Source organism: Salvia splendens, chromosome 6, assembly GCF_004379255.2.
Source record: "Salvia splendens isolate huo1 chromosome 6, SspV2, whole genome shotgun sequence".
Taxonomy (NCBI): domain Eukaryota; kingdom Viridiplantae; phylum Streptophyta; class Magnoliopsida; order Lamiales; family Lamiaceae; genus Salvia; species Salvia splendens.
Genome location: NC_056037.1, coordinates 10555425 through 10625328, shown reverse-complemented (window position 1 = coordinate 10625328; position 69904 = coordinate 10555425). Strand labels below are relative to the sequence as shown.

At 39.5% G+C, this 69904-nt stretch overlaps 6 protein-coding genes across 15 annotated transcripts; 3 read left to right on the top strand and 3 right to left on the bottom strand.

The window, feature by feature from the left end:
* Positions 1-12552: 12552 nt before the first annotated feature.
* LOC121809841 (protein translation factor SUI1 homolog 2) lies at positions 12553-63654 on the bottom strand. Of its 3 annotated transcripts, none has more exons than XM_042210658.1 (5): positions 63501-63535; positions 13509-13615; positions 13111-13316; positions 12992-13045; positions 12553-12774 (listed from the first exon to the last, which is right to left on the bottom strand). In XM_042210658.1, the coding sequence occupies exons 2-5, from the start codon at positions 13543-13545 to the stop codon at positions 12730-12732; spliced, it is 342 nt and encodes a 113-aa protein (XP_042066592.1). In that variant the 5' UTR covers positions 13546-13615; positions 63501-63535; the 3' UTR covers positions 12553-12729. The 3 variants fall into 3 exon arrangements, with proteins under 3 accessions (XP_042066592.1, XP_042066591.1, XP_042066590.1); XM_042210657.1 differs by lacking the exon at positions 63501-63535 and adding an exon at positions 14605-14726; XM_042210656.1 differs by lacking the exons at positions 12553-12774; positions 12992-13045; positions 13111-13316; positions 13509-13615 and adding exons at positions 61362-61629; positions 61847-61900; positions 61966-62171; positions 62364-62467 and having other exon boundaries at positions 63501-63654.
* LOC121809837 (DEAD-box ATP-dependent RNA helicase 32-like) lies at positions 16942-22421 on the top strand. 2 transcript variants are annotated; one of them, XM_042210644.1, is made up of 9 exons: positions 17286-17419; positions 17885-18086; positions 18214-18489; positions 19136-19459; positions 19852-20043; positions 20174-20329; positions 20507-20973; positions 21261-21424; positions 21748-22421. In XM_042210644.1, the coding sequence occupies exons 3-9, from the start codon at positions 18274-18276 to the stop codon at positions 22101-22103; spliced, it is 1875 nt and encodes a 624-aa protein (XP_042066578.1). In that variant the 5' UTR covers positions 17286-17419; positions 17885-18086; positions 18214-18273; the 3' UTR covers positions 22104-22421. The 2 variants fall into 2 exon arrangements, with proteins under 2 accessions (XP_042066577.1, XP_042066578.1); XM_042210643.1 differs by lacking the exon at positions 17885-18086 and having other exon boundaries at positions 16942-17419.
* Positions 23047-27300, top strand: LOC121809839 (polyadenylate-binding protein RBP45-like). The gene is made up of 7 exons (XM_042210650.1): positions 23047-23381; positions 23783-24254; positions 26103-26158; positions 26233-26363; positions 26439-26535; positions 26612-26761; positions 26959-27300. The coding sequence occupies exons 1-7, from the start codon at positions 23124-23126 to the stop codon at positions 26959-26961; spliced, it is 1167 nt and encodes a 388-aa protein (XP_042066584.1). The 5' UTR covers positions 23047-23123; the 3' UTR covers positions 26962-27300.
* LOC121809836 (microtubule-associated protein TORTIFOLIA1-like) lies at positions 28282-33324 on the bottom strand. The gene is made up of 6 exons (XM_042210642.1): positions 32421-33324; positions 31853-32041; positions 30739-30841; positions 30051-30625; positions 29088-29966; positions 28282-28774 (listed from the first exon to the last, which is right to left on the bottom strand). Exons 1-6 carry the CDS (start codon positions 33090-33092, stop codon positions 28577-28579), a joined length of 2616 nt encoding a protein of 871 aa, XP_042066576.1. The 5' UTR covers positions 33093-33324; the 3' UTR covers positions 28282-28576.
* On the top strand, positions 51092-55655 carry LOC121809840. 4 transcript variants are annotated; one of them, XM_042210653.1, is made up of 9 exons: positions 51108-51335; positions 51850-51993; positions 52092-52204; positions 52840-52918; positions 53003-53031; positions 53607-53700; positions 54114-54203; positions 54330-54522; positions 54795-55655. In XM_042210653.1, the coding sequence occupies exons 2-8, from the start codon at positions 51850-51852 to the stop codon at positions 54444-54446; spliced, it is 666 nt and encodes a 221-aa protein (XP_042066587.1). In that variant the 5' UTR covers positions 51108-51335; the 3' UTR covers positions 54447-54522; positions 54795-55655. The 4 variants fall into 4 exon arrangements, with proteins under 4 accessions (XP_042066588.1, XP_042066587.1, XP_042066586.1 ...); XM_042210652.1 differs by having other exon boundaries at positions 51108-51375; XM_042210651.1 differs by having other exon boundaries at positions 51108-51993.
* Positions 56018-60364, bottom strand: LOC121809838 (FHA domain-containing protein DDL-like). Of its 4 annotated transcripts, none has more exons than XM_042210645.1 (11): positions 60240-60364; positions 59128-59780; positions 58429-58457; positions 58080-58149; positions 57801-57861; positions 57314-57406; positions 56874-56988; positions 56744-56791; positions 56596-56641; positions 56389-56459; positions 56018-56311 (listed from the first exon to the last, which is right to left on the bottom strand). In XM_042210645.1, the coding sequence occupies exons 2-11, from the start codon at positions 59749-59751 to the stop codon at positions 56272-56274; spliced, it is 1197 nt and encodes a 398-aa protein (XP_042066579.1). In that variant the 5' UTR covers positions 59752-59780; positions 60240-60364; the 3' UTR covers positions 56018-56271. The 4 variants fall into 4 exon arrangements, with proteins under 4 accessions (XP_042066579.1, XP_042066581.1, XP_042066582.1 ...); XM_042210647.1 differs by having other exon boundaries at positions 57801-57858; XM_042210648.1 differs by having other exon boundaries at positions 58080-58146.
* Positions 63655-69904: the final 6250 nt, after the last annotated feature.

The following is a 69904-nucleotide window of genomic DNA, read 5'->3' as shown; positions in this document are numbered from 1 at the left end:
GAGCACTGAAGACTCCGTTCTCGGACGACATCACCCCGAACTCCCCTACCACAGAACTACCGAACTCCGTCGATGACTTACGACGGGCTCGTGGACCCTCACGATTTCTTGGGCGCTATCAATATAACATGGCGAACCAGGGTCTCAACGAGGTCCACATGTGCAAGCTGTTTCCCGAGCTGCTCATCGGGAACGCGAGAAGGTGGTTCGATAGCCTCCCCCAGGGCAGCATCAGATCTTACCGAGATCTAATGGATGCCTTCCACAGGAGGTTCTTTCAGAAAGCGGAAGCCCGAATCACTTCGGCTCAGCTGCTTTCCATTCGTCAAGGTCGCGACGAAAAAATCGCGACTTTATGACAAGATTCCACAAGGAATGCCTGCAAGTAGACGATCTCAACGATCTGCTTGTCATCTCGGCATTCCAAAATGGAATCCTGCCCGGAGCTCTCTACAGGAAGCTCGTTGAGTGCGGTCCGCAGACAGCTCAGGAAATGTGGGACATTGCGGACCAGTACTCCCGGGCCGATGAGGCAGACCGTCGCAAACGGTCGTTAGACAGCTCATCGACCCGAGGAGACAGAAGGAAGCCCGATCATAGCGATCAGGGGCATCCCCTCGCCGGACTCCATTTGAAAGATTCAAAGGGCTCCGGTGCAAGACAGATTGGGACCTCGTCTCAATCCCGAGAAGAAGCCGCCCGCTCAGTTCGTACCGCTGAACAAGCCGAGAGCGGAAATTTTCGAACTGCACTCTGACCTATTCGAAAAGCCAAAGCGGTGACGAAATCAGCCGCGCGCCGACCACCGGATAGCTCTGCTCCTACCATCAAGACCACGGTCACGATACTGAGGAGTGCAGAAACTTGGCTGCAGGTATCGATGTTCTTGTGAAGGCAGGGACATTGAAAAAATAACGAAGCAAGCAGCCAAAGAAGAATAAAAAGCAGAGTGGTGCGAACTGCGCTCCCTCAGGATCCGAAAAAGGCAGCCGGATCCCGAAGACGATGACGAGCCGCAATATTGATGGAGTATCCAGACTATTGACGCGCTCCCTGCCGGGAAGACCCAGTCGTCCCTAAAGTCAGAACGCAGAGGCTCCAATCGAGAGGAGCCAACGCATAAAAGGCTTGAAGGCAGGACGAAGGTGATTACGTTCTCGGCTTGCTGATCCCCGTCCCGGCCATCTCTCCTCACCAAGACGCCATTGTCATCCAAGCCGGAGTGGCAAACAAACTGATCCACAGGGTGTTTGTGGATACAGGGAGCGTCGGTTAGCATTCTTTTTAAAGAGTGCTTCGACAAACTAGAAGTGGACCCAGCTCGGCTCAGTCCGGCTCCGCTTCCCCTGAAGAGCTTCACCCAGGAGGACACCCGCCCTGAAGGTATTATCAGCCTTCCGATCACGGTGGGGAAAGCGCCTACTAGCTCCAGTACGATGATTGAGTTTTTCGTGGTGAAAGCTCGGTCCCCGTACAACGTCATCCTGGGAAGAGAACTGGCTCAACACAGTTCGGGCCGTTTGCTCCACCTATCACCTCACCATCAAAGATCCCTACTAAAGGAGGGATAGCGGTCATCCGAGGGTGACCAAAGAGAGCAAAGGAATGTCTGCAAATTGCGCTTAGAAGTGCCGAGCAAGTCAGATCGGCACCACCAAGCATAGCAATCACAGCACAGCCGGAGTCAGAGGCGATGACCGAAGTCATAACCGGAGCCGAACTCGATGACAGTTCAGCTGTACGAAGACGATCCATCCAGAACGGTTAAGATCGGCTTCGCGGGAACGCCCCTACTTCGGGAAAAAAAACCATCCCAGCTCCTCAAGGAGTATAAAGACGTCTTTGCATGGTCTCCGTTGGACATGACCGGAGTGCCCCCGAGGTAATCACTCATCGGTTAAATATTGATCCTTCAGTCCGGCCGATAAAACAGAAAGCAAAGACTCTTTGCGGCAGAACGAAGTCAAGTCATCCATGACGAAGTCCGTCAATTATTGAAGGCGGATGTGTTATTCGAAGTGAAGTATCCTTCGTGGGTGGCCAATCCTGTCATGATCAAGAAAAAGGAAGGAGGATGGCGGATGTGCATAGATTTCACCCGATCTAATAAGCACTGTCCCAACGATTGATATCCCCTTCCGAACATAGATAAAAAAGTAGAAGCTTTGATAGGCTTTGAAAATTTTTTGTTTTCTTGATCTGTACAAAGGATACCATCAAGTTTTAATGGATGAGAATTGACGCTTTCAAAAAACGGCCTTCATTACTGATTTCGGCATTTTCGCTTATAAAAAGATGCCATTCGGTTTAAAGAATGCCGGAGCCACTTATCAAAGGATGGTAGACAAGCTTTTTCGGCACCTGATTGGAAAGGATGGTCGAAGTGTATGTGGACGATATAGTCGTCAAAAGCAAAAGCACTTCGGAGTACGAACACAACCTCAAGTCCACTCTCAACGTGCTCAAGAAAGCCAACCTCAAACTTAATCCCAAAAGTGTACCTTTTTGGTAGATTCGGGAAAGTTTCTGGGTTGTTGGGTTTTCAAAGGACGGACTCAAGGCAAACCCCTCAAAGTTCAAGTTGTTCAAAACATGGCGATGCCGAAGTCCATACATGACGTGCAAAGGCTAACCGGATGTCTAGCCGCACTGAATCGATTCCTTTCTCAAGCAGCCGAAAAGCAACTGCCGTTCTTCACGGTGTTGAAAAAGGCACCAAAGTTCGAGTGGGGAGCCGAGCAGAAAAAGGCCTTTGACGAGCTCAAAAGTTATCTAGCCGAGCTTCCTATTCTCTCTGCTCCAACCGAAGCCGAAGTATATTCTTATACTTAGCGGCATCGGATCAAACCATCAGCGCGGTGCTTGTACGAGAAGAAGGCCTAAAGCAGCTTCCCATCTACTTTACAAGCCGAGCATTAAGAGGTCCAGAAACCAGGTATCAACCTCTGGAAAAGATTGCTCTGGCATTAGTAAATGCAGCCAGGAGACCTGCGGCCATACTTCTATGCTCACAAGGTATGCGTCTTAACTGATCTGCCACTTCGGCAAGTGTTGACCAAACCAGAAGCATCAGGCAGAATCGCCAAGTGGGCTATAGAGTTGGGAGAGCACACAATTGAATATCTACCTCGGAAAGCCATCAAGGGACAAGCCTTGGCAGATTTTCTTGCAGAAGCGAAGTTCGATCAAGCAATTCCTGTTATTGCCGAACAGAAGAATTCTGCCAGTGCCGAACTAGCACAGCCCTTGGAATCCGAAGTAGAGCCGCCGGACTGCTGGAGCGGGTTCGTAGATGGAGCTTCGAACAAGATGGGAAGTGGAGCTGGTATTTACTTGTCGCTCCCGACGGACACGAGGTAGCCTACTCACTTCGGTTCTTATTCCCCACTACTAATAATGAAGCCGAGTACGAAGCCCTCCTGGCCGGACTCCAGTTAGCGCAAATTCTGCTCGTCAAATCTCTCAAAGTCCATTGTGATTCACAAGTCATAGTAAATCACATGTTGGGTACAAGTGAAGCCCGTGACGAGAGAATGAAGAAGTATTTGGACAAAGCACAAAGCATCAGCCGAAGTTTCTCCTATTTTCGGATAATCCGCATTCCCAGAGCGGAAAATAGCCGAGCAGATACCTTAAGTAAGTTGGCCTCAGATCCGAGCTCAAAGGCGGAAGAATTAATGCACAGAAGCATTGATGAAGCCGAGGTACACTCAGTATCCAGCTCGCCGAACTGGATGACGCCGATCTTGCAGTATCTGGATCAAGGACAATTGCCCGAGGATAAGAGAGAAGCTCGGAAGATCACGTGCCGAGCACTTCGGTACGAACTTCATGAAGGAGTCCTCTTTAGAAAGTCTTACCTCCAGCCGTTATTGCGGTGCGTAGGACCAGAAGAGACGGACTACATCCTCAGAGAAGTTCATGAAGGATCGTGCGGTAGCCACATCGGAGCCAGAGCTTTAGCTAAAAAAGTTCTGAGATGGGGATATTATTGGCCAACCATGGTACAAGAGGCAGTGCAGCTCGTCAAGAAGTGTACGAAGTGCCAAATTCATGCAAATGTCCCAAGGATGCCGCAGACCAATCTATACACTATGCAAAGCCCTTGGCCTTTCATGCAATGGGGCATAGACATAGTGGGACCACTTCCTCAAGCTCCTCGGCAAATGAAATTCCTTATCGTTGCCGTGGACTACTTCACGAAGTGGGTGGAGGCTGAACCATTAGCTACGATAACGAGCTCAAAGGCATTGGACTTCGTCTGGAAGAACATAGTGTGCCGATTTGGCATACCCCACATCCTCATCTCGGATAATGGGACTCAGTTCACCGACAAGACGTTCAAGAATTGGTGCCAAGAGCTGAACATTCAACAGCGGTTCACTTCGGTCTCCCATCCCCAAGCAAACGGACAAACGGAAGTAACGAACCGGATTCTGGTGAAAGGGTTAAAAAGCTCGGTTAGAACAAGCCAAAGGACAATGGGTAGAAAATCTCCCACAAGTCCTATGGTCCTACCGAACTACACCCAAAAACCTCCAACGGTGAAACTCCGTATAGTCTGGTGTACGCACTGAAGCCGTAATTCCGGTGGAGATCGGCGTACCCAGTCCCCGAACTCTAAATTTCTCCTCAGAAATGAATAACGACGGACTGAGAGCAGAACTAGATCTCGCCGAAGAAAGAAGAGAATTGGCGTGCATAAAAGCAGCCAAGTATAAGGAGCAAGTAGCCCGGTATTATAAACCAAAGGGTGAAAAAGCTTCAATTTCAAGTGGGAGATCTCGTCTTGAGAAACAACGAAGTAAGCCGAGCAGAAAAGCTGGGCAAACTCGAACCCACATGGGAGGGTCCATATCGGGGTGTCAGAAGTCCTCGGCAAAGGGTCTTATAAGTTGACTCACATTGTCAGGAGAACCCGAACATGGCACGTCTCCAACCTCAAGAAGTTCCACTTGTAAGAGACAAAGTCCGGTCAGTCTGTCTTGTGTCTAGTTCGGTCATAGGGGTACATGTTTTTATTTGTTTGTTTTTTACTTGTACCTTTTACTTGTCGTTTATAAAAAGTTTAAAGTTTTTTTCTTTCGTCTTTTTCATATTTTCTCTATGTGTTTTGTCTCTATGTGCTTGTCGTCTCTTACAAATGGTACCAAGGTATATCGTTCTTTAAAGACTGATCCCCTTTTTAGATCGATTATTAAAGACTATTGTGAGTCCAAGCTTCTAAGGAGGATATAAGACCACAATTCAGCTTAACAAGCAGTCCGTCTGAAACGAACTGCAATAAGCCAACGATTGTGAGTCCAAGCTTCCAAGGAGGATACAAGACCGCAATTCAGCTTAACAAGCACTTCGTCTGAAACGAACTGCAATAAGGGAAAGTCCGATCCACGCGATACACCTCGCCGAATTAGGACGACCAAGTTCGGTCAAAGAAGTTTACCTCATAAGACCGGGGACGACCATGTCTAGCCAAAGAGGTTTACTGCATAAGACCACTTCGGTTAACTGGGAAAGTCCGATCCACGCGATAAAAACTCGCCGAATTAGGACAAGGGAAAGTTCGATCCCGGCGACAAAAATCGCCAAATTAGAACACAAACCAAGTCCGGTCAAAGATGTTTATTTCATCAGACCAAAGACGAGTCCGGTCAAAGATGTTTATTTCATCAGACCAAAGACGAGTCCGGTCAAAGATGTTTATTTCATCAGACCAAAGACGAGTCCGGTCAAAGATGTTTATTTCATCAGACCAAAGACGAGTCCGGTCAAAGAAGTTTACTTCATAAGACCAAGGACCAAGTCCGGTCAAAGAAGTTTACTTCATAAGACCGAGGACAAGTACGATGAAATTTTTTCGCTAAGCTGTAAATACAGTGTTAGAAGCGAAAACAAAATTTCATTTTTCAAATCTTGTTCGGCATACAACTCCGCTACCCTACAAAATGGCGTTACGCTATTACAAAGGACTATTCTACTGTCCAGGGTTACTGAAGTTAAGCCACCTATCTGCAAAATCCTCTGGAAGCCGAGTTCGGTTGTTCCGAGCAGATGAAGAATAAGCAGGTCGACGAGATGCTATCCTCGACCCAACGCCTCTTCCCCGAGCCCGAGAAGTCCTAACACCTCGGCGATGAAGAGTCTCTGCAATAAGCATCTGCTGATCTTGCTCGCTCATAGTCACAACTCCTCGGCGAATTTCAGTCCGTCCCTGTCTTGACGATTCCGGTTGCTCCTGAGCCCGTTCTCGTCTTGACGTTTCCGGCTGTTCCGGAGTTCGTTGTTGACTGGGAGTAGGATTTTGAACAAGGGAACCAGAGGTTTGATCTGGAGTGCGAGCATCTGTTGCCACGATATGCCGAAGGAATCTTTCTATGGAGGGGGCGCCGAGAAAGAACAATGTTGTACCGAGAAGCCCAGCGCCGCAATGATTTCACAACTTGTTGGCAAGCCGAGCTCTCCAGCGCATTGTTCCTCCGGAGTACATGATATTCCTCCCACAGTTCGTCAACTCGACTCTGAACATCTGATATGGTCACTCCCCCCCGCGCACACGGATGTAATCCTCGTACGCAGTCCTCTCAGCAATGGTCGTATTCAGCTCGGCCTCCAGATCCTTCTTATCGGACTCTAAGTCCTTATTATCGGCCTCCAGCTTCACTAAACGAGCCAGAAGCTCGTCATTCTTCGTCTGATCGGCTATAGCTCTTTTCTCAGCTTCGTCTAAAGCCGAAGAGTACACAGCCGTTTCCAGTGAAGTATCTCCATCTCCTTGAGTACAAAGCAGCTATATTAGTTCGGCAGCTGTACCGAGCAGATAGTAAAATACAACAGGAATAAAGGCGAGTACGAAAAGCTATACGAAGACAAGTGTGGAGAATTTTTCATTCACAAGGAAAATTTTTTACACTAGGAGGGCTTCAAGGCCATTTTACAAGGAAGAAACTAGACTAAGAGAAGGGAGACGAAATCATACTCCACCAGCTTCGTCTCCGGCTCCTTGGTCTGGTTCAGCTTCTTTCTCCTGAGCTACCTCAGCCTCGGCCTCGCCTCCTGCCGGCCTCGCCTCCGCCTCCTGATCGGCTTCCTTCTCCGGATGCCCGGCCCGCTCGACTTCGGCCTCCAGCTCCAGCGGCTCGGCCTCACCCTCTCCGTGGTAAGTCGAAGCGGGTGAAACGGGTCCCACGGAGGCAAAGATAGCCTCCAGGTTCTCGTCCCGATCAGCTCGACAAGTCCGGACTCGGTCTGCAGAAAGCAGGACCGAGGATGAAGCGAGCTCCTCAAGGAGCGGCAGATTCTGAAGCCGAGCTGCTATCTCTCGGCTGTACAGAGGCAGCACGACGTCGGCCCCCTGCTCGCCCTTATCGGTAATTAGCCTTACCAGACTACCGACAAAGGCCGAGAACTGGCTGCTCAAAAAGAGTTTCTCCGTGTAAACACGGAGAGCCTCCCCCTGGGCAGCCACGGCGGCAGCATCCCTCCTTTTCGTCTGCTCTCGCTGGATGACGAGCTGGTTTTTGGCAAACTGAGCTTCATCCTGGGCCGAAATCCTAGCAGCTCTGGCCTTCTCAAAGTTAGCCTCAGCCTGTTCGGCCCGATGACAAGCAGCCGCCAACTTCCTCTGCATCTCAGCATAGTCATTGGACGCTTTGGAGAGTTCGACGGCGACGAGCTTGGAGAGCATATCGTTCCTCTGAAAATGGATAAAGAAAAAAGTCAACAAAGGGGCCACAAAAAATGCAGGAAAAAAAGCAAGGCCAGAAAATCAAGAAGAGAATTCACCTCGGCGAAGTCCGTGGGCCATAAAAACGGCTCACAGATATGTTCCGAAGGAGGCGCCAAGACCACATCTTTCTCTGGCGCTCTCGGGGGCTTCTGGGCCTTCCCCTTCCCCTTTGCCGAAGTCGACTCCGGCTTCTTCGGATCCGAAGAGGTTTTTTGCCTTTTCGGAGTCCTCTCGGCATCAGACGCCGAGCTGGTGGTTTTCGGCCTCTCCGGCTCCCTGGACTCCGAAGATTTGCGGCTAGCCTTATTTAGCATGTACACTGCCAAAAAGCAAGAAAGCAAAGTCAGATTTTCTTCGTTAAAGCAGTAGAGCATAAAGATAAAGAGAAATCCTCACCCTCGGCCTCTTCGTCCGAAGACGAGATGTCGAACACGACGTCGCCCTTGACGAGCTCAGACTCCGTGTATTGTTTCCTAACTATGGGAATCTTGTTGAGCTCGCCATCGAGCGCGTCCAACGGTTCAGGCCGAGGATGACGGATAACGGACTCCGGCCCTCTCCAGGGAAAACTAGGAGCCGCGGTCCTATCATAGTAGAAGAAGCGATTTTGCCACTTCGGCCACTTCGTTTTACAAAAGGCCCTAAAGGGCTGTACAGGGATCAAGTAAAACCAAGACCCCTTCCTCTTAAATTGAAAGAATTTAAGGATCGCCTTCAAAGACAAATCCCTTCCTAACCTACGGAGTTCGGCAGCGAAGGCCGACAAGTGCCTCCAAGAGTTCGGAGTCACCTGGCCTAAAGGAAGCTGAAAAAAATCTAGTAAATCTATAAAGGCAGAAGGGAGGGGGAAACGAAGCCCGCATTCTAAGCAGGCCTCGTACACGGTGGCGTAACCCTCCGGCGGGGAGTCAGCCCTATGATCACCGTCAGGTACCACCGCCCTCCCCCCAGGAAAAAAGTATTTTTCGGGTAGGGATACCACAGTATCCTTACTCAAAATACTATGGAAATACTCTACGGTCTTCTCCCCGGACTCTTTCCGGCCAGAAGACCCCTTACCGCCTCTCCTACCGCTACCCGACTCCGAAGAAGAAATAGAAGCCATTTTTCTTACTTTTTGAAGGTGAAGAAAGTCTGAAGAAGCTCTTGAAAGCGGAAGAAAATTTCTCGAGAAAGAGAGAGTATAGAAGACGCAACAGCAAAAGTGTGCAAATGAGGAAGAAAGAGCATATTTATCAGATTCGGGAAAGATTTCGAGATCGTTGCGCCGTTTCGAATCCCACCTTTTCAGGATTCAACGGCCGGATTTTTACTGTCGCATTTAATGCAGTCACGCGCAAGGCACGTCCCCCTGACGTCAGCCTCCCCCTTACCATTATCCAGAATGCCGAAGTGACTCACCTCGCCGAAGTGATTCACTTCGCTTTTCGGGGGGGGGGTAGTGATGGGGTACGAACTAAACCCTAATGGCAAGCCCAATAACAGTGACGGCCCATCAGCCCAGAGCCCAAGAAAGAGTATCTGTTCGGCACCAAAGAGTTCGGCACGACCAAAGAGTTCGGACTCAGCCTACAGCTCGGTAAAAGCCGACCAGTCAAGCTCTCCTCTCAGATCGGCAAGAGCTGATCGGTAAAGTCCAGCAGTTCGGTCTCAGCATTCGACCGAACTAGGAGTTAGTGGACTCATGAAAGGCCTCCACGACCTCCGCTATACCCACGATCTATTTAGTGGTACGAAGCAGTTATTGAGCAGTTATTGCTCACCCACGATCTTGTTAGTGGGGCTGCAAACCACGACCTTAGTTCAATGTATAAATAGAACTTAGATCAGATAGAAAAGGGTTAAGCTCTCTAGAGATAAAATAGCATATAGCAAGTCTATGTTGTAAGCTGTAATCCCAGATCAAGCAATACAATCTTGCCCTCCCTTCTTCCCGTGGACGTAGATTTACTTCAGTAAATCGAACCACGTAAATTCTTTGTGTCGTAATCTTCATTCTCTACCAGCATTTACTAACATCAGAAATTCGCGGATCCATCAGTGACAAATATGATAAAAAAAATCACATTAAAAAAATCATGCTAATTTTAATAGTGACAAGTAGGATTAAAAAAAATGCATGTAAGTTAGTCAAATATGGTGATTAACCCGCCGTGAGAAATAACAGATAAAATGTCAAATTTATGATAATTTAGATCAATTTTAAAGTTCATAAAAAAATACCAAAATTTAGCCAATTTTTTTTATATTTTAATTAGGGACCAATATCCATTTCAAATTCATAATTTTAACTTAGTGTGACTAAACAAAATTTGACGGATCGTCGTGATTTAAATGATAAGTAACCATTTTCAAACTAATAAGCAAAATAAGATAAATTATACAATTAACTTCAATTTTTGTTTTATTCTCAATAATTGTTCTAATTTAAAATTTTCTACTTTGGATATACTAATATTTAATCAATCATATTTCCAACTAATTATTAGAGATGTTTTATTTTGTTATGTTTAAATTTTTGTTGGGAATTGGGACAAGTGCATAATTATTAAATATTTTATGAATTTAATTAATTTCATAGTAATTAGAGGTATTAACTGGGGTTTTTGGTGGATTTGGATAATAAAGTAATTTTTGAATGTATGAGTAAACCAGTTACTATAAACATTTTCAAATATGGAAAATACTTAATGAATGGGAAAACAATACCTTTTTCAGTTTTTCCTCATTGCATATTTTAAGTATTGATGCTTCCCCTTTTTCCACTATAAATATGCAAACTTATATATTCAGCCATGTAAAAGCAGTTATTGCACGAGATATGCCATCAATGACAACAAATTCGGTTGACAATATTGTTGAGATAATATGAAATTAGTTCATGAAGACATTGCTGGTTATATAAATTTCTGTATACGTTGGCAAACTTTATGTAATTGAACCCTTGTCTCTTAATAAATTTATATACTCCATCCCTCCTCTAAAAAATAAACAGATGCATGTATATTTAAGTTTTGTGAAAAATATTGCCGCATATATTAAATGGTTATCAAATTGGTTAATAAGTTGGATTTGTTTTTAAAATAAACATTAAATCTTATATTTTAGGAGTATTATTTTAATTTAATTTAACATGATTAATTATGTCATTTCACAAAATAATTAGATTCACATAATATTTTCTATTTGTATTAATTTTATAAATTATTTACAATTCTTTCCTTTCTGATATACACGCCAATAGTCTTCTCTAGATTATAAAGATCATAGCGGCCTTCCCCTACCATGATTCTGATGTATTTCCTCTTATTATAATGCGGCATTAATTTCACCTGTAAAGGCATAATGCTTTGACCTTTACAATATATATCTTGTGCTCTCTTTTAAGTGTGGAATTTAATTATATAACATGCTCTCATAAAATTGGGTTTGATTCATTGTATTCTTGACCGACTAGAACAGAAAATAAATTGAAAGAAATTAAAAAGAAAATGTACCAAGTGATTTCGAGCTGCTTCTTTTACTATATACTTCTGTATACACTTTGATAATTAAATCTTATTTTATTTTAATTCATGGCTATAAGGGTATTTGAATGAGATGAAGAAGAAAGGATAAATAGACTAAATTGTCTTTCATGGCGGTAAGAATATTTATGTCAAAAAAATAGTTCAAATGATATTAAATTGAAATTGACGGACTACAAAAGGTAATTTCAAATGTTACGAACTAAAAATGATAGTTTGACAAAATTCGTGGACTAAAAATATGTTCTCTCATTTATCTCTCTGTTAAAACATTAAAGCACTGTACAAAATTGTTGTTTTATTATAGTAATAGTATAATTTTTTATAGTATGTATTTTGATATTGAGACCTTGTGACAAGCTACACTGTGGCTGAGCATTGTAATAATCTCATTGTACAATGCACTTGATTAAAAAAGCGTATATGAATAGTAAAAATTAATTTTCAGCCACAAGCTTACTCATTTTGCAAGTAGAATCAATTTTATAAGGCAAATACGAAAGATAGGAGTATTTGACTTTTATAAATTCGATACCCTATAAAATATGTCCATTATTGTGTCACTCATCCATTTAAAATATTGCAATACTCCAAATCTTATTTTTTATATTGAAACTTCTCCAATTATACAGTAAAGTGTAAACTAACCTATTTTTCTACATTTTTATTATGAAACAATACTAAATATGTGTGTGCACTACAGTTATTACAAAATATTTGGGAAATACCCTAAAAAATTGTAAATTTGAGTTTTATATAAATAATTGAAGCACAATTACTTTTTTTGGGTGTAATATATATTTATAAATAAGTTTAAATTTGATATAAATTGTTGCAGATAACCCAAGAACAAAAAAGTTATCTGTGCACGGCCAAAATCAAATAGATCTCCATAACCCGTTTAGTAACTTCTAACTTAAGGAATATATAAATAGTTCTGAAAATATGTAGATTAGAAAGAGAGAGAGTTTTAGAATTAAAAAGTGAATTTACTAAAAAAAAGTGCATATTGCTATAAGATGGAGGGAATATTTAGTGGTAAAAGAAAAACAAGTCATTCAAAATATATATAATTCATATTTCTAAAGTCGATGTATATTTTAGGTTAAAATAAAGACGCACCATTTGGGATTATGAGTGGACTAATTATCCCAAGTTGGTAAAAACTAACGGCTCTATCACTTGAAATAAAGAAAATCAAGTATAAACACAAATTATCTTCAATGTCAAAAGACTTGAACATATCTCAAGAGAATGAAGGAAGCTGAATCGATAGAAGCATGAAAGAAATGAAGAATATGCTATTCAAAAAGACAATGCATTTGTTCCTTTAATCCAAAAGCAATCGAAAAGGTTAAATTCAACATAACACATGACGCTTATAACGTAACAACGACTATATAAAGAAGTTGAGCATACAACAAAGTTCACTTATAAAGCTTCACACATCATAATAGGTCATAAGAAGGCTGCAGCTTAGAAACCATGAATCTTGATATAGTCCTTCTTCACAATTCCAGCCTGCAATAGAAACCAATCACTACATAAATACACAGTTCAAATATACAAATATTTTCACAAGTATAAAACAAAAGATCCAGTTTTACTACAAAAACTATGCTGCTCCGAGCAAAACATTTCATCATTTCCCTTCTCTCATAGCCCTCATTTGACCCATATACTTCAAGATAACATGCTCACATCACATCTAATAACAACAGCGACATAATGTAATAACCTGAACAAGAAAAGTAGAGACGTTCTTCCGCTGATCACCTTGGAGTTGAATAACCTGTACAAAGAAAAAAGGTCAGTTTCGACATGCAATGAAGGTCAGGAGTAAATGTTAGCACAGACCTGGCCTAGTTCTGGATCCTGGACAACAGTTCCATTGCAGCAAAACTCCTTCTTAAGATCCTTCAAGATTTTGTTGTAGCTAAACTCCTTCTTCAATCCCTGCACAGTTGTCAGGCTTTTCCGACCATTCCGCTGCTGTACCCGAATGTGTACGTAATCCTTTGACCCAGTGCTAGAGTTATCAGCATTTGCATCAGTAAAAGGATCTGTGTTAACAAAACCAAAGGTCAGTCAATGGGACCCAAAGGGGAGATTGGCTTCCAAGGTATGCCAATTTTTCAGTCAACTGTTAAACCATAAGTATTACCACAAATTCAAACACTGTATAGAAAACCTATCCATATATGAACTGAAGAAAGACTTGCTCAAAGAATCAAGAATACAAAAGATAAGCATACCAAAAGTAGTGGGAATTTGGATATCAAGATCAGACATGAAACTTGGTTGATGCAGCAAACGTGACACGGAGAACAAGATTTGAGTAACTGGATTGGAATGATCAGACCTGCAAGCAATAAAGAAATATTGATGATTAATTTTATAAGCATGTCAAACCCAATTATAAAATAATTTTTTATTGTTCCACAAAACATGAAATTAAAAAAAGAACACTGATGCATTAATTTTATAACAATATAGTTCACCATATAATAGCACATTTCAGTATATGATATATTCTTCAGATGCTTATCAGAAAGAAAACTCTCACTCTCACCCTACCTATAAAGTGATCTGTTTTAGAATTTTTAGTGAAACAAGTAGCAAGAGCATGCAACATGAGACCCACGAATTATTCTTTCAACAACATCAGCATGCTGGCAACCAGACAAGGTAGAGCAATCTTATGCAACAATCAAACCTCAAATACGAAACTACCGATATCACATCTAAGTCCTCTACACATGAACCCAAAAAAACTGGAAGGAATTACGATAATACCAAAGCAAATCACTAAAGAACTAGCTTTCAGATTTTACTTGAACTCAACGGATAAGATTGCAATAAAAGGTCGACCTAAACCCTGATGCCAGGAAAGGCATAAATCTGATGAAATTCTTAAAATTCAACATATAGATAAATTTCATAATGAAATTCATGATAATTAATGGTTTTCTCAAGAATAGAGAAAGGTTCAACAATAAAAGACGATAAATTGGAAGAAATATCCATCTTTATACAATCAATTGCTACCCTAAACCCTAATTCCAAGAAAAGCATAAATTTGATTAAATTCTTGAAATTTACCGAAAAAGAAAACCCTAAATCCTATCTGGAATAAAATAATAAAGCAACACGACGTGACGGTGTTCAATCAACAATCAACAGAAAAATCAAGCGCCTGCGGTCGTCTACAAACCGAAAAAATAATCGGATAAATAGGACGGAAAAAGAAAAAGAAACAAAAAGGCCGCATCTTTAGAATCAAGCGAGAATTAGCAATCGACAGATCCAACAAATACTGAAGATAGAGTGATAGATGGGGGCGGAGAATACCTGATCTGATTGAGAAGAGAGAGAAGGGAGTGAGTAATTATGGATAGAAGAGAATGCTAATCAGTGAAAATTGAAGTCGTGTGTGTTTTTATAGCCGACTCCAGAAGAAGTCGCGTTTCGATATCAACATATATATGCTTAAAATCTTCTCAAGATATACCAATAAAAAATGGGTGTTGCTATATACAGTAATAAAACTAAAATCCACTAGGAATTGGTGAAATTCGTTTTTACAACTCTCTTCGTGTATGATTTAAAGTCTCATATGGATTTAGTGCAAATTTTAAATAAAAGTTTCATTTTGATTTAGTTCAAATTTTAAATAAAATACAAAGGAAAGTGAGTTAGAAAAAATTAGTATAATTAGGTTAGTTTTAAGGGGTGGATCTATTTCCTTTACTTTTTTCAATTTTTTTATAAATGTCCTACCTCAAATTCTGAAAATTTCTTTATATAAATATTTTTGTTCTTCTGAATTAAATTCCTGGATCCGTCCCTTTTTGTTTTAATCATGAAATACAGAATTTGAAATTGAAATTTAAGTTTTAAATTTTTATTAGTGAATTGCATTTTTTAAATCTGAACTTCGTTATAATATTAAAAATGGGACCCCCAATTTAAAAAATATCTCTACAAGTTTATTAACTTTGATACTCCTATAATATAATTGGAAAGAATTTTGCATATTTTAGATTTTAAAATTTGAAATTTAAGTTTAAAATTTTTATTAGTGAATTGCATTTTTAAATCTGAACTTCGTTATAATATTAAAAATGGGACCCCCAATTTTAAAAATATCTCTACAAGTTTATTAACTTTGATACTCCTATAATATAATTGGAAAGAATTTTGCATATTTTAGATTTTATTTTAAAAAATACCCTCTAGCTTTTAAAGGGCATTTTAGTAATTTTCTTTTTGTTTCAAAACAACTTCTAAATATTATGGCAAAATTTAGGTACCAAAAATATAGTTTACTGAAGCATATAAGAAAATATTAAGATAAATTTCACAAAACATATGTCAGAATTATTTTACACTGAAAACACAACAAAAGCATTTATATTTGGAGTTGAATATATAAATAAAACTTGATTTTACGCCTAAAATAAATTTAAAGAAAATGTACCAAGTGTTTTGGAGTTATCAGCAAACGTTCTATACATTAGAAAATGTGGTACATTTGGCTTGTAGAGTATTGATACGAAATAATTGAAACCTAAAAAGACATAAATAAATCGGGTGGTATTAACATGAAATTAAGTTGAGCCGGACATGATGATTCATATATATTATTGTCCGATATATGCTGGAGATTTTCAAACAATAGCTCAGACTACAGTTTTTCTTCCATTTTAACTTCTTTAAAAAACACTCAACTTCATTGTTAGTCCATAAAACCGAATAAGGCTTAGAGCATCAGCAGTGGAGCGAAATTCCCGGTGAAATTTCCCGCGAAATTCCCAAAAACACCTCCTGCCACGTCATATGGACTTCCCACTGCCCTGCCACGTCATACGGAATTTCCACTGCACAGTAGCGGAATTCCCGATGGAATTCCCACATTAAAAAAATTCACAAATTCACAAATTAGACAATTTCTGAAATTAAAATTTCGACGCGAATACGGAGAAAATGCACCCACTTTATTTAAAAAAAACCATACTTCATTAAAAAAAATACATAATTACTAAAAAAACATTTAATGAAAAAGCGGAATTCCGCGGAACGCCGCGGAACTGTGAATTCCTTCGCGGAATTCCGTATCCGTGCCTGGGACGCGCAATGGCGGACGTCCGCCACGAAATTCCCGCACGCCGGTGGGAATTCCGCGTGGACGTCCGCCATTGCTGATGCTCTTAACTTATCTCCACGTGGAGCCGAGGAGGAGACGCATGAACGCTCACACCTACCTCGTCGCTTGAGCTGACGGTGGAGAATTGGTCATCGAATGTGTGTTTTATATGCATTCTTTCTACTAGGTCTAGTTGTTTGCCTTGCCCATTTTCAATATCTAATATCCTACCATGCTTAGTTGCTCACTGTCCTTCATATCATAGTTGTTCATTGCACCTTTAAAAATATACCAGTATATCATGCTTATACCGTTCCTCCATCCCTTCTCCAAGCTTTTATATATATAGCTCTAGGATTTCAATGGTTAACAAAGGATGCAACCTCATATACTTTTTTAGTAAGAATATCAAACCACACTTTTCTACTAGTAGTACATAACATTGGATTCTAGAGTCAAATTGCACAAACCATATAAAGGTAATAGTAGTACTACATGCCAATTAACTGTCATCTCCGTTAAACCAAACATGCCCTAAAATAAACAAAATGGAAAATGAAAAATCATTCGTGAATCGTGAAATACGGGAGGAGAGAGAGAGGCATAAACCCTGAAACCCTAAAACCCTACTCCCAATTGGTCGCTTGAACAATGAGAGCACCCAAATCCAGGAAATTCAAGCTCCAGAAACGCCTCACCGAGGTCCAAGAAATCGAGCTCCTCGAATCATGGATTGATTCCTGCAAACCCGACGCCGGCTCTAACCCTCTCTCCCTTTCTCCGCCATCGAAGAAATCGCCTATCGGCAGGCTTCCTGACGGCTCCTTTTCTCCCTATGCCGGCGCCGACAAGTTTTTCCAACTGCCGCTATCCAAGAGGACCAAGGATGGTTTGGCCGCCTCTGATTACACGAAAATGACCGACATTCAGAGGGCTTCTCTACCTCATTCCCTATGCGGCAGAGATATCTTGGGAGCTGCTAAAACCGGCTCCGGGAAGACTTTAGCGTTCGTTATCCCGGTGAGTTATTCGTTCATATCTTTACATGATGCATTAAATTTGTTCTCCTTGTTAAGAATTTGAGGCCACATATAATTATTTCCAGGAGTTCGTTCCTTATACCGTTAATACCAGTGTAACCTCGACGTTACTCACTCAAAATATCTGCATCTCAGACTTTTGCTACTCAATCGATTACCTTTTCTTGAAAGCTGGATGAAATTTGTGATATTGTTAAGAGTTTTTCTTTGTAGTCATGCCGTAAGAAGTTTTAATTTTGTTGAAGTAACATAAATGGAGCTACTGGATATAAAAATAATGAGGTTAAGATGAACCTATTGTTTAAAATAGTTATTGGTCACACAAATAATGTTACTAAAACATATACTGCGAATTTTCTGGTGGGCTTAAGGGGCCTCTCCAAGTATAAACACTTTCAGCTTGTTGATTTATGCCTAATTGTACTTAAAATCTTGAATTGATAAGGTCGATCTTAATCGAGGAGCAAAGAAGGAATACAGTATATTTGAAGAATACTCGGGATCAATCACGACCAACAATAGGCATTGTGTGTTAGGAAATTCAACATTCCTAACTAATTACACATGCCTCGTTTATGTACCGTGAGATTCCTTCTTAAGGAAACTACCAGTCTACCATCACTTCAGGATATAATTAGCTACAAAATGTGAATATCTTCCTTGTTCTTTTGGTGGCATTATTTATTTTCGTTTGTGTTAATATGATTATATTGAATTTATGAAGCCTATACGTTAATATGATACGCTAAAATGTGTTGTGGTTTTGTTCATCAGGTTTTAGAGAAGCTGTATCGAGCTAGATGGGGACCAGAGGATGGGGTAGGATGCATCATCATGTCTCCTACAAGAGAATTAGCTGGACAGCTTTTTGAAGTTCTAAAAAATGTAGGAGTGCACCATGGATTTAGTGCTGGCCTTTTGATTGGTGGTCGTAAAGATGTTGGCGAAGAAAAAGAGCGTGTTAACGGGTTGAACATTTTGGTCTGTACTCCTGGCAGACTTCTCCAACACATGGATGAAACTCCAAATTTTGAATGTTCACAACTCCAGGTCTTTCTTTTGACAAATTTGCTTGTTTTATTTGCTTTTTTCAACCATTGTGGTTTTATACTGTGTTATACTGACTGGGTGAACTCTTTTTCAAAATTATTGCAATGAACTATCTTCAGCTTTGGGCTTGCCTCGATAACTGTTTTGCTATGGGGAAAGTAAAAGTGAATGAACGTTTAAAATTGTTTGCCTTTCTCAACTCTAGGTGTCTTGCTTATGCATCTAAGTTTTGTTTCATCAAGTTTTTGTCATAGTGGCCTACTTGTGGTATGCAATTTTTCATTTATTTTCACCCCTGCTGGATGGTCTTATTAGGTAACGTTTTCTGCTGCAATTTTTTCCTCATTCGCATTGAAGCTTGTGCAATGCAGATGCTTCATATTCTTATATTTCCGTTATGACTTTGATTCTAAACATATCCTACAATATCACTTGTATTTAGCTGGGTCATGGGGACAATGATGTGATGACTAACAGATACTCTCGTTATTATGATTGTCTGAGTGAGCCTTTATCGTGGTTATGTTAGCTGCCTGCTAGGATAAGTTTTGGGTATCTGATTGCTGGGTCCATTTATTTTCCCTTTTAAGTCAAGTGTGGAACAGATGTCTGCAGTTTCTGACCTAGTTTCCTGGTCTGTAAACAGGTTTTAGTTCTTGATGAGGCAGATCGTATTCTTGATGTGGGATTCAAGAAAGAATTAAATGCTATAATATCTCAACTACCAAAACAAAGACAAACCTTCCTTTTCTCAGCAACTCAAACAAAGTCTGTTCAAGATCTTGCAAGACTCAGTCTGAAAGACCCAGAATATCTTAGCGTGCATGAGGAGTCTACTACAGCTACTCCTAATCGTTTGGACCAGACTGCTATGATTGTTCCCCTTGAACAAAAGCTTGACATGCTTTGGAGTTTTATAAGGACACACCTTAATTCAAGAATTTTGGTATTTCTTTCAAGCTGCAAGCAGGTAAATTTTCAATTAGATCTCAATAATTAGATATAGTTGGTAAATTTAATTGTGTCACTAAATTTTTAATACCAAGAAACTTGCTTTTATGTTCATTTTATAGTTTATAAGAGGTCGTTTACTTCATTTTACTGGGGAGGTGCTTTGAACTTTGTCCAGTTATGCATCATCTCTATCCTCATGTCACCCTGGATTTATGGATGCATAGTTGATATAAATATACACTCTGCCATTTACATATGTACTCCATATCTTAGTTATAGTTTACTAAACTCATCTGCATTTATAATAAGTTATCTAGCTGTCCTCTGGACCTTCATTCTTTTGTTGTCTGTTTACCTTTTTGTTCTGCCAAAATGTGTTCCTGAAAGTTTTTCTGCCTGTCTCAACAGGTAAAATTTGTGCATGAAGCTTTCAAGAAACTCCGACCAGGAATTCCGCTGAAATGTCTTCATGGAAGGATGAAGCAGGATGGACGTATGGGAATATATGCATCATTCTGTGAGCAACACTCTGTTTTGTTTTCCACTGATGTTGCATCTAGAGGGCTTGATTTCAACAAGGCTGTTGACTGGGTTGTTCAGGTTGGACCCCGTCACGTCCCCTAAAATTAAATTCCAGTGTCTCTATAATAATTCAAGTTTTAAAATTTTCAGTAATAGAGTGCACTGTTAGAGTTCTGAACCATAGATTTGATTAAATGTGCACTTCCAGGTAGATTGCCCAGAAGACGTTGCTTCTTACATACACAGGGTCGGGAGAACTGCTCGTTACCTTTCAGGTGGGAGATCTGTGTTATTCCTTGCACCCTCAGAGACAAAGATGCTTGACAAATTGCAAGAAAAAAAGATTCCTATTCGAATCATTAAGGTATGCCTTGTTTTCCAATGTTCTCCAGTTTTAATTGCATGAATAATCCACTGGTCTATTTATTGGCAAAGCTTTTGTTTTTTTCATGTATAAGTTGGGTTAAGTAGACCAATTTGTGTTCCCATTTTTCATTGTAACTCATATAAATGAGTAAATTGTTTGCATCATTCCTTTCAGGCAAATACAAAAAGATTGGAATCTGTTTCTGGTTCATTGGCAGCTTTGTTAGTCAAGTATCCTAATCTACAGAGTCTAGCCCAGAGAGCCTTCATTACTTATTTGAAGTCCATCCACAAACAGCGCGATAAGGACATTTTTGATGTCACGAAACTTCCAATTGATGAATATTCTGCATCAATAGGTCTTCCCCTGACTCCCAGAGTTCGGTTTCTTAAACAAAAAGTTAAGGGCAAAAAAGTTTCTGAAGATCTTGCCCTGGTGCCAGAAAGCCAGTCTGATGTGAATCCTTCTGAACTCTTAAGAGGAACTGTGAATGCAGTAAAGCCTGAGAAAGAAGAGATTGAGTTGGAAGAGAGTTTTCTTTTGGAAAAGGAAGCACAGCTTGAATTGAAAGATAGTGGTCTGTTGGAAAAGAAAGCACAGCTTTTTGGAGAAGAAAATGAAACTGATATTAGAGATGATCTGTAAGTTATCATCATGATTAGATGTTCACTTGTTTGAATTTCATTACTTTTACTTCGGTTTAAACAAAATAAGAGGTGATTTTTTGGTCGTGGGTGGAGAAAGTCAATGCATACTTGCCTGCCTTTTCTTATTACACTATTCACTTGCGAAATATTACACAAAGTTTTAAATCAAATATGGTGGACTGCGCGTTTCTTTATAGTTTTTCTGGTTTTGCCTGTTATAAGCTTATGTGGTTATCTTCATTTCTTAAGTTTGAGGTTTTTGTCTCTGATGGTTGCTGTAGGAATGCTACAAGGGTCTTGAAGAAAAAGAAGTTGAAGATCAATATGCACAGGCCTGTGGGTACTAGGGTTGTATTTGATGATGAAGGAAACACCTTGCCGCCTCTTGCAACATTAGCTGACTCCAATGCTGGATCAGATTCTGTCAAGCTGGACAAGGACAAAGGTAGGTCTAATTCTTCCTTGTGTTTTTGTTACCTTACAATATGCTATTTCGAACGAATAGTTTTCCAGTTTCATAATTCTGCCCTATATGTTGGGGTTCCTATTTCCTAAGTATTTAAGACTTGGTTGTTATACTTAGTTTTGGGCTCAGAATGTCACCGTGCCTCATGCTCCTCCAAGGCTCCGATTTTTTTTCTCAGTTTGTGCAGAGATTTGAGCTACGTTTGAATGCACTTGGAAAAGTAAATGAAAATAATTGATCAATGTATTGACTCAGAAATTTATTCCATTTCTCTAATGGTCCCTGTCCACCCCAATTTGCAGTAAGTCAACGATATGCAGAGTTGAGAGAAATGATGAAAGTGGTAGATAAGGAAGATAAAGCCATAGAGCACAAGCGTCGGAAGGAAAAGCGTATCAAGCAAAATATGAAATTGAAAAGGGGTAGAGAAGAGGAAGAGGATGACGATGACGATGATGATGAAGTTAGTGATGATGATCTATCTGGTTCGGGCAGAGAATCAACTATGAACCGACCAAATAAAAAAGGCAAGAAATATTTCAAGAGTGATAGTGATAATGAAGACGACGAGAGGGGCAAAGGCGAGAACAACACAGCTCCAATTACACTGGCGGAGCAAGAAGAACTGGCTCTTAAGCTGCTCAGCTCAATGCAATAGTAATAGAAATGAGGGCCTTTCGATTTTAAAGCGATTGTTGTATGCTGGGAGAGGGTTTATATGTTCTTGTCTAAAGAGTAATGCTCAAGGCAACAAAAAATATTGCAGGTTTGTTTTTGTAGAAGGGTGCTTCGTTATTAAGGTTACATCATTAATTTACTTATTGATTATAGTTGTACTAGAGAATATCTTGTATTTTTACCAGCAATTTATAGGCAGGAGACCGCATTGTTAATTGTTAACTGTTAACTCTCGAATATATTTTCTGTTGGATATTTTTTTTCTGTTTAAGATGGATCTTCCGGAGCTTTTTTCTCATTAAGATGGTTTTTTTTGTTAATTTTGTTTGGAAGATATATCTTTAATTTTGTCATAAAAAAAGTCTTGTAAGTTATTCAAATAGACAATGGCACAATGCCAACTTATATGACATGATTGTAGTGAGTTAGAGGATTGGGAAATTTTATGATATGCCCATCTTATAATGATATTTTTATAATATTAGGAATTTTTTAGAGGAAATATTTGACACTTTTCAATGGCAGTTGGTTGTGAAGTCTCTTCCCGTTATATTCACCAATGCCAACTCATTCGATTTCGGATTAATTACATTGTTAAATTATTGAGTTGCAATTAAGTCTTTGAAGTATAAATTTTGTATTAGAAATTTTCAGTTTCAATGTATAATTTTTGAATTTCCAATTTGAAACTAGCACGCCAGAAATGTGGAACTTGAGAATGTTTATAAAATTAATTTAGTTAATACTACAGTATGTGAGAAATGAATAATACAGTAAACTTTAAGAAAAGTATAAATGGACGAAAAAGGAAATAAAAAATATTTTGAAGTCGCGTTATTGAGCAAGCGCCTTCAGTTAATGTGGCATTTTGCAGTAGCGATCCACCGATTGAAACTCGAAACCCTATCGTATTTATTTGTCCGTTTAGTACACAAAGACCTCCTTTCAAACCCCCAATTTTGCCGTGGTTTGAATTAGGGTTTAGCTCCAGCCGAGAACGATGCAGCAGCCTGGAGGAATGGCGCCACCACCTATGGGGATGGATCAGCAACAGCCCCATCAGCAGCAGTGGATGACCATGCCACCCCAGCCGCCTCACTTCTGGCCTCAGCAGCAGCAACAACAGCACTACGGTGCGCCGCAAGCCAACGCAGCTGCTGGTGGCGCCGCCGATGAGGTTCGATCTCTATGGATTGGAGACCTTCAGTTCTGGATGGACGAGAACTATCTCACATCCTGTTTCTACAACTCCGGCGAGGTATTTTTGAACTTCTTTTGTGATTCTATGTATTTGTGGTTGCACGGTTTATTTTTATTTTTTTTGTTAGATGCTTTTTCTATGGAAGCTATACTTGAACTTCTTTTGAGATTCTATTGATATGCGCTGTGGTTATTGATTTAGGGTTTCCCTCCCCAATTAAATATTGTTGTCTGGATTTTGGAGTAGTTTAGTTTTTATGTTGAGAAAAATAGACTGTAATGGTTCGCCAAGGTTGTGTAAGTGTAATGGATTTGCAAATGCATTTGGAGTGAATTTTTTTTCTGTTTTCCCCCCTATTATGTATGTGTGTGGTTGAACATAATTTTATTGCGAATCATGTTTGTCAGTCATGCCGGTTTTTTAACTCCTTGTGATCTTATAACTTTCTGCGCATTCAGCTAGTATCTGCTAAGGTGATTCGCAACAAGCAAACTGGCCAATCTGAGGGTTATGGCTTCCTGGAGTTCAGGAGTCATGGTTCTGCTGAAAGTATATTGCAACAATATAATGGTGCAATGATGCCTAATGCTGAACAGAGCTTCCGACTGAACTGGGCTAGTCTTGGTGCGGGAGATAAGCGTGCAGATGACTCTCCTGAGTACACAATTTTCGTGGGAGATTTGGCTGGGGATGTTACAGATTATGTCCTGCAGGAAACGTTTAAGGTTGTCTACCAATCTGTTAAGGGTGCAAAAGTTGTTATAGATAGGGTCACTGGACGCTCGAAGGGCTATGGATTTGTTAAGTTTGGGGATGAGAGAGAGCAACAGCATGCTATGAGTGAAATGAACGGTGTTCTCTGTTCAACTAGGCCCATGCGGATTGGGCCTGCGGCTAACAAAAAACCTATGAACGCACCAACTCAGAACGGTGAGCAGATAATTGTTTTTTTCATAATTGATATTTTTTGTCAAATGGGTTTAACAATGTTTGCTACATATCCTATATAATTATGCAATTTTACAGGTTGTTTGTGAACTCTAGATATTCGAATTCCCCAGTTTGTTCTTGTGGAGTTCTGTTATGGTGTTTTAGATTTGAAAGGTGTTGTAGTTATGAAATCGAAGATACGCGAGCATTTCCTTCTAGTACTTTAATAGCTTTGGAATAATATAATTATATAAAGCATAGATAGACTTATTTAAAACTCATGTTGTCTCGAAGCAGGGAAGAGAGAGGCTCTCATTAAGGGGGCCTGAGACTGGTTTCAGCTGAAATGATTCCCTATAATCCGTGGCATCTGTTTAGGTCAGTTGAATTTGTTTATGTCATAAGCTTCCTTCATTCCTTTGTGGCATTTCGTTTTGCTACAGATTTCTTTACTTTCACAAGTTTTCCCTTTTAAGTTACCAGTCAATTGGGTACCATTTCTTGCACAGAACTTACCTTCTGATACAATACCTCTTTCTCTGTCAACAATGTAGATGTCTTCCTTTCTTTTATTTTTTAGTGGACCGTTTTCTGGAGCTAGTTTCTTAACTCAGCTGAAACTCCTTTTGTAGTTTAGCGAGAAAGAAAAAGCATCAATATAAACCATATTTGTTGGCTATCTACTCTTGGTAGCTAACCATGATTAGATGCAGTGCTAGTAAGTCCAGTATAAAGGCCATCTTCCATCAACATACTATCAGAGGCCGTTTGTTCAACTGCTGCATAACCGTGAGATGACTTGAGATTATGATATAGTGGTATTTGAAGCAAGTATTCAGACGCTCCCAATTTATCTTTTCTGAAATGGCTTAAGCAGTAATTGTGGAGTCAGAGAGCTCTGTGTTCTTATGTGTGCATTTGTTTTGATTGTTGAAGTTTAACTTGTTAATTGTTCCTTATCTGGATATGTATTGATGACTCTAGCTTAAGGAGTCTTTTGAGTTTTGAGATTTTGGAAATTTTATGTAATACCTGACTTTCCTTAACATTTGCATCTTGACTTGTAAGTTGGTATTAACTCATTTGATAGTATATTTGTACCGTTTGATTTTTGTGGATCAGGCAGCCTGATAGTCCTGATTGTTGGAAGAATAAAAATTCTGAGTTGTTTTTTTATTGGTGATAGTAAAGTTGTAGGTTATCTGGACTATGGAGGATTTATGAAATTTGTGTACAGTATGGTGCTAACCTTGGACTCAAAAGCCAAATGTTTTAACATTTAAAAAAAATAATAAGTGTATCCTAGAGAAGCTTTATATCCATGCCTTTTAAGGCAGAGATTTTACCTTGTGGAATGTTGGTAATGACAGAAATCGGAACCCGATTGGTTCTTCTTGTTAATGTTTACTAATTGTTTCTGCTTGCTTGTTGGGTAATTGTAGTCTTCTGTTGGCATTCTAATAGGACTGCAGGAGCTAAGTCTTCTTATTTCCACTTTTACTGGAAAAAACTGCAAAATAGAATTTTGAGATGTGTAGTATATTTTTCTCATAATATGTGTTGGGTTTTTGGTAAGTGGAAATAGTTGAACCTTTAGGTATGCTTAAGATGCTTGAAGCGGAAAGGATGTAAGCATTATTATTCTGGTATGAGAATGTGCTTAGCAAATTCTAATATAGTGGGAAACTGAAGAATCAATTCAGAAAAAATATCCTGCCAACAATCTAACATCTTCTCCATCTATTTTGTATTTCCTTGATTTGTCTCTCAATAATAACAGCAATGATTTCAATATTTTATATAGTATCATTTTATGGCATCAATAATTACAATTATTCATGGTTGCAGCTTCATATCAAAATCCTCAAGGAACTCAGGGCGAAAGTGATCCCAATAATACAACGGTACATTACATTCCCCCTGATTATGCTATGTTTTTCTAACGGTATGCAACTTACTTGTAACCTAAAAAATGCAGATATTTGTTGGCGGTCTAGATTCCAACGTGACGGATGACCATTTGAGACAAGTATTCTCACAGTATGGTGATGTAGTACATGTGAAAATTCCAGTTGGAAAGCGTTGTGGATTTGTTCAGTTTTCTGATAGGTATCATGATACTGCAGTTATAACTTTGATGTGCCAACTTCCTACTAATCTGCTTGTTGTAAATGTTTGTCCTAGGTCCTGTGCTGAGCAAGCTTTAGCAAACTTAAATGGTACTCTGCTAGGAGGGCAGAATATCCGTCTTTCGTGGGGACGCAGTCCTTCAAACAAGCAGGTTGAGCGTCTAAAAATGCTGACTTAACTGCATCTTTACTTGAATTTGGTTTCTGATTTCGCTGTTAATTTTTCAGACTCAGCAAGATCAAAACCAGTGGGGAGGGGGTGCTTACTATGGATACGCGCAGGGGCATGAGGTGCAAGGTGGATTTGCTCCACCACAGGACCCAAACATGTATTATGGAGGCTATCCTGGATATGCAAACTATCAACAGCCGCAACAGGTACTGATTCCTTGCGTGTTGTGAAGCTAGTGCCAGATTTTCCCACTTTCAGTATCTACTTTATTTGGCAGACTTATTGCCCGTCATATTTTCCTTCATCATCTTCTGAAATGTGTTCTGTTTATGGAGCTCTATAGATTTGATTGTTATGAATTTGATGTATGCCATTTGGCTGATTGCATTTTTCATTGTTGCAGTGATATGCTGGAGAGCAGTCGGAGCTTGTGCCTTGCTGAGTGGCTTATTATGTGATATTGCCAAGTTGGATTCGGCTTATTATCTAATAATATTTGGTGCTATTTTCTTTTGGTTTTGTTGACTCTTTTCCCCCCACTGATTTGGAGGTTTTCTTAGTAAACTACATGTATAATTGTAGTTCTTGATCATGTTTGGAATGAATCGGTTGCATATCAATCGCTTACCTTAGTTTTGAGCTTTGCTGTTTCTGCTAAACTGCTGACCTGAACATGCTGCGGCTAATTCTTGTAATGCTATTGGTTTAAGTGATTATCATTCAGTTATTGAGCTTACATTTCTTACACTACTTTCCAGGTATAAAATCAAAATCTACCTGGTTTTGGGTGCTAATATTGTCTTGTTTATAAGCTGGGCCTATAGGATTTCTTGTGCTTTTTTACTTCCTATGAGCTTATGATTTAATGTTCGGAAATGTTTTATATCAGCAAAGAATATTTAATGTCATTACAAAAAAAGAATATTTAATGTGTAAGAATAAATATACTACTATGAACTAACGTGGCTTATCAAGGTGCAGAAACGACTTGAGTTACTGGTTTTGTACACAGTTGTTTTCGCAGCAAAGCTAAACTATTTTGTCCAGATCAAGTAGATTTGTGATTCTTCCATTTGAATGAATAACTATTTTGGTTTTTTAAAAATAGAAATGATTTTTATTTTGCTATTGGTGGAAACATTCTATACTTTCTATTATACTTGCTGCAGAGTGAATTTCACTTGGAGAAAAAAGTTCTACTACTTGTAGAAAACCCATCATAACTTATGACGTATGATTTGGTAGTTCATTCTCATTAAATTAGACGCATGTTGTGCTACTTCAAATTCTTATCTAGCATGTCAAGTGCATTGTAGCATAGTTTTATCAGAATAAGTATTAGTATATATTTCTTTTGGTAATTCTGTAATAGTTGGGAGCGATGGACATCTATATTTATGGATCCATTGTGTTTTAGCCACATAGTTTTATCAGAATAAGAAGGGAAAGCTTCAATTGTTTTCAGAATTTGTCCACATAACGCGTACTTAGATTTTTCATGATAGACATATATGATTAATTTGCTAAATTAATCTTAGGAGTCTTCTCTACATTATTATCTCATTTACTTTACTTTCTCTCCATTTTAACTATTTATTATCATTTTTTCAAAGCGAATGCTGAAAAAGAAACGCAGAGACAGAGGGGGTAATACTATGCGAGAATAATGAATAAATCATACACTTCATTGAATGTCTAATTATAAATGATCAGTGCCCTGCCAAAATGTAGTAATATAGAATGAATAAATCATACACTTCATTGAATGTCTCGCTAAAGAAAATACTATAGCACAAGATCTTCAAATATTTCAAAGTAACATACACAATTCACAACCTGCTGATCTAAATTACTAACAGAATGCACATGCAGAGAATGTAAAATTTCTACTCCACACCAATCACTTCTTTCTCATTTGTATTGAGTACTTAAATCATTCGGGGATCACACCAATGCATGTTTTGATAGACAGTATTGGACCTTCAAAAGGAAATATCAAGCCAAAAATTATTGCTGAGAAGTTATTTCCCGAAATGTTGCAGATCGATATCCCAGGCAGTTGCCAACTGAAGCAACAGTTGGTCCGGAGCTGATCTTTCCCAGTCATCAGGTAGCTCTATTGTCGAAGAAGCTTCGTGTAAATTCAGCAAAATCTCCCTTTTCACCTCCATTGGAGTGCCCAGAACATCAGGGCCGTTCTCCATAACGACATCTGCCAACTGGCAACACAACAATAAATCATGTCAAGATGCAGAATCCCAGGACGGGCTACACTACGTGGAACTACCACGCGTTAAATCATAAGCAAGCTTCTCTAGCAATTGGTATGGAGCTGACATTTCAACATTAAGTTGAATATATAGATAAGACGCGTCAAAGTTACAGTAATGCACAATGACATATAATTAATCAGATAATATATATTTATGTTTCAACAAATATTTTCATCACAGAAGATTTACTTGCATGATGTCAAACAGAATTATGTATAATTGAACAGAGAAAAGAATACCAAGCAAAAGGCAGGCTTACCTGTTGAACCCAATATAAACAGATGTCGTACAAGTTGGGCTCTATGATCAACTGTGAAATAGCATTCAGAACTTCACTTGCTACCTCATTTGATAGTTGATCTATAACGGGTCCAGATCTATCCATGAGCTTTACCAGCAAGACGTCATCCCCAGTGGACAAAACTTCAGCAAAAGCAGCATCCACGTCACCGGCATGAAGTGCATCCATTGCGTTGCTCCAAGAAGTCCAAACCGGGTCACGGTCTTGGACAGCTCCATCGTCTCCTAATGCTTCAGCAGTCATCTCAGGGATAGCCACTCGAGCACCCCGACTGACTCCATTATCTTCGCCAGCAACTCGTATAGCTTCCAAGGTTGCTTCATCCTTGGAAGCTTGCCAGACACTCCTTGCAGAGGGTCCTTCACCAAACCTAACAGGTGCAGCTCCCTTCTCCCATGCTCTTCTGTTACCAACTTGATCAGCCTCAGTTTCTGATTTTCCAGATCTAATATCCATAGGACCACCAGCTCTCCTTGAGCCCATATGTCCATTTTTACCATATGAATGGAAGTCCCAAGCATCTGATGCATCGGATCGCCAAGAAGGCCCCCTTGATTTCATTCCCAATGCACCACCATCAAATGCATTAAACCTCTCCCCAAAGTGAAAGCGTCCATCACTTCCTCTTCCTGACTTGCCACCAGAATAGTCAGGGAAGCCATTGTACTTGCTGAGAGACCTGTTTGAAGATCCTTCATATCCACCCATGCTACTGCCACCCCTCCTACCTGATGATGATATTGAGAAATCCCGTGCCATGTTTTCTACAACTCTCTCAAGCCCCCGTACTCGGTTTTCTAGAGTAACCATGCTGTCATGTGACCCGCCCATAAAATCCTAGAACGAAATGGAAAGAAAAAGAAATAAGACAAATGCATAAATGTGCATCTTTGAATGAGGTCCTTAGAAATAGAAGAACACCTGCAACATATTCATGTGATGACTGTGTTGCCTCTCCAGCAGTAATAACTGTCTTTGAATAGCCAGCCAATTTCCTTTGTTGTTCATAAATCCCTCAGATTGACCTGCAGATCTGGAAAGTTCTGAATAAGCACTGGAGGATTCAATCTGATTATAGTCCCGCTGATCACCAACAGCTCCTCCCTCAGTGATTTCATAGTTTCCTTTGAAGGGTGCATCACCAGCTTGGTAGTTATGCCTAGTCCTCCCCTCTTGATCTGAGCTTGATTCTGGCTCTTCCTCATCTTTTGAATTTGAAGGATTGGTGCATCTACGAGGAAGAATCACTTCAACTGGCAAATCATCTGAATCTCTTGTTTCTAGTTTTTGGAAGAACTCAGGGTTCAGTTCCTTCTCAGTTAAAGCCTTCTTCTTCAATATTCCAACAGCCTTGTCCAGAATGTTGTTTCCCTTGCCTTTTTGATTCGGATCAGCAGGAGATGATACAGAGGATGCATCCTTCAGCGATTTTGCATTTTCTCTTTCACCAAAATCTTTTTTATCCAATTGATCAGCATTTTCTGATGCTTCATCATCTGACAAGAAGATCATTGGAACACGAACCTTGTGAATACAAGAAACAGAAATTGCTACTGCACAGTCGCATAAAGAATTTAACTTATAATCAGACCAATCTATTAATGCCTACCATTAGATGAAGCTTTTGCTTCATCAGAAGTCCCATCTCCTTTTCCTGCAATTTTCTTCCATAGCTGTAAGGCCTCGTTCATACTCTCTCTAACAGGTTTTATCTGGGAAATTCAGCATCAGTTTTAGTTGAATGGATTACCATACAATCAACTTTTTGTTATTTGACAGAGTCCAGTAATTGAATCATAAAATTGCCATTTCGGTCATCCAAAAAGCAACTGTCATTTTTGTGCAAACTAGAAACTATCTATGAACAGAGAATATAGCTAACTCGCACTTTTACATATTCATTAATCTGCTTACGATGCTGGGTAGCTGAAACTAACAGCAAAACGAGGTATTTGGCATTCAATAACTGAGATTTGCACTTGAAATGACTGAGACATGGATGTCATGAGTCCCATTAATTGCATAATAAATCTATGAGCACAATTCACACTTAAAAAATGATTGAGAAATAAGAATCAAGACCATAAAGAACCAACAACCTTAAAGCACAGAAAAATCTCAAATAAATGGCAAATGAAACATACTAGTTCAGTACAATAATGTGCCAGAATTATTTCCTCTAAAAAATATGTTGAATGATGAGATTTCTATTCCACTCATAGTGAATCTTAAGCCCTGGGGGTGAATGCATCAGGCTCAGAGAGAACAAAGAACATCTTTGTCCATTACTGCATGCACCAGGATAGCAGTATATTGCGTACGCGTCCTATAGAATATGTAAAAAGCAGGAACTATGAACCTGCTTTCTTTAAAAAGGATATGTTCATAAAAAGATGAAATTTATATCAGGCATCACATCTCAACAAGTAATAAACATGTATAGACCAAGTTACAAATTCTTAATTTACCCACAAACCCACCCACCCACCCAAAGGGCAAAGACTACTGCCTTGGGAGAGTAATTATAAGTGTTCCATCATTATTTATTCAGCAGTCAACTGCAGAGATCATTCAGGCAATTAATGGAAGCAATTAAACATGTTACTACTATTTACACCAGAAATGCAGATACTGCATGAACAGACACGGTATACTTCGCAGCCAGAACTCAATTAGTGTCTTGTTCAGTGAATATCCCTATAAATCATAGCAGTATTTTGTACCTTGTCAAACCGACAAGCCTCAAGTGCATTCAATGTTGAAGCAGCTCCTTCTGCTACTACATTTTTATTCGAAGACAAGACACTTAATGTCTCGGCCGCAGCTTTCCTAGTCGCCCAGTCCGAACTGTTAAGACATCCTTGAATACTTTGAAGCAATGATTCCAAATTTTGAGGGGTGATTGCTCCTACCTGCAACAGCAGGGAGAATATGTAGATCTTTATAGCATCACACACTAGCCATAAAAGCAAGAAGGGTTTAACACTAGCACAAAAGTGTCTCATCATTCCTGATTCGCTAAATTGCAATATAACACAGCGATTCTTAGCACATATGAATAATGGTTACTTCCTAAAGTCTTCCCTCAACCAAGCACAAAACAAGTTATCTGTACAAACCGATAACACGGTGAACTGAAACCTCATTTATCCAATTATAATCTCACAAACCAAATGTACATGAACTAAAAGTCAACCCAAACATCAAATTTGATGCATCACAGCTAATGTAAATCAGCAATCCTCAATTCAAATCTAACTACTAGCACCAACATTGGAAAAGGAGGCGAACCTGTGACAAGCTTGACACAACCTGCAACAGCGAAGCCTTGGCCATGAAATTAGGGCTATTCAAATACTTACACACCCTAACGCAGAGCTTCTGAAAAGTACCCAAAGGCGGATCAGATGCAGAGTCAACCATCTTAGCCAGGCACAATGCAGCCCCACCCTGCGCCGCCTTGTTGTTCTCGCTCATCACCTCAAAGAGCGGCTTCATGAAGAGCGACACCACGCCGTCCCCTCCGCTGCCGCCCTTCAAGTAGAGGCCAGACAGCGCGCCGATCGCGTCGCGGCAGGCGTCCCTGACCTGCGAATCGGAGTCCTTGAGGCGCTTGACAATGTGAGCGATGATCTTGGTGAGGTGAGTGGCGGCGGCGTCGGTGTGGGCGGCGCAGAGGACGGCGAGGAGGCGGACGCCCTCCTTCTTAGACGGCGGCTTGGGGTCGTTGATGGCGTCGTAGAGGCAATTGAGGAGCATGGAGACGCCGTCGTTGGAGAGGGAGTGGATGATCTTCTCGAGGTCCTCGACGGCGATCTGGTGAGTGTCGCGGTCGGCGAGCTTGGAGAGGGAAGTGAGAATGCGCTGCTTGAGCTCCACCATTGCGAGGTGCGAGGAGAGAGAGGAGGAGGATGATCTGGAGGGGGTTTGGTTGGGGGGTTTGGCAGATCTGTGAGAGCTCATTTTGGAGGAAATTTGAAATCGGTGGGAGTGGGAAAGGGATTTGAAGAGGAATTGAGATTTGGGAATTAAGGTGAGATGTAGGAAGGGAAGTGGGGTTTTACTGAGATTGAAAGCAAAATGAGAGAGGTATGTGAGATCTGTGGCTCGCTTGAAAATGGGCCACCGCCAACACCGACACCAACGCCAACACCAGATGCTACTGTGATTTCATTTTCATAAATTATTTCATCTCACAAATTACCCTTCTTCGATTCCACCTTCAAATTCAAATACCCAAAACTGGAGAGTATTTGAAACGCGGGCTTCATAATTATAATTACTTTTTTCAAATTTGTTTGATAAATATTACAATAATCGAGTATTTCTATCTTAAAAATAAATATTGATTTTCCTAAATATGGAACATACTATATTTACATTATTAGAATTTAGAATTTTCTGCAATTTAGAATGAATATAAATTAGTAATTATTGGAATTAAAATGATTTAGCTATCCAATCACCTCCTTTCCTTTAATATGGATAAAAACAAAACATTAAAATCACAAACATAAGAATCTAACTAATCATCACATATTTATTGGAAATAAATATCCAAGTAGCCTCAATTGATTATAATTCTTCCGTAATCAAATACTAGTAGTCACCATAAACCGAAAGGGTGCATATTTATGTCTGCTCCACATAATTGTGCAGGTGCTAATTAACCAACCCATATCAAATAATGCCAAAAAGCAAAAGTCCATTTTTATAATGAACCCAAGCTTAAAAGTTGTAATCCTTCTTCCCCAATCTCAGTTATCTCTCTGATTCCCGCCCAGCATTCCGACCACCTTAACCGCCGCTGCAAGTTGCAACCTTCCCTGACAGCGAGTCAGGAGTCAGAGTACGTTTTAGCAACTTCCTACCTCTTCAAATTTTAATTCTCGTTTAAAGCTTTTTGTAGGCCAACCATAAAGATGCTAAAAGCAACCCGTATTTGCTTGAATACTAGTAGTAGTTTATACTAAACTAGTGGGGACAAAAGATTTTTAAATATTGAATATATATTAAAAGCTAAATAAATTAAAATAAAGAATATAGAGTAAATAATAAGTATAAAAATATTTTTACATATAAGAATATAATCTAATTATAAAAAGTATTCATAACACAACAAAAAGAAATTTGTAATTCGCTCAAGACATTGTAAATGAACCATTTCATATTTAGTATACAATTTTAATAGTAATATTAAATTAAAGAAATACACAAAATAGTAGGAGATTTGTGCATGAATGAATTAGGATAAGATATTAAAATAAAGGAAAATGTAATACGCAATCTGATGAATCCGCGAATTTCTGATGTTAGTGAACGCAGGAAAATACAGATCACGACACAGAGAATTTACGTGGTTCGATTTACTGAAGTAAATCTACGTCCACGGGAAGAAGGGAGGGCAAGATTGTATTGCTTGATCTGGGATTTACAGCTTACAACACAGACTTGCTATATGATGTTTTATCTCTAGAGAGCTTAACCTCTTTCCTACCAGATCTAAGTTCTATTTATATATAAGACCAAGATCGTGGCATGCAGCACCATTTATTAGGTAGTGGATGTCGTGGAGATCGTGGCCTAAGATCGTGGATGTAGCGTAGGTGACGGCCTACGATCGTGGCCTGAGTTGACACCACGTGGTAGTGGGTGTGTTGGAAGTTGTGGAAATCCTGCATGGGTCCACTAACTCCTTGTTCGGTCGAATACTGAGACCGAACTGCTTTGGTTGCCGATCTGAGAGTAGAGCTTGATGCCGACCTGAGAGCAGAGCTTGATTGGTTGGCTTTTGCCGAGCTGTAGGCTGAGGCCGAACTCTTACTGAGACCGAACTGCTTTGGTTGCCGATCTGGGAGCTTGATGCCGACTTGAGAGCAGAGCTTGATTGGTTGGCTTTTACCGAGCTGTAGGCTGAGGCCGAACTCTTTGGTAATGCCGAACTCATACTCTTCCTTGGGCTTTGGGCTGATGGGCCGTTGGTGCTGTTGGGCTTGTTTAGTCCGTACCCCATCACTACCCCCCCCCGAAAGACGAAGTGAATCACTTCGGCGAAGCGAGTCACTTCGGCATTCTGGATAAAGGTACGGGGGAGGCTGTCGTCAGGGGACGTGCCTTGCACGTGACTGCATTAAATGCGACAGTAAAATCCGGCCGTTGAATCCCGAAAAGGTGGGATTCGAAACGGTGCGACGATTTTGAAATCTTCGCCGAATCTGATAAATACCTCCCTTCTTCATCATTGAAGCACTTTTGCGACTGCTTCTTCTGCACTCTATCTCCTTTGCGTAAAAATTTCCTTCCGCTTTCAAGAATATCTTCAGAATTTCTTCAGATTTTGCAAAGAGTAAGAACCATGTCTTCTTCTTCTTCTTCCGAGTTAGGTAGCGGTAGGAAAGGGGGCAAGGGGTCTTCTAGCCGGAAAGAGTCCGGGGAGAAGACTGTAGAGTACTTTCACAGCGTCTTGAGTAAGGACACCGTGATATCTCTACACGAAAAATATCTTCTTCCCGGGGGGAAGGCGGTGGTTCCCGACGATGATCATAGGGCTAACGACCCGCCGGAGGGTTATGCCACCGTTTACGAAGCCTGCTTAGAATGCGGGCTTCGTTTCCCTCTTCCCCCACCTTTTGTAGAGCTTCTTGATTTTTTTCAACTCCCTTTAGGTCAGGTGACTCCGAATTCTTGGAGGCACTTGTCGGCTTTTGCTGCCGAACTCCGTAGGCTAGATAAGGATCTGTCTCTGCGGGCAATCCTTAATTTCTTCCAGTTTAAGAGGAAGGGATCTTGGTTTTACTTGGTCCCTTTACAGCCTTTTAGGGCCTTTTGTAAAACCAAATGGCCGAAATGGCAAAATCGCTACTTTTTTTATAATAGGACCGCGGCTCCTAGTTTTCCCTGGAGAGGGCCGAAGTCCGTTATCCGTCATCCTCGGCCTGAACCGTTGGACGAGCTCGATGGCGAGCTCAACAAGATTCCCATAGTTAGGAAACAATACACGGAGTCTGAGCTCGTCACGGGCGACGTCGTGTTCGACATCTCGTCTTCGGACAAGGAGGCCGAGGGTGAGGATTTCTCTTTATCTTTATGCTCTACTGCTTTAACGAAGAAAACTAACCTTGTTTTCTTGCTTTTTGGCAGTGTTCATGCTGAATAAGGTTAGCCGCAAATCCTCCGAGCTTAAGGAGCCGGAGAAAGAGAAGGCTACCAGCTCGGCGCCTGATGCCGAGAAGAATCCGAAGAGGCAAAAGACCTCTTCGGGTCCAAAGAAGCCGGAGTCGACTTCGGCAAGTAGGAAGGGGAAGACCCAGAAGCCCCCGAGAGCGCCAGAGAAAGACGTGGTCTTGGCGCCTCCTTCGGAGCATATCTGTGAGCCATTTTTATGGCCCACGGACTTTGCCGAGGTGAATAGTCTTCTTGATTCTTTGGCTTGGCTTCTGTCCTGTATTTTTGGTGCCCTCTGTTGACTTTTTTCCTTATCCATTTTCAGAGGAACGATATGCTCTCCAAGCTCGTCGCCGTCGAACTCTCCAAAGCGTCCAACGACTATGCTGAGATGCAGAGGAAATTGGCGGCTGCTTGTCACCGGGCCGAGCAGGCTGAGGCAAACTTTGAGAAAGCCAGAGCTGCTAGGATTTCGGCCCAGGATGAAGCTCAGTTTGCCAAAAACCAGCTCGTCATCCAGCGAGAGCAGACGAAACGGAGGGATGCTGCCGCCGTGGTTGCCCAAGGAGAGGGTCTCCGTGCTTTCGTGGAGAAACTCTTTCTGAGCCACCAATTCTCGGCCTTTGTCGGTGATCTGGTAAGGCTAATTACCGATAAGGGCGAGCAGGGGGCCGACGTCGTGCTGCCTCTGTATAGCCGAGAGATAGCAGCTCGGCTTCAGAATCTGCCGCTCCTTGAGGAGCTCGCTTCATCCTCGGTCCTGCTTTCTGCAGACCGAGTCCGGAGTTGTCGAGCTGATCGGGACGAGAACCTGGAGGCTATCTTTGCCTCCGTGGGACCCGTTTCACCCGCTTCGACTTACAACGGAGAGGGTGAGGCCGAGCCGCTGGAGCAGGAGGTCGGCGATAAGCAGGCCGATCAGGAGGCGCAGCAGATCGGCTACGGTGGCGCCGAGCAGGCTGGGGAGAGCAAGGAGGCAGAGGCTGAAGCTGAAGCAGATAAGGAGAAGGAAGCTGAACCTCACCGAGAAGGCGGAGACGAAGCTAGCGAAGTATGATTTCGCCCCCCTTCTCTTAGTTTAGTTTCTTCCTTTATGTAAAATGGCCTTGAAGCCCTCCTTGTATAGAAAGAATTTTTTCTTATGAATGAAAAAAATTCTTCTTTCTGCTCTTGTGTCTTCGTATAGCCTTTCGTACTCTCTTACTCCTGTTGTGGTTTACTACCTGCTCGGTAAGCTGAAATGCCGAACTGACATAGCTGCTTTGTATTCTTAACTCTCAAGGAGCTGGAGGTACTTCACTGGAAGCGGCTGTACTCTTCGGCTTTAGACGAAGCTGAGAAAAGAGCTATAGCTGACCAGATGAAGAATGACGAACTCTTGGCTCGTTCAATGAAGCTGGAGGCCGATAATAGGGACTTAGAGTCCGAGAAGAAGGATCTGGAGGCCGAGCTGAATACCGCCGTGGCTGAGAGGACTGCGTATGAGGATTTCATCAGCAGGCGTGGGGGAATGACCATCTCAGAAGTTCAGGAACGAGTTGACGAACTGTGGGAGGAATATCATGTACTCCGGAGGAACAATGCGCTGGAGAGCTCGGCTTGCCAACAAGTTGTGAAATCATTGCGGCGCTGGGCTTCTCGGTACGACATCGTTCTTTCCCGGCGTCCTCCAATCGAGAGATTCCTTAGGCATTTCCCGCCAACAGATGTTCATACTCCAGCTCAAACCCTTGATTCACTTGCTCAAAACCGTACTCCAAGTCAGCAACGAACTCTGGAACAGCCGGAAACGTCAAGACGAGAACAGGCTGAAGTTCGTAGAGGAGCTGTGATTATGAGTGAGCAAGATCGACAAATGCTTCGTGAAGAGACTCTTCACCGCCGAGGTGCTAGGGCTTCCCGGGCTCAGAGAAGAGGTGGCAGGTCGATTAGAGCATCTCGTCGACCTGCTTATTCTGCAGCTGCCTGGAACGCCCGAACTCAGCTTCACGAGGATTTTGTGAATAGATGGCTCAACTTTAGCAACCCTGGACAGTAGAATAGTCCTTTGTAATAGCGTAACGCCATCTTGTAGGGTAGCGGAGTTGTGTGCCGAACAAGATTTGAAAATGAAATTTTGTTTTCGCTTCTAACACTGTATTTACAGCTTAGCGAAAAAAAAAAATTTCATCGTACTTGTCCTCGGTCTTATGAAGTAAACTTCTTTGACCGGACTTGTCTTTGGTCTGATGAAATAAACATCTTTGACCGGACTCGTCTTTGGTCTGATGAAATAAACATCTTTGACCGGACTCGTCTTTGGTCTGATGAAATAAACATCTTTGACCGGACTCGTCTTTGGTCTGATGAAATAAACATCTTTGACCGGACTCGTCTTTGGTCTGATGAAATAAACATCTTTGACCGGACTCGTCTTTGGTCTGATGAAATAAACATCTTTGACCGGACTCGTCTTTGGTCTGATGAAATAAACATCTTTGACCGGACTTGTCTTTGGTCTGATGAAATAAACATCTTTGACCGGACTCGTCTTTGGTCTGATGAAATAAACATCTTTGACCGGACTCGTCTTTGGTCTGATGAAATAAACATCTTTGACCGGACTCGTCTTTGGTCTGATGAAATAAACATCTTTGACCGGACTCGTCTTTGGTCTGATGAAATAAACATCTTTGACCGGACTCGTCTTTGGTCTGATGAAATAAACATCTTTGACCGGACTCGTCTTTGGTCTGATGAAATAAACATCTTTGACCGGACTCGTCTTGTGTCCTAATTTGGCGAGTTTTATCGCTCGGATCGGACTTTCCGTTGTCCTAATTTGGGGATCGGACTTTCCCTTGTCCTAATTCGGCGAGTTTTATCGCGTGGATCGGACTTTCCCTTGTCCTAATTCAGGCAAGTTTTATCGCGGGAATCGGACTTTCGTTGCAGTTCGTTTCAGACGAAGTGCTTGATTCTTAAGCCGAATTGCGGTCTTGTATCCTCTTTAGAAGCTTGGACTTCACAATCGTTAGCTTATTGCAGCTCGTTTCAGACGAACTGCTTGTTTAAGCTGAATTGTGGTCTTGTATCCTCTTTAGAAGCTTTGACTCGCAATCGTTAGCTTATTGCAGCTCGTTTCAGACGAACTGCTTGTTTAAGCTGAATTGTGGTCTTGTATCCTCTTTAGAAGCTTTGACTCGCAATCGTTAGCTTATTGCAGCTCGTTTCAGACGAACTGCTTGTTTAAGCTGAATTGTGGTCTTGTATCCTCTTTAGAAGCTTTGACTCACAATCGTTGGCTTATATATGTTCTAAAAAGGGGATCAGCCTTCGAAGAACAAGACACCTCAGTAACATTTGTAAGAGACGACACGCACATAGACAGACAAAACGCACAGATAAAACGCACAGAGACAAACAAAGACCAAGCAAACCAAAGAAAGCACATTGACCGAACAGAACTCAAGACTGACTGGACTGTCTCTTACAAATGGAACTTTTTGAGGTTGGAAACGTACCATGTTCGGGGTACTTGTGCTCCTGACACGTGAGTCAATTTGTAAGACCCTTTGCCGAGGACTTCTGACACCCGATATGGACCTTCCCATGTGGGTTCGAGTTCGCCCAGCTTTTCTGCTCGGCTTACTTCATTGTTTCTCAAGACGAGATCTCCCACTTGAAATTGCAACTTTTTCACCCTTTGGTTATAATACCGGGCTACTTGCTCCTTGTACTTGGCTGCTTTTATGCAGGCCAATTCTCTTCTTTCTTCGGCAAGATCTAGTTCGGCTCTCAGTCCGTCACCATTTATTTCTGAGGAGAAATTTAGAGTTCGGGGACCGGGTACGCCGATCTCAACCGGAATCACGGCTTCAGTGCCGTACACCATGGAGTTCGGCTCCGGTGTGACTTCGGTCATTTCGCCTGCCTCTGACTCCTCCTGCTTTGATTGCTATGCTTGATGGTGCCGATCTGATTGCTCGGCACTTTTAAGCGCAATCTGCAGTCTTGCTCTTTTTTGATCACCTCGGATGACCGCTATCCCTCCTTTGGTGGGGAAGGTGTTCGGCGAGGAAGCCCTCTGATCGCTATGATCGGGCTTCTTTTTGTCTTCTCTAGATGAGCTGTCTAAAGACCGTTTTCGACGGTCTGCCTCATCGGCACGAGAAAACTTGTCCGCAATGTCCCACATCTCTTGAGCTGTTTGCGGACTGCATTCCACGAGCTTTCTGTAGAGAGCTCCGGGCAGGATTCCATTTTGGAATGCCGAAATGACAAGTAGATCATTGAGATAATCTACTTGTAGGCATTCCTTGTGGAACCTCGTCATGAAGTCGCTGATCTTTTCGTCACGACCTTGACGTATAGAAAGCAGCTGAGCCGAAGTGCTTCGGGCTTCCGCTTTCTGAAAGAACCTCCTGTGGAAAGCATCCATTAGATCTCGGTAAGATCTAATGCTGCCTTGGGGGAGGCTATCGAACCACCTTCTCGCGTTCCCTATAAGCAGCTCGGGGAACAGCTTGCACATATGGACCTCATTGAGACCCTGGTTCGCCATATTATACTGATAGCGTCCCAGGAAGTCATGAGGATCCACCAACCCGTCATAAGTCATCGACGGAGTTCGGTAGTTCTGTGGAAGGGGAGTTCGGGTGATATCGTCCGAGAACAGTCTTTAATGCTCCGTACATGGCGGACCCGACATCTCTTCGGTACGGAGGAGATGGAGTTCTCCTGTGGTTCCGGTACCGAGGAGGAACAGGAACATGTCGGGGTTGAGGATTCTTTCTCCTGGAAGACACGTCACTACTGCGGTAGTGACTTTCATGTCTGGATGAGGAGGGAGAATCCGCCGTTGTCTTCTCCGGCTGTTGGCTCTTCTGCAGGAAGGTTAAGAACTCCTCCTGCTTCTCGGCCAAGGACAGCTTGACAGCCTCGTTCAAATCAGGCTGCTGGGAAGACTCGGTGTGTGGACCTTTTGAGCGGCTTGTTCCTTCTCCGTGAGAACAGGAAGTAGATTTTTCACGAGGCTGCTTTCCAGGCCTATGGGCTGCTGGATTAGCTTCCTCATGGTTATCACGGACGGAGGCACGGGTGTTATGTGATCTGGTATGCATTTTTTTGGTAGAAGAGGATCAAAAACTCGCTTTATCACAAATTTGGTTCTCTGTTTCCCACAGACGGCGCCAGTGATGAATCCGCGAATTTTTGATGTTAGTGAACGCAGGAAAATACAGATCACGATACAGAGAATTTACGTGGTTCGATTTACTGAAGTAAATCTACGTCCACGGGAAGAAGGGAGGGCAAGATTGTATTGCTTGATCTGGGATTTACAGCTTACAACACAGACTTGCTATATGATGTTTTATCTCTAGAGAGCTTAACCTCTTTCCTACCAGATCTAAGTTCTATTTATATATAAGACCAAGATCGTGGCATGCAGCACCATTTATTAGGTAGTGGATGTCGTGGAGATCGTGGCCTAAGATCGTGGATGTAGCGTAGGTGACGGCCTACGATCGTGGCCTGAGTTGACACCACGTGGTAGTGGGTGTGTTGGAAGTTGTGGAAATCCTGCATGGGTCCACTAACTCCTTGTTCGGTCGAATACTGAGACCGAACTGCTTTGGTTGCCGATCTGAGAGTAGAGCTTGATGCCGACCTGAGAGCAGAGCTTGATTGGTTGGCTTTTGCCGAGCTGTAGGCTGAGGCCGAACTCTTACTGAGACCGAACTGCTTTGGTTGCCGATCTGGGAGCTTGATGCCGACTTGAGAGCAGAGCTTGATTGGTTGGCTTTTACCGAGCTGTAGGCTGAGGCCGAACTCTTTGGTAATGCCGAACTCATACTCTTCCTTGGGCTTTGGGCTGATGGGCCGTTGGTGCTGTTGGGCTTGTTTAGTCCGTACCCCATCACAATCCAAAAGTAAAACAAAACATATAATTTGAACAATTAAAGAGTACATGATTTCGTTAGATTAACAAACATATGTATTCATAAGTGCAAACAAAAAAACTTAGAAAAAATAACAACAAACCAGTAGTTCATAAATTTGAAAAACTTATTTTTAAACAACATTAATAGGAGCATCACTTCCACTATCATCTCCATCTCTACAAACTAAAATCTTTAGAGCATAAATAACGCGGCTGGTCGGGCCGCAATTCGCGAGTCCCGGCCCGTCCCACGCGTTAGACGGAGGCAAGCCGCGGCTCAGGCCGGTCCCGGGGCCGCATTCCCGGCCTGGGACGACGTTAATCGCGCGCCGTGCCGCACCGGCGAGTCCCGGCCCAGCGTTACACGGGTCTCGGGCAGGGCCGCAACGCCAATATATTTTTTTTATTTTTTTATTTTGTGTCTATAAATACGAGCATTTCATTTGTGCATCAATCTTACGTGCATTCCATTTCAATCTCTATTATACACTTTGAATCGGCATCAATGGATTGGTTCAACAGCGATAAACGTGAGATGGAGGAGTTCGTTAACTCGAACAATTGGTACATACCGAGGTCGCAACCATCGCAGCCGACGCCTAGTCCGGGAGTCGGTAGCAACGTCGCGAAAGAGTTCGAATTCAGTGAGATGGAGCCCGCTCAAGAGCGGGGCAAGGAGAAGGTCGGCGAGGAGGATGGGCCGAAGAAGTACACTCCGCATGAGACAATGTGGCTTGCGAGGAACTACATCGACGTGGCCGAGGATCCTATCATCGGCAACCAGCAGACTGACAAGGCTTTCTGGGAGCGGATTGCTCAGAAGTATAACGCTTGCCGTCCTAAAGGGTCGATCGAGCGTAGCTACGTGAAGCTGCGCAAGCATTGGGGCCGGGTCCAGGCGGATATGAGCAAGTGGAACAGAAAGTGGGCCAGCGTAGTTCGGATGTGGCCGAGCGGGCACAACGAGGCGGACCTCGTCGAGAAGGCGAAGGATGCGTTCTTCACTGACGGGAAGAAGGCCTTCAAGTACTACGAGGTTTGGAAGCTTGTCGAGAAGAGCCCGAAGTTCACCAGCGGTGCCGAGCCGGCGGCAACTGGGGCGGCGAAGAGAACCAAAGTTTCTGTTAAGGGTGCAATCCCTTAACAAGATTCTGGCGACGACGAGAGGTCGACGACGGAGGAATAAAAATGGACGTCCCGGGCTCTCCCCGAGATCAGCTCCGTTTGTGTTTGCGGAAAAGGAAAGAAACGTAAAAAACTAGTGCAAATAATATGTATTTTCTTTATTGATTAAAGAGAATAACAATAGCCCTATTTATAATAAGCAAAAGATATGAAATGATATGCTAAATCAATGCTAAACTAAATAAGAGAGATTTGGGGATATTTGTGGAGATATTCACGTATCAACTCCCCCACGGTTGAAATCCACCTTGTCCTCAAGGTGGGAACCACGACACAACGACGAACATCGTGAACAGAAGCTTTGGCGATGCCTCCCCCGGGTCAAATGCACCAGATTCTTGGGTCGCACATAACAGGATAGTTGAAAGCCTACATTCAGCCGCTTTAGCACTGACACCATTGTATACTTTACCAACCATAAGATTTTGTACATATGCATTTCCCTCAACAACGTAATCATAAAAGATTTGTCTCCATTGCCACCTCAAATGGAACCTGCCACCCTTATCAAGTGAAAAAAGAGCAGACTGTAAATCACGAACCCCTTGCAACCCAAATTGAAGATTGGATGAACCATGGTGTGTGGCTATTGCGAGAGTGAATGGTGACTTATGTCTATCCCTATCGTGCCTCCTATTATTCAGCCCCAAAACAGAGAGCATGTCTAAACATCCTTGAATGCCCAACCACGACTGTGGTGACGGCGTGTCCTTGCGCGGAGAGATTAATCGAGCATCGGCGTCGACCCTTGTTGAATGGCGAACAATACTTGCAACATTGCTGACAAGAAAATCCACATATACATAGGCAATTACCTTCTTAACTTCCTCAATGAGACCCTCTCTGTCCCTTTTCAACAAAAAATGATCAATCCAGTTGCTTAGCAATGTACTATACACCCTATCATGCTCCACATCATGTTGGCGGCGTGCAAGAATCAATCCAGCGGCTGTACATGAATCATTATTGCCATGAATTGATCCACTAACATCAACACTAGAGTGAATAACATCTTTTGTCTGTGCCATCACATTCGACAGATCCAGATCAAATTGTGGTTCATCGGATACTTGCCAAAATTCCTCAACTTCTGTCAAAACCTCTTCCTCACCGATTGGATCTTGATTAAGTAATTGATCAATTACAATATCATCATAATAAATTTGACGAGATTGCACTGATTCACGATTATCAATATCACCGGCAAGGGACTTCATTGAACCATACCTTATATCTGGGCTGCGCGGCAGGGAGATCGGGGCTGGTGGTGGAGGCGTAGTGACTGATACAGCCGCAAACGGCTGTGTGAACAGCAAGGGACCTTCCAGCGGGCGTGAGTGTCCGCGGCTGTGCGGTGGCTCCGGATCCGGTTGCAGCGTATGGCGTGAGGATTGGCGGCGATCATACTCGTCCATGCGAGTCTGTAGCCGAGCCATACGCGCCAGAATATGCTCGATCATCACCTTAATCGGATCGAGGGAGGACGCCGGATCTGAAATTGAGGGCAGCGAGTCTGTGCGCCCAACTCCGACGTGAAAATCAGACATGGTGAGTTCAACAATGAAAGCACCAATTGTTAATGGTGCAATCCCTTAACAAGATTTCGGCGACGACGAGAGGTCGACGACGGAGGAATAAAAATGGACGTCCCGGGCTCTCCCCGAGATCAGCTCCATTTGTGTTTGCGGAAAAGGAAAGAAACTTAAAAAACTAGTGCAAATAATATGTATTTTCTTTATTGATTAAAGAGAATAACAATAGCCCTATTTATAATAAGCAAAAGATATGAAATGATATGCTAAATCAATGCTAAACTAAATAAGAGAGATTTGGGGATATTTGTGGAGATATTCACGTATCAACCAATTGTTAAGGGTGCAATCCCTTAACAAGATTCCGGCGACGACGAGAGGTCGACGACGGAGGAATAAAAATGGACGTCTCGGGCTCTCCCCGAGATCAGCTCCGTTTGTGTTTGCGGAAAAGGAAAGAAACGTAAAAAACTAGTGCAAATAATATGTATTTTCTTTATTGATTAAAGAGAATAACAATAGCCCTATTTATAATAAGCAAAAGATATGAAATGATATGCTAAATCAATGCTAAACTAAATAAGAGAGATTTGGGGATATTTGTGGAGATATTCACGTATCAGTTTCCGCCTCCGGAAACTACTCTTCGAGCGAAGGAGGTCCGACAATCGACCTCAATGTGACGGACGACGACGTCTTCGTCTCCTCTCCTAGCATTCAGAGCCGCCCGATGGGAACAAAGGCGGCCAAGAAGAAAGCAAAGGGGAAGGAAACTGCGAGAAACTCCGCTATGGCGCCGACCAATCCGTCTCTGGATAAGATGTCCGACACTTTGGCGGAGATGAATATTACATGGCGGATGAGCCAGCTGACGGAGTTGACATCGAGGGATACATCGAAGATGTCGGACGAGGAGCTCGAGTTGCACCGTGAGATGATCGCCTACCTTCGCGCCCAAATGAAGAAGTAGTAGTCGTGTCCCGGGTTTCTTGTATTTTAAATTTGCTTCGTCTAGTAATGTAATGTTAATTTCTAATGAACAATGCTTTTTTCCGGTTTTAATTGTTCAACGAATTGCGTTTACGAGTTAAATATGTTGAAGTTGTGAATATTGTCATTTATTAGTTGCGGCCTGCAGGGTTAGAGGCTTTTGGGGCCGGGCAACTGTAGAGGAATGATGACGTGGAGGGGACTTGGGGCCGGAACTGGGGACGGGGTTATTCATGCTCTTAGACCTTGATGACTGGTGACTCTAGATATAGCAACATACAATTGTCCATGACTGAAAACTATTTTTTTCAAAAATAATCCAACATGAGAGAGAGATTGACCTTGACTTTTGTTAATAGTCATTGCATACGACACAACCAAAGGAATTTGTCATTAATGACAAACTTGGATCAGACGGTATTAAAGACATTTGAGGAATCAACACTTTATAAACAATATTATTATGGCCACCCAATACTTGACCCTCCAAAATATGATCACCTAACCGGGTAATTTCAACCTGGTGCCAATACACAAACCATTAGAGTGATCTATGTTTCTTAACTCACAAAACAACACTACATAAAATCTCGTTACAGAATATAAATGTTCCACTTAGAGTGAGACGGAGGGAGTGTATTTGTAATTTGTGTGAAGAAACAAAAATTACTCATACAACTTAACTTTTCAATATACATAAATTTAAGACCACGATATGGAAAACATTGTTTTATTAAAAAGCCAAAAAAGTACAATGCGCAATACTAAAATAATACAATTTCAACGGTTACATGACCAAATTTCTTTGATGGGAAGTGAATTGGCAAAGAGATTGGAAGGCTTGAGAAATGAAGATAAAATATGATGTAATTATAGAGTGGAAAATAGGAAAAAATAAAAATAAATAGAAAACTATAGTCTGAGATATAGTCCAAGTGCCCGCAATGGCGAACTATAGTCCGGACTATACATAGAGCGGGTGTATGGGGCGAGGCTAAGGGCGGCCATCCGCGGTGGCAGACTATAGTCCGCCATATTGCTGATACCAATCAACAATTTTTAAAAATATTGTATCAAAATAAACAATTGAGTAAAAGTAATACATATATAAATAAATTAGATCATAGTATAAGTTTAAAACTTATTTGAGAAACCTATATAAAAAATTTGGATCACCCATTAATCATATCTAAGTTGAGTAATGTCACACCTCAACCCCACTGATAGTAAATAAATCAGTAAATTTAAAACCTTTAACCCACATGTCAAATAAAACACTAAAACAACATTTATCTATATCATTGATATCTTGCTCCTAAAAAATACTAGTGGTTTATATGAGCCACAACTCAGTGTATAAATTTCACCTTTAATTTTACATTACAATTATCAAACAAATTCTCTAACCAACAAATATAACCATAAGCATTAAATATCATAAACAATTTCCCATCCATATGCATATGCCTTTCTGTCCAGTTTATTATTTTGTGACAAATCAAGCCCGATATCTACCCGGAATTTCCAATATGCCAATATAATTTGACCCGAATGTCCCACTTTGATTGACCCGAAAGTCCCAATATGAATTGACCCGAAATTCCCAATATGACCCGTAGGTCCCAATATGATTTGACCCGTAGGTCTCAATATGAATTGACCCGAAGGTCCCACTGTGATTGACCTAAAGGTCACAATATTTCCGTTGTGATTTCAGATCTAGAGCAAGACCGCCACAGATTCTCTTTAGTCATATGATTCATATGAACCCAATACCATGTGTAAAACATATCTGATATCCATATCATATTTCATCGTTGTATTCCAGTACAATTTATAAAACATATCTATTGCACCAATCCAATATACAAACCATAATATTTCACCATTACTATCAAATAACACACAATTATATTAGATTCGCACCATATAATCCAATTATTCATTTTAATTCTACACAAGTAAGTCAACCCTCTAATAAATATAATTCTAAATAATATACTCCAATTTAACACACAGTAATGAATCACATAACACTTTACTAAAAGTGTAATTTTTAAATCACACCTGGTAATTAAAAGTAATTTAACCAAACTCTTGATTATGTCTCCTTATCTACCGGTCTCGATCCTTTTTTTTTTGACGACGTAGAGGGAATTCACGTTGAACTAAGCGGAACAATATGCCTCTTTTCTTTCGTCTAATACCAATTTCCCATCATACACTTTTTCTTTGTCTATTTTATTTCTCTTTTTTGTTTCTTACTCCCCTCCTCTATGTTACGAACACAAAGATGTGTACATATAAATAATTCAAGTAAAGTCGGCTTAGCCAACTTGCCGTATACACAATCTTTTATATATATATATTTATATATCAATTAATTTCTAGAAAGTGGAAAAAAGACATGCATTGGTTTATTTCATTACACGTGCAAACCTTATGTTATTAGTTTGATACACTAAGCACTCAAATAATATGTACCATAGTATTCAATTTTATGCATATGACACGTATACTCTATAATTTTATACACAATATATATTAATAATATAGCAATTATTCTCATAATTATTTAAAATGTTACCTTCTATTGTATTATTTTAATATGGCTATTATTCTTGTAAATACACAATATTCCATGGAATTAAAATTATACAAAATAATATATATTCCTGAATCAGGGATGTCACAAGTAATTATTCTTAAGAACTCATACGAACTTTATAAGTTTAGATTCATTTTAAATATTTATAATTTCATTAAATATCATAATTTATTCTATAAATTTAGAAGTATTATTTAATTAATTTGAAACTAATTAGAACATATTAAATTTAGGACTAATTAAAATATACTAAAAATTTTAATCTAAGTAAATATTGGACGATTGAAATGATTACATATTTATGTTGTCGTTTAGCTTATGAATTAATTCGAAGAAGAAACATTACAATAATAAATAGTATAATTTTAATTTTAATTAAAACAGAAGACAAATTGAACCCTCGAGCACAATTTCAATTGAACATAAATAAAAGGAAAATTAATAATATATAAATTTAATTACTATTAGAAAAGAATCTACGTATTTTAAAAATTACATACTACTGTATTATATAAAATCCAATGGTCAAAATAAATCCTACTTACTATTTTTAATACATAATTTTTTAATCCTAATACCCAATTTAGAACTATTCTTAAAAAGGTTCAAATAATATATTCCTACATAAAGTAAGCTGGCGTGTTTTTTGAGTTAAATGTTTTCAAACTATAAATCCAACAAATTAAAGGCCCATATAATATGTATAAACTAAGATCATCCACAACGGCGAGCAGGACGACGTCCGTCCGTCCGTCTGTGCCAGGGACACGGAGATCTCGTCCGCCGCTGGCACGGCGCTGCTCGATGCATCGAGCACGTCCGTGCCAGCGAGCAGGTGACGTGGCAGACGCTGATTAGCCAACGACATAGCCGTTGGCAATTTATTTTTTTTAAAAAAAAATCGGTTTTTAATTAAAAATTGATTAAAAATAAAAAAATATTTTCCCACTTTCCAAAAAAATTATATCCGTTTTCTACCTATTTTTATTTTTTTTTCATTTTTCCCCCCATAAATACACATTTTCATCTATAAACACCCCCACTTTCACACCCAAAAATTCACACCACACTACACAATTCTCATCTACATTCTCTCATTTGCATTCTCATCTACATTCTCTCATTTCCATTCTCAATCTTTCTTCCACTCCTACAACATAACAATGTCCGGCCACGACGATCACCCCCGGGTTCCCACGGTTGGAACCCCGATTGGTTAGGTTCACAACCGTTTCCTAGTTCGGAAACGGAATATTCGGCCCCTCCTCAAACCCAAAGTTCGGGAGTTCCGGGTGGCTACCGGCCTTACCCGATCGATGACCAAGATGCCCCCGAAGGGCTATACGGGTGGACACCCGAGCCTAGAGCGAGGTCGAGCGGCCCCTCCAAACTCCGACTCCTCCTACTCGCGGTGTCCGCACACCGTACACTCCTGCGGAGATGGAACAATTGTTCAAGGAGTTCTTGTCAATCTCCGAAGATCCGGAGGTTGGCATGAACCAATCCGGCGATCATTATTGGTGGCGCATCTGTCGCCGATACAATGAAAACCGGCCGGTGGGAACAATCGAGCGCAACGAGAATATGGTGCGCAACGCCATATACAGAGCTAACGATGAAATCCAAAAGTTCCAGGGGTATTATCTCTAGGAAGAGCGGTCAGAGCGAGGTCAACATCAACAGTTCCGCCTTGTCGACCTACCAATCCATGAACTACAAGCCGTTCAAGTACGTCAACATTTGGCAGGAGACGCGACCGCATCCGAAGTATAGGGGATGCGTAACATCCTCCTCTAGCGGCTCCTCCAAACGGTCAAGGTCGGTATCCCTATCCGACGCCAGCTCCGAAGACGTGGCTAGCCAACTTGCCGGAGCTAACTTGGGTAGCCCCGACGTCGGCCTGAGCGGTTCCCAACGCCGACCGCAAGGAAGGAAGAAGGCGGCGGCCAACCGCCGTCGCGCCGCGACTCCATCCGGCGATGCTCTCGAACCCGCTCCCGTTCTCATTCCCTATGCGCCACCTCCACCCCCACCAACTCGTTATGGCGATTTTGGCCCAACTCAATATGGCCGATAGGTCAACTATGACCCCCACGCAACTTCGATCACATGAGGCCATGATATTGGGTCTCCCAAAACAATTGGGGGTAGTGCCGCCGGACGAATAGTCTTCCACGAGGGTATTTTTAGCCTTTAATTATGTAATTTTTAATTTTTAGGAGTTTAATTATGTAATTTTTAATATGTAGGAGTTTAATTATGTAATTTTTAATTTTTAGGATTTTAATTATATAATTTTTAATTTTTAGGATTTTAATTATTTAATTTTTATTTTATTTGTAATTTGTAATATTATTTCGGTTTTTTTAATAAATTTTAAAATTATGGAAATATTTTTATTTAAATTGAATAATAGAATGGTGAGACCTTTGTGCTCGTCCTTGTGGAAGAGCACGGCTGTGGGTGTTGTGCTCTTGCCTAAGAGCATGTTGAAAAAGTGAGGCCGGGCCCACAACCGTGCTCTGGCCACCAGAACACGGTCGTGGATGCTCTAATACTCCCTATAAACCCTAAGTGATTAAAAAAGTCGTCTCTCCCTCTCCCTCTCCCTCTCAATAGGCGGGATTAGCCTTTCCTAGCCACCACGCCCACCAGCCTTCCTCGCCGCCGCTACTTCCGTCTTGCCTCACCGTGCCACCAATTCCTCCGTGCTGCTTTGCCGCTTGCAAGAACCTTGCCCGCCGGCGTCGCTGTAGTGTGCTCCGGCATTCAAGTATCGTTTTTGTGTGCTCCGGAGGATTTTGGTGGGTCTGCACAGCCGCCTAACCGCCGGCGCCGCCGGTGGTGGCATTCTCTCATTCTCCTTCCTCTTTGTTTTTTTTTCTTCTCACCTTTCTCTCTCGTCTCTCATTAGATTTGGTTTGATAGCAGACTCAATTAATAGTGGAGAAGCTAGTGGACCATTTTTTCCCTAATAATTTTTGCCCGTCAAATTAGTAGCACTATAAATTTGTAAAATAAATAAAAAAATAATTACACAATCAGCTCACATTTTCCTCGAAAAAGGTATCTCAAAGTCTTTTCATCCAACCGTCACTTTTAATTTGTATAGATTAAATTGTCGCTTCATCAGAACAATAGCTGTAGCTGATTCTTTCCAAATTATTTTATGTATAAAGAATCGCAGTATTATCAATACCTTAACCATTATTTTGATGTGCAAACCTTTTAGCAGTTTAGGATTTTGTTAATGTGAAAATAGTGCATAAACTTAATTGATGGATTGAGATGCCAATTCATTGCTACAATTGGATACAGATGGACTCAAACATCAAAACAGTTGAGCAAAGATTGAAGTCTTTCACCAGTCAGCTTCACACAGAATGTGGAATTCTTGAGAGGCTTGTGTATAAACACAAGAATCAGCATCGAAGATCCTCATATTTTCAATACATTCTTAAGGTTTGTAACCTTGGTTATGCAAAGTTTCTACATCAGGTATATAGCTAACTGTTATTATACTGGTAGAAGTTCTTATATGCGTGTTGTTTGCATGACAGGTAAGAAGGGATTTGCAGCTTTTGAAATCACTTAACCTGGACGAGGTATTGGAATCCTCTTTTCTGGTGATACATGGAGACAGGCCTAAACAAAAGGTTCAGCTTTTGGAAGGGTATTACCCCTCATCTTACTCTCTTCTTTTCTTCTGCCTTCCTTATTTTAATCAATCTGACTGAAGTTACTCAACTGGAAATCGTCAAATTCTAAATCTTCATCTTTCAATTGATGTGGAACCCTCTTACTATGAAATCTGAAGCTAGACTTTTTTGGTACAACAAAATCAAGCTAATATTGAACCATTTTGAGTTATATGTGTACTGAAAGACTACATACGCTTGATTGGGCAATGAATTTTTTTTTGGTTAATATAATATTCAGGTCCTGCCACAAAGATGTGAACTTAGATTAGTTTATAAGTGATTTATCTGGCGTTTCTTTTTATTTGTCACTTGTACTTCTCCTATATCCATGTATGGCTTGGTATTCAGAATCATAAATTTCATATTAATCTTAGGTAGGCCAAGAAGTGGCCTTTTGCCAATGTCATGCTTACTGAATTTGTTTTGTGTTCTAAGATTCAACAAATTATGGGTAGTGACTCCATCTTGCTGTTTTGGGGCCGAGAAATTGTATTATAATTGGTAGTTTTTGTCAAATATGTAATGAGAAGTTCCTGCATAATTTCTCTTGTATGTAATGCTATTGAATTATTGTATTCTTGTTAATATTGTTGCCTACTTTCTGCAGTTTGAAGAGAAGAAAAACTAACAGTGGAAAATATAATTTCCTGGAAAGGCTTTTGGGAGTTACCCGTCTATTGTCACAGGTGGTTTCCTTTCATTCTCAATTTTGAGATAACATGATGAAGCCAGCATTTCTCATTTCTGGCTTCTTTGTCATGGTTTTGCAGATTGTTGAGCCTTTGTTGAAGGCAGCTATGTATCCTTATATTTCTTATCTGTTGATTGTGTTTGTGCGTGTGCACATATTTTTTCTTGTGTATAGGATAATGTCTGAACATGTCATGCATAAAACGTATTCATGTATGTCATACTATGCTATTTTAAAAAAAATATCAGTACCGTTCAGTGTCAATTATATTTTATATAAGAATGTTTTGAGAGGTATTATAACATCTGCTTTTGCACTTCTCACCCACAGATTATTAGCAGAACTACATTTGTCGAGCAAAAATTATTGACCAAATTTATAGTGTTCTCAATTCTGCCATTTCCAGTTCTTGGTTGTTGTCTTCCTGTATTTTTTATCTTTCGGCGTGGCTTCCATCAAATTGTGATGCAGTCTGTTCTGTCTGCCCTTTATTTTTCATTTATTTCAACTTTCGTTAGTTTATCCCTATGACCAAATCTACACAAGTTAAGTTCCCTATGATTCTTGTTTCACCCCATCTGTTCTTAATGTCTTTTTTTGGCACAAAGTGGACATTGGAACCACCTAAATATAGAATTTTATCCTTACAAATTTGTTGTTGTTAATATCTTAACTATGCAAAGAGAGATATCCATGCTTCTTGCTCGGTCATTTTTCATGAAGTTTTCACTGGTGGTTTTGGCTGTGCTTGCACGTGTTCGCGTACTGGTTCAACAAGTAAGCGATATTTTCTGCAAACCGCTCATGCTGAAGTTGCTACAATAATTAAATTTCTGTCATGATAATCAAGGATTTGTTGGGTACATGACCAGATGACCTTAATGTGGATTCTCTTTCTTCATAAACTTTTTTGAAATCATCCTTTTTTTTTCTTTGGATGAGAAGGTGTTTTGGTTGAGGAGTGCAATGGGTGTAATTCTAGTTTATATTTGAATTTGTCAAGGGTATTGATCAGCAATTTGGGTATTCAGTCAGTCGCCAATAGGAAGTGGCAGGCTTCCTATCATGAAGCTATTCTTTAGATTGCCCTAACTTCATAAGGAGTCTGGCATTAGTGAACACAACTATAACCCAAGTCTAAGTAAGTAATTGGCGTGTTTTTCATTTGTTTATAATTTCCTTATTTGCAGATGCTTCTTGATGCTGTTCTTCTATACAACACTGTTTCTTCTCTTTCTCTAAAGGAACAAAGTATTAAACTAAAACAAGAAGGATTTGAGGTCAGTGCACTCTTGTTAGTGTTTGAAGCAATGTAAAAGCTACTGCAGTGTCTATGTAGGTTCTTGTAAAAAAATTCTCCCTATAATAATCTGCGTTTGCTTCTCTTTCATTTACTTAATAATTAGGTCTTTAGAGAATATTTTCCAAGAAAGGAGGAAGCCAAGATTTTACTAGAATGCATTTGGCAGAAAGATAAGTTTGTCTTAGTTGAGACGACCCACAAAAGTGAGACCACTGGTTAAGAGAAGGATGAGCGAGGAGATATCTCTTTGAGCACTCCGCAAATACTGTATGAGAACATTGAGGTTATACTTGGAGGTAATATCCTAGTCCTTTTCTTTTTTCACCCTATGATGATTTCATTGTAATGATTTAATACATTACTTAAATTGAACTTAGAATCTCATTTATCCTTAATGTTCTTTTGATTTTTCTTGTATCCAAATCTATTTGTAACTTCTCACCCTGGTTTGCTTGGTTTTGATTTTCTCGTCCTTCTTTAGAGCTATACTTTGTGCACAAATAGCTTCGTCTTTTGCTGAAATAAACTAATTTCCTACGACCTTTTCTCATGATATTTTTTCGCGTAGTTGATGATTCTGGGGCTGCAGCATCTGTACATCCTGCAATTGATGCAAACAATGTTGAAGAAAACTGCAGTGATGCTGCTGGATTTAAAAAAAGATGAGAAGAATGTTCCAGAAGCTTCAGATATAGCTCCATCTTCTACTGCAAATATAGTTTCCTTAGAAGATGTATTCACCAATTCCTCAGCTGGATCATTCTCTGACACAAGTAGAAATAAGTTCGGTGGAGATGCTTCATGCTCTGTGAGAACCTCTGAAGCGGAAGTCACTCGCATAGAAACTAGCCACCCTGCTTTTTCAACTACACCGACCGTTTCAAGACCATTCAAAAAGGAAACAAGAAGGTTGCTTTTGTAGCTGTTAAATCAACTACAGATCAATCGAGGTTTCCTCTAAAAGGCACAGAGAGGAACAGTAACGATCTATTTTTCAGTCTCCTTACCGGTGGGAACAAGAGTAGTCTGTTGTAAGTAATAGTGGCCTTTCATAGTTGAGATCGGAGCAGCTGACAAGTAACTTGTTCGCAAATTTTGGATATGATCCTCGGAAGTCATGAATGGCCTCTAGCCGGACCATTTAGCCTTTCACAACTAAGGATGGATGCTTGCATGTGCTGGCCTGGTCGGCCTGGTCTGGCCTTAAGGCTACCATTGCTTTTAACACCCTCAGAATATTTGTTCAGTGTAGAACTGTAGATCACATCTGATAGGTTGTTTTTGGTTTAAATTTAAAACTTTATTTAATATATTATTGATAGTATATCTTTACTGTTATTGATACAGATACTGAAAAAGTGCATATTCCTTTTTTAAATTGTGAGATATTGATTTTGAGATTGTGAGATATTGACTCTTTCTAAATTCATCATTGATTTCTCATTCTTTAATTCTTTTTTTTGTTTCAACTGTAACATCAAGTTATTAAAAGTGGTCATTTAATAAACTGTAATTGCACAACATTTCATTCCAAAAATCATTAATAGGATCTAAAGTGAAAATGACACTACTTATCTATAGTGTGGGAGATTGAATTCAAACGAAAAGATTAAAATTAAAATTTTTTGTTTCGGCTTGTGAAAATAGAAGTAGAAACATGATTGATCAAGACACAACGCACTAATAAAATGAACGATTGAATGTTTTTTTATACTTGACTCATGACCTTGTTAAAATCAATTTTTTTATTCACAAACTGGTTGTTTTGTCAAGTTAAACAGAAAAAGAAGGTTAATTGATAATGGTAGCCCCATTAATATCCACTACTGAATGTTTTGTACATAATCAGCTATTGAAAAACATGAAACTTGGAAATTACTTTGCACATCCACCTGTAATTTAGCTAATGACTAATTTAACCAAACGCTTCAAATGGCAAAAATATACATGTATACTAGCCTTAATAAACCAAATCAAAAGAACACAGGCAGCATTTTCATCCTACAGACGACTGGGTATGCTTTTTGGCAGGGAAGAGATAGCCATCACCCAGTAGAATTCTCATGCAGCAGAACATACTCGCGGCTGTGACATCAAAAGTTGGGTAAATAAAGGTGATAGTGTTTTAAGAATCCATGCTTGTGCCATTTTAAGTAGCTTACCTGCTGTTGCCAAATTTGATAGTGTCTTTCTCAAATAGTTCATAATATCGCTGAGGTTCAAGCCGCTCATCCTGAAAACAGGATAACTGTAAAGTCAGAATATAAAACTGCGTAGTATTAAATTTGAGTTCAATTCCTACAATGATCGTATATAATGAAGCAGAGATAAGATTATTAATTCAAAAGGTATTCCGAAAAGCTGCTCACATTGACAAAAGTCCCGTTGGTGCTTCCAAGATCCATCAAGTAAGGCCTAACAGATAGCAAAGCAGCAGAACCTATTAATTAGAAACAAAGAAAACAACAAGCGCAATGCCCTCTTATTGGTGTAAAAAACTAAGATTGCTAGTCACACCTCATTCGTTTTGTCACACCACCATCTGGGTTTTCCTCTTCCACTTGCCTTCAACCATACGAGCCCATAAAAAGGTAAGTACATACAGGATGCATTACTACATAAGCAAATAAGAAAGAGGTAGTCCTACCTATACTGAAGAACAGAATGTTGTTTACTGCAGGATGGATGATCTGTTGGGATGTCTGCAACCCTTCTCTCTCTACCAAAAAGATAGCAACTTTGACGATGTACATAAAGAGGATCTGCATGCCAAAGAAAATATAATATTCAATAGTTCTTTAACATACAGTCAATTTTAAACCAATGGCCAGATAAAAAATGGCATCCGGGATGAAATTGGGCAACTATCAATCAGGACAATAACATACATGAAAGAATAACAGCTCTAAACATCATACAGAAAGACGGAAAATAAGGGCATGTTGTTGGAGGTGGGGGGCTAATAAAGAACCACACATGAAAGCAATTTTTTTTCTTTTCCAATCAGAAAGTGCAGGGGTCAGTTTGATGATGAGCGTAAAGGTAGGTTGTTATTATCACTTGATATGATATCCAATCAAAGTTTACCATTGAGCACTTCACCACCCTTGAAAACATACAACCGCCACCTTACTTCTGGTTTGCGAGCATCAGGTGGCTCATTGAACAGCAGTGTTACACCTGATGAAGCATCAAATGCATCAGCAGAAGCAACATAAAAAGTAATATCATCAAAACAGAAAAGGAAGAAGAAGGAAGACATAACAGAGAGATTAGACCTTTAGAAGTAGCCCCACCATTTAAAGAACAGGTAGAATCCACATAACATCTACTTACTTGGTTACTAAAGTTTTCATGTGTTATCAGATCTCTTATCACTAAAATCAACCTGATATCGATGCCATAGAGCATATATAGACTAAAGTAAAATTAAGGGAGCTTAACTACAAAGGAAACGAAAAGGCAGGGAGCTGAACTACATATGAAAAGAAGAGACATAATAAATAAGATAGGTAAAAGTTGAAGAACAGAAAGGCTGACGAAAAATCTTGATGATAAAAGGAGATCCTTGTACCTTTTACTCGATTGGTTTCTGCTGCAAGTTTTCCAGACAACTCAAATGAAGGCTTATGCTGCTGCACATGTAAAGAGGTTTGCCAGATAAAAGCGAGATATTTAAAAATAATGCCCATAAACTATGATAGTTCAAAGAGAGTTATATGTTCCATTGTTCCTTTTATTTTATTTAAAAGGAACGGTGTGTGGCTAAAATTTCTGGACAAGAGTTTTGAAAAATAAAATAAATGTGGAAGAATGGCATCAAAATTAGTAATTCAGCAAGGAAGAAAGATACCTTTTCCTTTGCTTCCAAGGACTCTTCCACAGCCCTCATCTTAACTAGAGCTTCGCTTTCACCGTCACTGCTTTATAGAAAAAATGAATTAGTGTGTCAAGAATTCATATCAGGCATAAGTATACAATGCTTATATACAATATCCAAATAAATAAACAAACAAGAAGAGGTAGCACAAAAAGGCTAGACCCAAACAGTTAATCATTCAGATCGGGAACAAGATTCAGTCATTCAAAGTCTCCTAAAAAGCAAGAAATAAAATACAGAGTTTACAGACCTTACAAAACCAGCCACTAGTCAGGACTACTAAAATAAAAGTTTAAGTAATCATAAACAATAAGTAACTCACCGGTCTTCATCATCTCTTGAGTTCGTCAGCTGCAAGCATTTAAAAAATTATCAGATGTCCTAAGATCTCTCTCCAGCAAATAAAAAAATAACAAAAACTCAATTTGAGTTTATTGTGGAAAAAATTAATACTGTGACTAAACTTTTCAAAAATACAACAGTATTAGTTTTTGTCAACAATTGAATACACAAGACATACAAAATTGAATCAAACTATTAGCTTTTCAAAAACACCAAGAAAAAAGATAAATCATTGGGGATCAAATTCATTTCATTAATAGTTTAAAACAAGCCTAACACAAATATATCAATTACTGAATTAACATAGTTAAATTGTGGAGTTGAAACATATTATGATGTGTGTATAGAAAACTTTTCAAAAGTAAAACCATCCTTTCCGTGAAGCTTATATGCATCAGTTCTCCATTAACTTATGTCATTCATGCTAATCGAACAACCCAGCAGAACCAAACAAATTTCAGACGTCTATTATTATGACAGTTCCTGAGTTCATCTAAGTGCATAGGGGTAATTTGATCTACATTTCTAGTCATAGGCAATACAAAGTCTGAATGAGAAGTACACAACAATAGACACATTTTTGTGCTTATCATGTCAAAACAAGTTATCTCATCAATAAAAAAGTTAAATATTTCCACAAGACAGGAACAAGGTATGGGGAGTGGATATCACCAGACACCTCATTACGTCCTCTGCTGTCAGCGGCAGAAGGAGATCTAGATCTTCGCTGACCCACACGGTGACGATCAGAAGGTGAATGGGAGCGTTCGTGTCTGGATCTTGAACCATTACCAGCAGCATCCCTTCCTGACCTTCTCTCTTTCTTCTCAGTTGGCAAATCATCTTCCTCACGAGCAGCCTTTCCGCTCTTCCTATTGTGATTTTTCTCGTATTCCCTCTCGCTCCCTTTTTCAGCGTCTCGTTCAGATTTAGCTCTTTTCAGTCTTTTACTACGTGGTGAAAGAGGTGGCGGAGACCTTGATTTCTCCCGATTTGGAGATCTAGTACGGATTGAAGTCTTTTGTCTAGCATGAACAGGGGAACGAGATGGTGATTTTTTCAGGTTTGGGGGTTTGGTGCGAGTGTGGAGTCTCTCCCTCACAGGTGAATGAGATGCAGGGGATCTTGATCTAGCACGTTTCGGTGATCTAGTACGACTTGAAAGCCTGTCTGCATTAGAACTCCTGTGCTTGGGAGGAGATTTCCCTTTGACACGAGCAGGAGATCTTTCTCTTCTAGATGGGCTTCTCCTGCGAGGAGACCTATCATTTCTGACAGGAGAGACAGAGTTGTGGCGCCCCATTTAATAGCTACTGCAGCAATGTAGCTTATCTACATAAATATAAACCACACTGGTAAGAAACACACAGCATCAAATTGAAAGATTGATTATTTATAACAGAGACATAATTTCACGAGCACAGAAACAAACAAGTATACGAAGAAATTCTGAAATATTTTACATCTAATTTCATGAGGTTAAGAAGGTTCAAGAATGCAGACACAGCATTAACAAATGAGAACCACAGCAAATAACAAAAACACAAGAACGTGGTTACCATTTAGTATAGGGCATATAATCGAGGATCAACACTCTTAGGATTGAGAATATTACACAATGGGATTTATTATTTGAAAAACACGTATCAACAGAAAATGCCAGAAAAAAGCATATCTTTAAGAACTCAAAATACGCATAAGAAAAACATGTTACTGAAAAATAAAAGTATCCAACACTCCAAACCATACTTCGAAGAAATGGTAAATGAGAGATTAATAACGAGGAAATACCTAAAAAAATCACGGTATGAGTTGCTTCACTGAATACAGGAGAGAAATGGTGGAATAGGGCATGGGGATGCACCAGCCTCGCTGAAGAAGATTACAGAGGAGGGGAACGGCGTCGTTGCATCTTCATTGTTCTACTATTATGGGCTTTCTTATTGGGCCTTCTATAATTATTTGAGTTGTGTATTGAGTGGTCTTCATAAAAATTATTTTACCAAAAATTAAATTAGTACTCTGTTCAACAATAATCATACTACTACGTACTGCTATTTTTTTTTAAATTTTTTCCAGGACGTAACAATTTATAATTTATTACATAGCTTGTTAATCATTAGCTATGTGACATTGATAGGATAATAAATAATTTTAATTTAAAATTAATTTTTATGAATAAGGATTTGTTGTGAATTGATTGAGTGACAGAAAAATGAAAGAATTATAGTAATATCATACAAATATTGCCATTTTAATTAATTTGCATACACGAGAGTACAAAAAAAATAGGACAGACATAATCACATAATCAATGCTGCTTTTGGTAAGGATATTTTGATTTTGCATGATTAATATAACCACAAATTAAAATATATTTAAATAATTAATCAAGCCGAGTGAAAATTAATCATTTAATTGGATGATTAATGTGCGCACGTCCATTACGAGTGACAGAAATTAAACATCTGATTAAATTAAATCATTAAACATTAATTCAAAACGGCGCAATCTGCAGTTTTTAGTGAAGTGGAATGAATTATAAACCTACTTGACAGTCGAATCATGTTTGTATTGTTTATCAAAAGAATCGGATATGAAACTTCATAATACTCCCTCGGTTTACTCTCAATAAAACAACACAAATAAGAAAAAAGTGATGATTGAAATATTATCAGTGGAGAATAAATTCAAGAAATATGCACATACTACATAGTAGTCATTTAAAACTTGAAAATAGTATTCATAATTATTATACCAGAGGTATATTTTTCTTAAAATCTGACTCCTGATGTGTTCCAAAAAAAGACATTCTACCATTTGGGGTGATGAGTAGACTAATTATCCAAAAATATATACAATCTTCAATGTCAAAAGACTTGAACATAACACAACAGAATTAAGGAAGCTGAATTGATAGAAACAGGAAAAGAAATTAAGAATATGCTATTCAAAAAGACAATGCATTTGTTCCTTTAATCCATAAGCAATCGGAAAAGTTGATTCAACATAAGACATGACACTTATAACGTAACGGAGACTGTAGGTATCCGACGAAGTTGAGCATACAACAAAGTTCACTTATAAAACTTCACATATCATAATAGATCATATAATATGAATAGGATGCTGCAGCTTAGAAACCATGAATCTTGATATAGTCCTTCTTCACAATTCCAGCCTGCAATCGAAACCAATCACTACATAAATACACAATTCAAATATACAAATATTTTCACAAGTATAAAACAAAAGATCCAGTTTTACTACAAAAACTATGCTGCTCCGAGCAAAACATTTCATCATATCCCTTCTCTCATAGCCCTCATTTGACCCATTTACTTCAAGATTACATGCTCACATCGCATCTAATAACAACAGAGATATAAGGTAATAACCTGAACAAGAAAAGTAGAGACGTTCTTTCGCTGATCACCTTGGAGTTGAATAACCTGTACAAAGAAAAAAGGTCAGTTTCGACATGCAATGAAGGTCAGGCGTAAATGTTAGCACAGACCTGGCCTAGTTCTGGATCCTGGACAACAGTTCCATTGCAGCAAAACTCCTTCTTAAGATCCTTCAAGATTTTGTTGTAGCTAAACTCCTTCTTCAATCCCTGCACAGTTGTCAGGCTTTTCCGACCATTCCGCTGCTGTACCCGAATGTGTACGTAATCCTTTGACCCAGTGCTAGAGTTATCAGCATTTGCATCAGTAAAAGGATCTGTGTTGACAAAACCAAAGGTCAGTCAATGGGACCCAAAGGGGAGATTGGCTTCCAAGGTATGCCAATTTTTCAGTCTACTGTTAAACCGCAAGTATTACCACAAATTCAACCACTGTATAGAAAACTTCTCCATATATGAACTGAAGAAAGACTTGCTCAAAGAATCAAGAATACAAAAGATAAGCATACCAAAAGTAGTGGGAATCTGGATATCAAGATCAGACATGAAACTTGGTTGATGCAGCAAACTGACACAAAGAACAAGAATTTGTAGCTGGATTGGATGATCCGACCTGTAAGCAACAAACAAATATTGATGATATAATTTTATAAGCATGTCAAACCCGATTATAGCAAAATTCTTTACTGTTCCATAAAACACGAAAATAAAAAAGAATACTGATGCATTAATTTTATAACAATATATAGTTCACCATATAATAGCACATTTCAGTATATGATATGTTCTTCAGATGCATATCTCTCACTCTCACTCTCACTCTCACTCTCCCTATAAAGTGATCTGTTTTAGAATTTTTAGTGAAACAAGTAGCAAGAGCATGCAACATGAGACCCAAGAATTATTCTTTCAACAACATCAACATGCTGACAACCAGACAAGGTAGAGTAATCTTATGCAACAATCAAACCTCATATACGAAACTACAGATATTACATCCAAGTCCTTTACACATGAACCCAAAAAAACTGGAAGGAATTATTATAATACCCAAGCAGATAACTAACGAATTAGCCTTCAGATTTTACTCGAACAAACTATTTTTCATGGGTTTTCACGAACAGAGCAAGAACTCAACGGATAAGATTGCAATAAAAGATCGACCTAAACCCTGATGCCAGGAAAGGTATAAATCTGATGAAATTCTTAAAATTCAACATATAGATAAATTTCATAATGAAATTCTTGATAATTAATGGTTTTCTCAAGAATAGAGAAAGGTTCAACAATAAAAGACGATAAATTGGAAGAAATGTCCATCTTTATACAATCAATTGCTACCCTAAACCCTAATTCCAAGAAAAGCATAAATTTGATTAAATTCTTGAAATTTACCGAAAAAGAGAACCCTAAATCCTATCTGGAATAAAATAATAAAGCAACACGACGTGACGGTGTTCAATCAACAATCAACAGAAAAATCAAGCGCCTGCGGTCGTCTACAAACCGAAAAATTAATCGGATAAATAGGGCGGAAAAAGAAAAGGAAGTAAAAGGCCGCATCTTTAGAATCAATCGAGAATTAGCAATCGATAGATCCAACAAATACTGGAGATAAAAGAGTGATAAATGGGGGCGAAGAATACCTGATCTGATTGAGAAGAGAGACAAGGGAGTGGGGTAATTATGAATCGAAAAGAAAGGTAATCAGTGAAAATTGAAGTCTTATGCGGTTTTTATAGCCGACTCAAAGAAGTCGTGTTAGATAGATACTATCTCCATATTCTATAAATCCTACTTTCAATATATAAAAAGAATTCCATTAGTCACTAATAATAACAATTTAACTATTTTTCTTTTTAACTATCTTACGTTATCAAATACTCATACGCACGAATATCTATGTCCAACTAAAAATGCGTTCTTCCAAATCAGTCCTTTCAAAACTAATTACGCTGCCTATGTGGATTCCAACAAAAATTATATTGTCTCGTGGAACAAAGGAAGTAGTGTTTGCTATAATAAAACTGAAATCGACTAGGAACTGATGAGATTCATTTTAACAAAATACTATTAGCTCCGTCTATAATTTAAAGTTTCACTTATATATTGATATTATAATATAATGTGTGAAAAATAAAATACACTTACAAAAAAATGAATAGATAAATATTCACAGTTTAAAGTTCCACTTTTATATATATTGGTTTCAGTTAAAATAACTAAAGCTTGACTACATCAAATCAGACATCCACAAAAATGGAATATTAAATCTAGGGTATATCAAATCAAACTTCCACAACAGTCCTACTTCCTCTGTTCCATAATAGTGTAGTCATTTTGGTACGTTCCATTGTAGTAAAGTCATTTCTTTTTTTAGTAAAGTCAACTCATTTCTTCTCACTTATTTTACTCTCTCTTACTATATTCTCTCTTCATCTCTCTATTTTTTTCATTTCCTACTTTATTCTTTCTTTACTTAAATCATTTAACATAATTTTTCTTAATCTCCGTGCCGAAAAGAAATACCTCCACTATTATGGAACGGAGGGAGTACTTATTAAAGTGGGACTTCATCATATCAGAGAATGATGATCATTATATATGGTTGTCTCCAAACTTAAATAGTCCTTGAATTATGCTTTTTACATGTAAACTGTCCCTGAACTTTAAAAATATCATTAGTCTCTGATTAAGATTTAATCACATTCATGATATTTTTTTAATATTCATCACAATTTTGCACAAAAAATGTCCCCCAATGCATGGAGGGTATTTTGGGACTTTCATATATAGGTATTGAATATGATATAATGTTTTCTCTATCTCTACTTCTCTCTCTAGCAATGAATATGATATTTTCTTATAATTTGAGTGCCTGAAATGATATTTTTCACTTCACTAATTCAATCACTTTTGTCGGATCCTCTTTTATTTTCATGTATACTTTAAAATTATAAATCGTACTCAATTATAATTATAATTAAACTTATATTTTATTATTGTTGTTGTTATTATACTAATACCTAAATAATTATAAAATTATTATTTCATTTATTGATAATCTAATATTAAATAATACACTAATCCTAGTATTTTATTATTAGTAGTTAATAACTAATCAAGACATTCATACTGAAGTTCTAAAATTATGAATTATATTCAATTATAATACATCAATACCAATAAATAATCATAATTATAGTAATTACATATATTAAGAAAATCTTAATCTAATAATTTAAATTATGTTCATAATAATAAATATAATAATTGATTATTTTCATTATATTTTTAATTATTAGTTTATTAAAAATCATTATAATTATAATATTGATTATATATTTATATGATTATTATTGTTAATTAACTTATTTATGAAAATTTTATTTATTATTTTTTTATTTTAGCGTTAAAATGTACTCCGTGGTATATAAAAGTTAATATCTTGATATTTTTAAAACATAGGGAAAGTAAAATTGTTAGAAATTATATTTTTATAATTCATTTAATTATTTTCCGTATTATCTTTGTTTTCCTGTCAAACAAACTGAGGAACACATAAAATTGGCAAAGTAGATAGCGAAGGAAACAACTTCAATTAAGGAAGCCCAAACTCAAAACCCTATCTACAACAATTATCAAATTCAATTGATTCAATTATAGATTTCAGGGAAACTAAAAAAATGTGAGAAAGAAAGAGTAAAAAGAGATGATAAAATGTAAAAATCGGACTAAAATAGACCTTAAGGGTTGAAGAGTAATTTGGACAGCAAAATATTTAAAATTGCAAAAATCCTTCCAATAATATTATACTCCCTCGGTCCCGGTTAAGATGACACAATCCTTGGCCGGCACGAAATTTTAGGAGTTATTGATTAATGTGTTTAATTGGAGAGAGAAAGGTGAATGTAAATATTAAAATAGAGAGAGAGATAGAGATGAATATTTTAATAGGAGTGGAAAAAAATAGTTGAGTATATTAATTGAAGAGATAATTTTTCCACAAAAGGAAATGTGTCATATTAGTTAGGACAAACTAAAAAGGAAAACGTGTCATCTTAAGTGGGACGGAGGGAGTATTAAATTGGGGCCGTAAAAGAATTTATAGCAAAGTATAGATATTAAAAAAGCAGTCCTCTCCTTAATACTACATGATATGAAATACTAGTATTTAATTATGGTTTAAAAAATAATGCATACTTTTTATCGGTTGAATACACTTTAAATTTGTGGTTGATTGGAAAGATGATTGGATATTTGTGAGAAAAATATTCAGTGATGGTTTATTCTCAATACATCATTTTCTAACAATTACGGAGTTTTAATTATAACGAATGTAACAAGCTATTAAAAATAATAATTGGTTCTCCTAATTCATGTTTAAAGAAACACAAGCTAGAGTTTGTAGATTAAAATTAAAGGCAATATGTACTAGTAACTTTCTGCACTTGGTAAAATAAATTAATCAATTTCGGTTATGAGTAATTGGTTTTGCATGAAACAATTGATGAATGATTTGTATCTTGTGGGGCCCACCAAAATGTATGTGCAGATGTTCAGTGTTGTTCAAATAGTGTTCAGAATTGATTTGATGGGTTCAGTTGACCTCCACATTGCAACTTGTTGGACACATATGCCCCTTCTATGTTTTCCAAATTCCACCACCTGCTCTTCATCTATCTCTCCCCATCTGCTATTCTCTTCCCCCCAATTCTCTCTCCCGGCCATCCCTCTGCCGCAGGCTGGACAGTGGACACCATCCTCCCCGACGGCGACGAGGTGTACAACCTCGCTGCCCAGTCCCACGTCGCCGTCTTCTTCGAACTGAAAACAATGACACCTCAAAACGAGCTGAAAAAACGTCAAGGGGGTATGAGAAACCACAATACCGACTCATGTTGTCACGACCACACTTAGCTAAGGATAGCAAACGCGATTTATCACGATTAGGGAAGGATTAAAGAAGCTGGGAAGAAAGGGGGAAACGCACAATTGAAATGAATGAAATTAAATTGGAGTAACTGACAAAATATATCAGAGTGCATGATACAAAAGAACATAAGCTCAACTTTTACATTGCAGCGGAAGAGTCAACAGAGAATGACATCGTGTATGGAGACACGATGCATCCAAATAGTATACTCTGAAACACATTCGCCATCTCTGCTCAACATAACCCTTTGTCATCACCGCTTAACCTGTACATTTAGAAATAAATGCAGGGCTGAGTACGAAGGTACTCAGTGAACACGTTGCCGAAAGATACACATATACATTTGAAAATATTGTCAAGCCATCATCACAGTAACACTCGAGATTTTATTGAAAAGACCCTAGCTTACTAAAAATATTCACATTGGACTGCAGCCCATTTTTCCTGTACTTAGCCATATCTGATCACATTGTGCCGTTGAGAAGGTGTTCTCATACGGTCACATTCTCTGCCCATCATGTCAGAGGTTTCCTTGTGCCGGGAAGGTGGCCACTTTCCACGGTCACCTTCTCTGCCGTTCACAGTCAGAGGTTTCCTGTGTACACTAGTCCAAGTAGGGACACCACCCTCACTAGGACCCGAATTCGATTCACATACATCATCATTCATAATTCACTTGGCCTTAGCCAACAGATAGACATCATACACAAAAAACATTTATGGCAATACAACATCATTTAAAATCACAAACATGAGTTCGAGTTTTCATTGATAAAATAATTTGTATTTTTAGTATAGGAAAGCTCACCTCGCTCGTTTAGTTTCCTTAACTCGAATTTCTCACACCGACCTTACTTGCGAAAATAACCTTTTGAAAACATCACAATATAATATACTCCCACCGTCCGCCATTAGGAGCCCCATTTCTTGGCGCCACGGGTTTTAAGAAATGTTAAGAAAAGTGGGTGGAAAAAGTTAGTGGAATATGAGTCCCACTTGTATATATTAATTTTAAATGAAATGTGAGTGGAATGAGTTAGTGGAAGATGAGACCCTATTACCATTTATGGTAAAAATGAACCGGGACTCCTATTCACGGACGGACTAAAATGAAAAAATGAGACTCCTATTCGCGGACGGAGAGAGTAATAATTATACTCAAAGACTAATCTAATTAGAATGCATGCCTCATAATTAATCTGCTTTTCTTACTTCACTTATCTTTAAGAAATTTCTTAAACTCATATATTATTTGATGCGTCTTCATCTACTATTTTTGGGCTTCGACTAAATTGGGATCTATGTATCTTTTTACTTTGAAAGTTTACTCTTAAGTAAAACTCTAAAATAAATTGAAAGATTGGTGTGCTAGGATTCGCGTATCGAGTGGATGGATCAAGCTATATGGAAGATAACTGAACCGAATGGACCAGTTAGCAAATGTCGTTGCCACTTGATCAAGGCGATCTCGCTCTCGCTAGCCAACCAATGTAATTTATATAACTCCCAATTTTGCACTACTTTAACAGTAAAGCGGCAAGTTCGGGGTCGATCCCACAGAGAAGCGAGTGTATCGAGTGTGTGCGTAGTGAATAGGGTTCGGCTGCTGCCACGCTTTAATTTTGGGAGTTTTAACTATTGGGTTTACACTAGGCACAAAGTAAACTATCTACTGGATCAAGTAACTGATTACTATTGGATCAAGTAAACGACCGGCTGAAAATAAGAACTCAACTAACTAAGCATGCTACGAAAAACATGAAACACCTTGCTATTCAACATGATTAAAAACTGAATCGAAGTCTGAAGCGAAATTAAACTAGAACAGTGAGCAAACGAACGGAAACGAAACAACTCCAATTTTATATCCAGAACTCAGAACAATGTTGCAAGCATACGAAATTAAACTAAGCTAACACTTCGGAGAATACGAAAGCAAGTAAAACCGAGGTCCTCGGCGGGAAACTTGAGATAACTTCGACAGATATCGAAATTCTGCAGCGCTTCCTTCGGTCGCCTTTTCTAACTAGATACTTCTCTATCTAAGCTATCTCTAGAACTGAGCTAGACTAAACTAAACTAAAATAAAACTGAAGACGGAAGAAGATGGTAAAAGCTAAACTAAAAAGAGGTATTTTTTATTGTGGTGGCACATCCTCTATTTATAGGCTCGACAACGACCTCCAGCTGGATAACGATCTTGGCAGAGGATATTCGCCCACGCTGTGAGCGAGCGACTCATATATTGCTACGTGCTTTTCTTCTAGAATGACGACGCTTTTCAGTAACAGATTGATGACTCAGCTTCGTCCTTGCGTCTCATGTATCAGCACGTGTCCCATTCTAGAACGTCGTCCTTGATAACAGAATGATGCGCACCATCCAACTCATTATCCTCACGTGTCCTTCTTCTGGAAACCAGTGGTCCCCTCCTTAACTGCTTCATTACTCCCCTTGATCAATTCCCCGGATTTTTGGTCTTTTTCACCTGTTGTACTTGCTTGATCAATTTGGCCTTGTTGCCTTGGTCAAGCGGCATTCCTGCACAATTAACACTTGCTTTTGCGCGATAAACCGATCAAGTAGCGTACTTTTTACCCCTAAACCGATGCATGAAATAGGTCTTATCAAAGATTAATTATTTTCGCTTAGTTACACAAAACCATATAAAAAGATATTAATGGAACCTTAATTTAAACTTAGGCTAAAATTTAGCATTATATTTTCTCCCAAATGATACCATTTTCGAAACTGGGCTGAGACTCTCTCCCAATTTTAGCCCACAATAATTAAATCCGAAAATTGGGCCTCCCTCCAATTAAGTAGCCATTATGATTTAAAAAGAATTGGGCTCATATTAATTTCATCACTCCCTTGGCCCAAGTAAATAAAATGCTAGACCAATCAATTAAATCAAAACCCACATATATATATACATTCATCATCTTCATCACCATTTACCCCAATTAAAAAGATGTGAGAGAAGCTCCCATTTCTCATTACCTGGTACTGCCGCCGCCATCCCCAGCGCCGCCGTCCGCCGTCGCCGCCTCCGGCGGCGCCCTTTCTCTCCATCCGTCTCTCCCCTCTCTTTTCTTCCTCTCTCTTCTCTCT

Excerpts from the sequence above, each read along its gene's own strand:
- LOC121809837 (XM_042210643.1), top strand. The coding sequence starts at position 17,051 with ATGAGAGCACCCAAATCCAGGAAATTCAAGCTCCAGAAACGCCTCACC. Across the intron at positions 20,044-20,173 it reads CTGTTGACTGGGTTGTTCAG|GTAGATTGCCCAGAAGACGT; the intron begins GTTGGACCCCGT and ends GTGCACTTCCAG. Across the intron at positions 20,974-21,260 it reads ACTGATATTAGAGATGATCT|GAATGCTACAAGGGTCTTGA; the intron begins GTAAGTTATCAT and ends TGGTTGCTGTAG.
- LOC121809839 (XM_042210650.1), top strand. The coding sequence starts at position 23,124 with ATGCAGCAGCCTGGAGGAATGGCGCCACCACCTATGGGGATGGATCAG. Across the intron at positions 24,255-26,102 it reads GAACGCACCAACTCAGAACG|CTTCATATCAAAATCCTCAA; the intron begins GTGAGCAGATAA and ends TCATGGTTGCAG. Across the intron at positions 26,536-26,611 it reads GCAGTCCTTCAAACAAGCAG|ACTCAGCAAGATCAAAACCA; the intron begins GTTGAGCGTCTA and ends TTAATTTTTCAG.
- LOC121809838 (XM_042210645.1), bottom strand. The coding sequence starts at position 59,751 with ATGGGGCGCCACAACTCTGTCTCTCCTGTCAGAAATGATAGGTCTCCT. Across the intron at positions 57,407-57,800 it reads AGAAACCAATCGAGTAAAAG|GTGTAACACTGCTGTTCAAT; the intron begins GTACAAGGATCT and ends ATGCTTCATCAG. Across the intron at positions 56,792-56,873 it reads CATTCTGTTCTTCAGTATAG|GCAAGTGGAAGAGGAAAACC; the intron begins GTAGGACTACCT and ends GTATGGTTGAAG.
- LOC121809836 (XM_042210642.1), bottom strand. The coding sequence starts at position 33,092 with ATGAGCTCTCACAGATCTGCCAAACCCCCCAACCAAACCCCCTCCAGA. Across the intron at positions 32,042-32,420 it reads TTGTGTCAAGCTTGTCACAG|GTAGGAGCAATCACCCCTCA; the intron begins GTTCGCCTCCTT and ends CTGCTGTTGCAG. Across the intron at positions 28,775-29,087 it reads GTTTATATTGGGTTCAACAG|TTGGCAGATGTCGTTATGGA; the intron begins GTAAGCCTGCCT and ends TTGTGTTGCCAG.
- LOC121809841 (XM_042210656.1), bottom strand. The coding sequence starts at position 62,400 with ATGTCTGATCTTGATATCCAGATTCCCACTACTTTTG. Across the intron at positions 62,172-62,363 it reads CCAGATTCCCACTACTTTTG|ATCCTTTTACTGATGCAAAT; the intron begins GTATGCTTATCT and ends TTGTCAACACAG. Across the intron at positions 61,630-61,846 it reads TCTCTACTTTTCTTGTTCAG|GCTGGAATTGTGAAGAAGGA; the intron begins GTTATTACCTTA and ends TTTCGATTGCAG.
- LOC121809840 (XM_042210651.1), top strand. The coding sequence starts at position 51,820 with ATGCCAATTCATTGCTACAATTGGATACAGATGGACTCAAACATCAAA. Across the intron at positions 51,994-52,091 it reads ATTTTCAATACATTCTTAAG|GTAAGAAGGGATTTGCAGCT; the intron begins GTTTGTAACCTT and ends TTTGCATGACAG. Across the intron at positions 53,032-53,606 it reads CCTTTGTTGAAGGCAGCTAT|AGAGATATCCATGCTTCTTG; the intron begins GTATCCTTATAT and ends AACTATGCAAAG.